The sequence below is a fragment of the Glycine soja genome, chromosome 5 (genome assembly GCF_004193775.1).
Source record: "Glycine soja cultivar W05 chromosome 5, ASM419377v2, whole genome shotgun sequence".
NCBI lineage: Eukaryota > Viridiplantae > Streptophyta > Magnoliopsida > Fabales > Fabaceae > Glycine > Glycine soja.
Genome location: NC_041006.1, coordinates 31,916,649 through 31,988,737, shown reverse-complemented (window position 1 = coordinate 31,988,737; position 72,089 = coordinate 31,916,649). Strand labels below are relative to the sequence as shown.

The following is a 72,089-nucleotide window of genomic DNA, read 5'->3' as shown; positions in this document are numbered from 1 at the left end:
GTGTCAAACTCTTACTGAGTTGTTTTGAAAATCTTTGTCATTTTTTGCTTATAGTGATCATCAGTTGAGGTTCTTATCTTTGTCACTTTGAAAATCTTTGTGTGTTGTATTTCTCAAATTTGCTTTCTTTAATGTTACAAGCTAACTAGGAAAATTTTACAGACAAAAGATACATAGAGAAAGTTGAATGTGTTTACTCGTGCTTAACTTGCTCTTGAAAATGAGAAAGCTTAGAGTAGCATTGCTTGCTTGTATGGAGTTATTCCTTTCTCATACTAAAAACAAGAAACAACTTAGTTTCTTTCAATGTATAAGCTATTTGAATTCTCAATGTTTGCAGAGCACAACATTATCTTATTCACAAAATCACTATTTGGAGAAAAACCTATAAACATTAGTACAATTATTGATATTGTATTTTGGTGATGTACATGTTGACACACTTTTGTCAAACGAGTCCAATCTGTAGACAAAAGTCCAATCTGTAAGGCTTAGGACAAAAAATCATTCTTCTCATCTGACATTTGAGGAATAGGATAAAAAAGACTAAATATAACCACTAATGAACAAAGTTAATAATAATTTATTATTGACTTAACCACCTTATTCATAGCATGAATATAAATTTCCTTTATATGGTTAGCCTAAATTTAAAACAAAAGTAAAAGTTATCATGTGTATTATAAACTTATAAAATCATTTAGGATCGTCATTTTTGGTAGTTTCTAATAAAACTTGGATGTAAAATGAAATCCAATCGAATGTAACTATTAAGTTATTAACGTAACCTTAGCTTTGGGCATAATTAACTAGTAAATGTAACTTGTGTGATTCTCTTAGTACATGTAGAATTATTCCCTCAAAAAACATGACACACGCTTTACTCATAAAAGTTTAGCCTTTCAAGCATGAGACAAAGAAAATCTTGTTAACATGTGATTTTTGAATAATAATATCATAAGGTTAGAGTTAACCGCAAATGATAAAAGGTTAACCAACATTTATGATAGATTTAACCACCTTATTTATAATATGAGTACAATTTTTTATCATATGGTATGCCTAAATTTAAAACAATAATAAGAGTTAACATGTGCACTATACACTTATTAAATAATTTAATATAATCATTTTTTATAGTTTCTAATGAAAGTTTAGATGTGAAATGAAATCCTATCAAATGTAACCATTTAAGTTACTAATGTAACCTTAACTTTTGCATGATTTCCTTGTAACAAGTAGAATTATTTTCTTAGATGACATGACACAAGCTTAGTTCATACATGTTCAATCTTTTAGGCACGAGTCAAAGAAAATCCTATTCTCATGCAACTTTTGAGTAATATTATTAGAAGAGTTAGAGTTAAACACAAATGATAAGAGGTTAACTAACATATATGATAGATTCAACTACCTTATTCATAGCATGAATACAAATTTTTATTATATGGTGTGTCTAAATTTAAAACAATAGTAAAAGTTAACATGTGCATCATACACTTATCAAATCATTTGTTATTATTATTTTTTGTAGTTTTTAATTTTTAATGAAAGTTTGGATGTATAATGAAATTTAATCAAATGTAACCACTTAGTTACTAATGTAACCTTAATGTTACGAATAATTAACCAATAAATACAATTTGTGTGATTCCCTTAGTATAGATAAAATTATTTACTCAAATAACATAACACAAATTTTGGTCACACAAGTATAGTCTCTTAGGCATGAGCCAAAGACAATCTTGTTCACATGAGAATTTTGAATAATAATATTAGAAGGGTTAGAGTTAACCAAAAATGATAAAAGGTTATCTATTATTATGATAGACTTAACCACCTTAATTCATAGCACGAATATAAAATTTTATTATATGATATGCCTAAAATTAAAACAATAGTTATAGTTAACATGTGTATTATATACTTAACAAATTTAGTTAGGATCATCAATGAATGTATAATGAAATCCAATAGAATATAACCACTTAAGATGTTAATGTAACCTTAACTTTATGTATAACTCATCAGTTGTTCCAGCTTACGTGATTTTCTTAATACATGTGGAATTATTTCCTTAGATAACATGCCAAAAAAATTATCCTTAAAAACATGAAAATTTAACAACATTTAATAAATTTAGTCTTTCAAAAACATTTGGTTAACCACACTAAACTAATTATTGACAACATATTTACACCAAGTTAACCATGAGATAAATTTTTGAAAATAACACCTAACCGATTTATACAAGGATTTAACCGTTTCACAATAATCCGTTAACCAATGAAATTTGGAACTAAGTTTTGAAACCGAATTTTATTTGGTGAATGTTTTCTATATATATATAAAAATCATTTAGTTATAGAACAATCATGCTTCAAGAACTAAAAAATTTAACAACATTTAATAAATTTTATCTTTGAAAAAAAAATGTGATCAGCCACACTAAATTGATGATTGACCACATATTTACACTAAGTTAATAATGAAAAAATTATGAAAATAACATAATTAACCCATTCTTATAAGAATTTAACCATTTCAAAACAAACAACTAACCACTAAAATTTGAAACTGAATTTTTTATGTCATGCAAAACTAAACTTTACATAATGTTTGTTTTATATAAAAACCTATCATTTACTTGTAGAAAAATATGATTAAAAACCTGAAAATTTAACGATAATTATTGAACTCTTTAAGAAAATGTAGTTCGGGAAGTAATTATATATAATTATATATTATGATAAATTACAACAAAGTATAATTCAGCAAAAAAAAAAACTAGAGAAAAACATTCTAATAAACACAAGATACAAATTTTGTAACAACTCCATAACATAGAGACGTTTTAACCACTCAAGAAAGCAAAAATTTAATTAGGAATAAACCTGTTGTGCTTGACCTTCATTAGCTGTCCATAGAAATCAAATTTTGCAACATATCATTCTGCCTCTTTCAATATAGCAATTCCCTGCATTTAAATATAAAATTTAGGAAATGCATATAGTTCTCATCCGATAACAATCAATTGAACATAAATGATCTACTTTTACATTTTTAATTATTATTAAGAAAAAAATGCCTTATAATGTAGAGATTCTCCTTTTGGCACATTTATAAAAGTTTGATTTTAGGAACTTTACTTTTTTATCTCTTTTTATTTTTCTTAATTTAAATTTTAAGTTTCAAGAATACACCATTCAATAAATTTAAATTTTTTTAAAAAAATTTAAAACATTATGACATCATTAAATAATTTTCACTTTAAATTTTAAAATTTTAATTTCAATTTAAAAAATAAATTTAATAAATCAAATGTCAATATATTAATGTAATTCCAAACATATTAAGAAAGCTAAAGTGTTCTACGAAAATGAAATAAAGTTCTACAAAAAAAAAAAAACTAAATTGAGTGCCTAGGAACAAACATATCAAACCTCAAGCCTTCATGAAATGAAAACAATATAACTACAAGCAAAAAGAAGCATCAACTTATGCATTGATATTTTTTTACAAATGACTAGTGATCGCTACATAAAAGTGGTCCCAACACTTATAATGAGAAATTATGATCTATTTTATATAAAAAAATATACTAATAATAAACAGAGAGAAATAGAAATAGATTTGTGTACCCAAATGTGCGTTCTTGAAACAATAAAATTTTTCTTTAATAGTGTGAAAACTCTGATACACCGAGACCAATCTCTCATCTATTTATTGAGGGAAACTTTAAAGAACAAATCTTCTTTTTACTTTTCAGGTCTAAAACTAGATTAAACTTTTTTAGTTTATGTCGGGTGCATTTTACCTCAGGCAAATGCTTCTATTTATAATGTTAAAGAGATATGAATTTGAGTCTTTTTTCAAAGAAAAAAAGGAAAGATTTTATTTAAAATAATTTCATATCTCTTTATCTTTGTAAAAATAAAATTACCTCATATCTTTTATTCTAAGAAGTTTCCTAATATAAGACAAAGAAAATTCACAATTAATCATAATTACCATAATTAATCGCATGATTTAATCTTGATATGTAATAATAAAATATTATTCTTATTTTTATTGACAACTTCCACATTTATAAAATAATACACCTCTTTTTATATTAATTATATTCTTGGTGCTAGCAAAAAATATAATAATATTCCACTAAAATATTTGTTTGATTAAATTAAATTCTCTAATTTAATTATCAAATAAATTATTTTCTTTTGCAAAGATTGAAACACTAGTTTATGTGTGATCCCGGAGGTTCAATACTAAATCGGTAGTAAATTAATTATAATTAATTTACTAATCAAGGTAGGTGTCTAACAACACTCCTTAACATCCAGATAGCATTATTGTCAAACTCTAATAAGCTAATACATTTAATCAATGAATGACTTAAGAAATTCTTTTCTTCTTTCATTCAATTGTCCTCACCAAGGTCTTAATTTTATCATAGAGCTCAAACTCATTACCTAGAATTGATGAAATCCTTCTTGATTAATCATTAATTCTACAAGTATTTAATTATATCCAATATTCATTCAACTAGTGTCCTAAGACATTAGGTGTCCGAAATTAAAATATAACAAATAACTTATTAATTACTATGATCATCTCAGGTCAAAGGAAACTATTATATTTCTTCTTGAGAACTTCCTATTGACATATCAAGGTAATATTAACAAATAAGAATTCTCAATTAAATCAGTTCAATTATGACATTCACATATACATAATCTATATATTGTAATTTAATTAATGAGATCTATTCATTTTTATCCAATAAAGATCATTACATATATATTGATGTATTCGGATTATCAATGTCCTACTCACAATAATCTTACGATCAAGAATAATTTAGATTAAAATTATAAAGGACTTGTTTCTCATTATCATAATTTCTATCATGATAACAAACATCTAATTTTAATCAAGGACTTGTCAAATAAACAATTTAATAAAACAATAATTATGACAATAAAATAAAGAACAATTCTTTACTAAAATTGATAACATGATGGATTGGATCTTAGACATACATATTTATCCCCAACACCTAGTACAAGAAATCAGAAGGAAAAGTGTTAGTATACTACATACATGGTCAAAGGCAAAACAAAGAATAAAGGAGGTACAAAATGTTGTTCTATCTAGGTTTCAAGCAATCCCTCAAGGCTAGTACGCCATCTCTCTCTCTCTCTTAAATATTTGTCCCTCTCTCTCTCTCTCTCTTTCTCTTACTTAATACAATATTATTGTTAGCTAGTTAATATTGGTAGTGAAAATGGTTAACTTTGTTTACTAATTGGTTAATAGTTTTATTTGATATGTGACTTAATCCCATCTGAAAGAACAAATCCCATGAGAATCAAAAGGAACAAACCATAATTGTTAAGGTTCTTATATAAAATCAAAACACAAATTCATATGAGAAATCCTATATCAAATTAGAGAAGAAATGCACATATGAGAGATAGACAAACCTAACCTGAGAGAGATAAACCTCAATCAGTGATAGACATAAACGTATAAGAACTGCAACTCCTGTGATAAAGAGAAACGTATCAATGTGAGTGTGCGAGTGAGACGAACTTCATTATGAACAGGCATGTCGGAGAGGTAATCACTACCTGCTATGCCATCGAGGAAATGTGATGGTGATGAAAACCTCCTCCAACGATTTTCAAGAAAGACAATGATGATTTGGGAGAATGTTGATAATGACTTGGGAAAAAATGATACTAGGGGAGAAAGAAGGTCTTCCTTTTTCAAATTCAAAACCTAACGAATTTTCCACCTTGTTCCTCTATTTTATGTTTTCTAATGTTTTTAAAAAACAACAAATGATGTTTTTTAAATTTTTAAAAAAGAAATTGATTGATTAAAAAATACTACATAGGTAGGTGGTTATTGGGTGGATTTTACTACAGAGCGGTACCTGTATCAACACTCATAAAAAAATATTTGAAGCCATTTTACGCTGTAAAAAAAATCTGTATGGTCTTAGGATCGAAGATCAAAAGTATCTTTTATATATGTGTAGAAACTAAAACTTACAGTTTTTTTTATATGAACTAAAACTTAAAATATAAGGATAAAAGTTTAAACATACCTTAAAAATAATATGGAAGGAATATTAGTTTCAATTTTCAATACTAGTATTTTTTTCTTTCTTTCTTTAATGGTTGTCATTGGATCTGGTGCATTGTAAGTCTATTTTCAAAGCTATGTCATACAACATGATTCATCTTGTCTACTTTATTTTTGGGGGTAATCACATCTTTTCTACTTTGGAACGTCATGTTGGTTTGGGGGCAAAATATTGATTTTAGTATAAATTAGTAGTGAAATAATAACACTTATTCATACTAGTACCCTAATAGTCATTTGTATAAATTGTCAAGTAAACTCCCTTCGACCACAGATTCAAAGTCACTTTATGGAGAGGCGCAAATGGGGTTGAGGCAGAACTAGCTAAACAAATCTTCGTTTGTATCTTTATGAAATTAAAGTCGTGTCAATAATATGAATATGACTCTTAATTAAAAGAATATCTCCGAGGCTTGGAGCAAAACCAATGGCAGATAATTATCAGTTTGTAGCCCCAATCCTTGACGACACGTAACTTGACATAGGGGAGCTAAGTCAACCATGTGAATGTTATAGTTAAGAGTTAAGAATTAAAGAACCAAGGTGCATATACTCTATATACTCTTCACTTTTTCTCAGCTGATGAGACACACCAGGGACCAAAGCAGTCACCAATTCCTTGCACGTTCACATGTTCAATTTATCAGAGCTTTTCAAATATTATTTTTAGTTTGGGGAAGTGCTTTTTATTTTTATAAATAATATAGTTAACACAATACAACTTTTTTTATTTTAAGAAAATGATGTTGCTTTCAAGACTTTCAAATTCCAATAGTAATCACTACTTTTAAATTTGAAATGGAAACCGGCCACCATCTTTCTATTGGTTTTGTTGTTTTGAGGTGCTTATAAATTGATCTTGTTGGCATTACCAAGGTGAGGAAGGATTATCAAATTGTTAACATTTTATGGTCATTTAATATAAGATTATTCTTACGTAGTCTTGACTTAAAAAAAACGTCATTTATAACATAGTTACTCGATTCAAGTATCTAAATAATAATTGTGGCCTATTAAAAAAATATTTTACATTATTTATACAGTGAATGATTATTTTATGCAAACATTTTTTCGTTTTCCGACCATGTAAATAATTTACGATGTGTTACCTTTAGTAATGCTAAACAAATTAATTTATCTCCTTATCACTTGGAGTGAGTATCTTGTTCTTGGATTCGTTGGATATAGTTTATAACATAAACGAGTGTATTTCTTACACTGTTTTATTTTTCAAGTGAGTACAGAGTATCTCTCAATTCATTGAATGAAAAATTAATCTCACTTATAATGTATGACTGTTGTTAATCTAATGATATTTTACACATGAAGAAAATCAAATGGAATTATCCCACTAAATAGACTATTCATTCACATATGAATGCAACAAAACTTTACACCGTATCAATCCCATGGTTTTATTACATTGGTATTTTGTGCACAAAAAATTATACATATAATTCATAAGTTAAATATCTAAAAAGTAATATATATTTATTTCACATATCAATTGCAATTATTTCTCATATATATGGTTTAAAAATGACTTTTTTTGTACTGTTAGTGGGTAATTTAAAAAAAATACAAAAATGGGTATTTTTTAAAAATATTAAGGGAGTATGGACAAATCATGTTTTAAAACATGACTCTGATTTTAACATTTTTTTTATTTTATAAAAGTCATGTTTTGTGTACGAACTTTCTTAATTTGTTTGAAGTACAACTTCTACGTTATTTTACTTTGTCACCTTTTTTTTTTTTACTTTTTGACACATTTTCTTATACTTTGTTAGTTTTAGAAATTCTTGAATTTTTTTTCGTTGTAAACATACTTTACAATCTAAAATAAAATACTAATTTACAATCCAAAACATTTAAAAGGTTTATCAACATCAATTCCACTTCCTTGGAAATGAAACCTTTTAGATTGTTGTTGCTGAAGTCGAAAATTACGAACGCGATTGAACTTCCTGAGGCATGGCAGTTACTGACTTAAAATGTTTATCCGCGGTGTCCCACATAAACCTCAATTCTAGGATACAATAGGAATGTCTTAGCAGAGCTTAGGTTATAGAATTCGCAAAGAAAAATAATTGACCTAGGAGTAAAGAGGGAGAAAGCTTAATAAAAGTAAAGAGAAGGAACAAAACAATTGGCCCATCACCTTTTACAATCATGTTCAAATACCATCAGCCAACCTTTTTTTCCCACCAATTATGAGTCTATAATTGCCATTGTCCCCTTCTTGATTCCAACTTTTATTGGCATTAATAGGAAATGTAACTAATTGCTTAATTGTAGGAGATTTGAATTTCAAATTCTTGAATTTAAATGTTATAACTTTCCTTGTCCATTTAATTAAATCTTTTAAAAAAATTCTTTTGAAATAAATATTAAAATTACAACAATCCCCAACATATTTCAAAAGAATAAATTACATTTAATAAATAAAAGAAAATTCTTGGGTCAACATGAGGTGTAATGCATTGGACCTGGTATAGCAAACTATATGAACTAGACCTAGGCTGATGGGACTTAACACACAGTGTAGTTGGTGTAGCAAGCTATATGAACCAAAAACACTTGGCGTGTGACAATGGTCTACCAATCACAAGACACCCCCACAGTCTTTGTTGTTATCATTGTGTTGTGCTACTAGGCCATGCGCGTGCTCGGTATTCATGAGTGCTCTAAAGATATTGCTAAGATCTCATGCAAGTGGTCCCACTTGACACTCATATAGGTAATTTCATCAAGTGCATGTTGCAAATCATACATCACCCATAAGGGGTATGAATATCATTAAAAAATTTATAAGATGTAAAGATTTCTCAAACATGTAAAGTTTACTATAAAGTTTATCCTCTCATTAATGCAACTTTAACACTTTCTCACAACATAGGAAGGGACTAAAATCAAATATATCAATTTGAGTGTTAGTAGAACTATTTTTACCCATATGAACCTTCTTCATGGGATCTCTAATTGTGACACCCTCTACCCCATACATATATGTACTAATAATAAAAGAAATAAGAAGTCAAACTTAATTAAAAGTTTTTAAAACACATTTAAATACAAGCCTTTCAAGAGGGTAGAAGACTCACATTCACCATTCTAACATCAAAATAAAACTTGTTCAAATAATTAATAAATTATTTCGGCTCAAAACAAGGTTGTCCAAGACCTCATACAATTAATATAGCAACTTATGCCCTAATGTCACATCCTATCAGAGCATTGTGTCCCGATGCCCTTCAGAACAAGGTTCCTTAAAGCAATTCACCTAGTCATCTGCTCCCCCGAACACAAAGTTTAAGATCATCATAGGATCCAAACACAAACAACAAAGGGAGTGAGTTATCACATTCCTAACTAACAGAGAAAAATAAGACAACATATAGGTATAAATATTATATAACAAAATACAATTTACTTGAGCATAACTCACGTTATTTCACCACTCGTCTCATTCATTTTCACAACATTCGCGTACTCAATAGTCAAAACACAATATCATCAAATCAGTCAATATAGAACAATACACAAGCGTTATGCAGCAGATACACTAAGACTCAATCCTATATGCAATGTGGTACCATGTCAGTGAAAAACCTCGTCGGGCGCCTAGGAGTACATGACAAGACAAACCACACACTAGCAAGCCAAGTCACTTTCACTAGGTAATATCATAGGGAGACCAGTCAGGGTCACAATGTTTTGCGAGAATGCTCGAACCATATGGGATCAACATAGGCTTAAAGGAGCACTCAAACTGGGTGATCCCCAAGGCCTACACTCCGAAGAGTCCGTCAGGGCCTCTCCCTCCTGATTCAGGTCCAACCCAAAAAACATTTTAGCACACAGACTCTATCTATGAACTGTACAAAACACACGACTCATCAATTGTTCTCAAATATTTTTAACTCGTCGCCCTTTAAGGGTCTAAGCATTAACTCGTCGTCCTTAAAGGGTTTTAGCATTAACTTGTTGCCCTTAAAGGGTCTTAGCATTAACTCTTCGCCCTTAAAGGGACTTAGCATTAACATGTCGCCCTTAAAAGGTCTTATAGTCGTGTGATTGTACAATCCATAGTTTATAACTCAATGCACACAACATCTCAATCATGTGCATACTCAGTTTATCATATACACTCGATCTCAATTACAATGGTATATTCTCAAAATAACATGTTATCACACCTCATGAATCATGTTCACTTTACCTATGAATTATGCAATACACACAACTACTCAATTATTTTAAAAATCATTTTAACTCGTCGGGTTCCCACAGTGGATCTCATCATAATATTCGTCATTCTTAAAGGGTCTTACAATTGTGTGATTGCACAGTTCATAGCTCACAACACAATACACATCTCAATATACATGTATTCCGTCATTCATCACATGTTCAATTCACCACATACTCACAATTTGAATCATCATTTCATATCCTCAATATAGCAATTTATACAAAAGACTATCATAACCTGGGGACTAAAACCCCTCAAATAATATTACACAATTATATCAAAATCATAGGTCAAAATATACAAATATCAAGAGCACAATTTATAAAGCAATTATAATCAGAACATCAATATTTTATTTATAATCAAAAAGGAAAAATTGCAATTTAATAAACATCCCAAAATAAAACCTCAATTTAATCCTCTAAGGATCTCTACACATGTTCTCACTAACCCCCAATTGTGAATAACTCATCCCTTACCTCTAAGCGGACTCACAGACTCACGTATCTTCCGACAGCGATAATGGCATCTCTAGTGGTTTCCTGAGATTTCTCCAGTTTTTCCTCCGACTGCTCCGATAGAGTTCCCAAACATCAGCGAGACAGAGAAGGGATTGAAGCCTCCATATGTACTGTCTTCATGCGATTCCTTTTTCTATCTACATGAATATTATCTTGCAAATCCCAATGATGAAGGTGTGCTTAATTGAATCGCGAACCACATATCAAAATTTCATGAAAATCCAACGGTTAACAAAACTGGTATTGTAGTTTTACTGAAACCATTTTGGGTTTCTGTGGGAAAAGAGAAAGCTACGGTGCAAAGGGTATTTCTCTTATCTATGACATGTTTTTGCAATTCCCAACGGTGAAAATTTTCATAATTAGGTTTTGAACTTGGTGCTCAAATTTTACAACGATCCAACGGTGAATGAGTCCGAGATCGTTGTTTTTCTGAGACAGGTTTGGTGGGCTGCGGGAAAAAGAAATGATTTTGAGAGGAAAAGGGAAAAAATGAAAATGAGAGAAAGAAGAGGCACCATGAGTGTGAAAACTGACCTAACGCTATTTATAGTTAGGTTTAATCTATTTATTTATTATTTTATAAAAACAAACTCTATTTTATTTTCTATCAAACAAATAAATAAAATACCCTTTTTATTTTTTCTCAAATCATTATTTTAATTAATAATTATATCTCTTTATTTATTTATTTATAAAATCTCATCATTTTTCTAAAACTCTATTTATTTATAAATAACAATTCTTTTTTTAAATTAGCTTACGAAAAATGAGATGTTACAATAATCACAAAGGTTGGGTTATCATCACTTGATTGTTTTCAAGTGGCTTAAGTCTCATTTCCCTTAATGTTTCTAATATCATATTCCTCCCTAAGGGTTTTGTCAAAGAATCTGCTAAGTTTCCTTCAAACTTCACATGATCTATGGAAATTGTTCATCTTTTAGCAACTGCTTAACCACATTATGTTCAGTTGTATATGTCTATTTTTCCCATTGAATGTTTTATTCTTAGCCACAGCTATCGCTGACTAGAAATCACAATGCATAGATATTGATGGGTCAGTTTCATTCCCAAAGGAATGTTAGCTAAGAATTTTTTCAACCACTCATCCTCACTATCAACCATTTCTAGAGCAACAAGCTCTGACTCCATTGTTGATCTAGCAATAATACTTATTATGGCTAATCTCCAAGCTATCGCACCACCACCAAGAGTAAACACATAACCACTAGTGGATTCTATCTCATCTGAATCAGAGATCCAGTTAGCATCGCTATACCCTTCAAGTATTACAGGAAATCCACTATATTTAATACCATAATCCATGGTACCTCTCAGATATCTCATGAGTCTAGCAAGTGCATCCCAATGGTCCTGGTTAGGATTATGGATATATCTACTCAATCTTCCAGCTGCATATGCAATATCAGGTCTAGAAAAGTTCATCAAATGCAGTAAGTTCCCAATCATTTGCGCATATTGAGTTTGACCAACTGGTTTTCCTCTATTTTTCTTTAATTGAGAGTTAGCATCATAAGGGGTACTTATTGACTTAAAGTCATAATATTTATACTTCTTAAGAAGTTTCTCAACATAATGCTCTTGGGATAGTAATATACTATCTCCCTTCCTTATTATTTTAACTCCCAAAATAACACTTGCTTCACCCATGTCTTTCACATCAAATTTATATGCTAAAAAAGATTTGATTTTAAAAACTATATCACTGCATGTACCAAAAATAAACATGTCATCAACATACAAGCATATAATAACATGATCATTATTCACAGACTTTGCATACACGCATCTATCAACATCACTCCTAGAAAAACCATCAACAAGTAAAGTCTCATTAAATTTTTCATGTCATTGTTTAGGTGCTTGTTTTAAACCATATAGGGATTTCAAAAGTTTGCACACTTTGTTCTCTTGACCATCCACTACACACCCCTCAGGTTGAGTCATATATATCTCTTCCTCTAAATCACCATTCAAGAAAGTTGTCTTAACATCCATCTGATGAATCACTAACTTATTAATTGCAGCTAAGGCTATCAAAATCCTAATGGAGGAAATCCTTGTAATAGGTGCAAAGGTATCAAAAAAATCTGTTAGATTTCTGATTAAACCCTTTAGCAACCAACCTTGCCTTGTACTTATCTATAGATCCATCAGGGCTCTACTTCCTTTTAAAGATCCATTTACAACCAATAGGATTTGCACCCTCAGGTGGATCTACTAAAGTCCATGTATTATTCTTCTTAATAGAGTCAATTTCAGTACTAATGGCCTGCTCCCAAAGGTTTGCATCTGAAGAACTAATAGCTTCTGAAAACTTAAGGTATCATCCTTAATAAGATATGTATAAAATTCATCTCTAAAAGATTTCTCTATCCTATATCTTTTACTTCTCCTCAAATCCTCACTTATAGGTTCACTATAGGTTTCAACTAGTTGTTCAAGACTAGAAATGGTACTGGAACTAGCCCTAGACATCAAAGGGAAAATATCCTCAAAGAATTTGGCATTCTTTGTCTCCATGATGGTGTCGCACTCAATCATATCACTCTTAAGAACTAGAAATCTACAGCACTATGTTTAGCATAACCAATAAATAGGCAATCAAAAGTATTAGATCCTATTTTCCTTTTCTTTGGATTCTGTAACATCACTTTGGCTAGGCACCCCCACACTTTCAGATATTTGAGGTTTGGTTTATATCCTTTCCATAACTCATAACGGCTCAAACATATTTTCTTATGTGGAATTCTATTTTATAAAAAACAAGTAGTCAAGAGGGTTTCTCCCCAAAGGTTGTTAGGAGCAGAGGAACTAACAAGTAAAGCATTCATCATTTCCTTAAGGGTTCTATTTTTCCTTTCAGCTACTCCATTTGACTCAGGTGAATATGGGGTTATTTCATGAATTATACCTTCATTTTCACAAAAGTCATTAAATAAAGTGTCTCACTATCTCCATCATATCTTAGCCTCTTGATTTTTCTATTGAATTGATTTTCAACTTCGGCTTTATAAGATAAGCACATATCAAATGCTTCATCTTTGTGTCTAATTAGATAAACTTTAGTATATCTAGAGTAATCATTTATAAAGGTTACAAAGTAACTTTTACCTCTTCTTGTCATAGTTTGTTTTAAATCAGCAAGATCAAAATGAATTAAGCCTAACAGTTCAATTTCACATTGTACAAAAGGACATGATTTCTTAGTTAATTTTGATTCAACACATATTTCACATTTCTTACTTTGTTTATCATGCATATTAATTAAATCTAGTTGTTGCAATTTCATAACATACGTTGGATTAACATGTCCTAATCTAGCAGGCCATATATCATATGAATTAATCAAGTAAGCAGAAGAAGATGCATTCTCATTAATCACTTCAGAAACATTGAGTACAAAGAGACCCTGATCACAATAACCTTTCCCCACAAATATATTATTCTTAGTCATAACTGTCTTATCAGACTCAAAGGATATCTTTACCCCAACATTTCCCAACAATGCTACAGAAACAAGGTTAACTCTAATAAAGGGAACATGTAGCACATCATTCAAAGCCAGTGTTTTCCCATATGTGAGCTTGAGAAGAACTTTCACATTTCCTTGAACCGGAGTAGTTCTCAAATCACCAAGATAAACTTGTTCTTCTCCATCCCCCACAACAGTATAGAAGGTAAACATACTCTTATTAGCACAAATATGCCTGGTAGCCCCAAAGTCTACCACCCATTTGTTCACATTGGTGACAACATTCACTTGAGAAATGATCACAACAATAATATCATCTCCTTCCACCAGGTTAGCCCTAGGCTTAGAATGATTGTTATTTCTCGCAACTTTGTACCTGCACTGAGGAACAAAATGTCTTGGCTTCCCACAAACAAAATATGCTCCTTTTTTCTTGAAAGAAGGATTAGAAGCATAAGCACATGGGATGGGATTAGAAGGAGCAGCACGTGTGATATTATATTTGTACTTATTCTTGTTATTGTGATTAGTTTTGTTGGCATACCTTTTATAAAATGGTTTGTCTTGTACCGTGTTTGCCTTGGTAGACATTGCTTTGGTCCTTATTGCAACACTTTCCTTCCTATTTGTATCTTCAATGATAATGTGGGTGATAAGGTCTGACAGTGACATCTATTTGTGTCAGTGCTTTAACTGTTGTTTATAATTTGTCCAGGACTCCGACAGCTTCTCAATCAGGAGTTCAGAAATGAACTCGTCAGGCAGAGAGATGTTTTCAATCTTTAGATCTTCCAACAGCTTGTGGTATTTGTGATTTGTATCTTGATGTCTTTTTCCTCGTTCATAGTCCAACGGTAGTAGTTGGCGATGATGAATCTCTATCTAGCCACGTCCTCGACAATGTATTTGAGTATGAAAGAGTTTCATATCTCTTTGGATTCATTATAGAAGCAGTAGACATCGAAAAGATCATTAGACAAGGCACTTAACAAAGTGTGACAACATACCTTATTGGCTTGAATCCATTGTTGAAGTTGACTAGCATCATCAACGACATCAGGTTTGGGAGTGGAAAGAGCGAAGACAACTCCATGCATGTCCAGCAAGGTATGAACACATTCTTGCCAACGACGGAAGTTTTGGCCAATGAACACCTCAATTTTTGAGACGTCAGGCAGCGGCTTGGCAAAGGTTGCAATCAGTAGCGTGGGGTTGGAAGCGTCGACATTGTTGACAGGTTTTGCTGCTTCAGCCATGATATAAACCTTTTAGATTGTTGTTGCTGAAGTCGAAAATCACGAATGTGGTTGAACTTCTTAAGGCATGGCAGTCACTAACCTAAAAGATTTATCCGTGGTGTTCTATGCAAACCTCACAAGATACAAAAGGAACCTCTTAACAGATCTAAGGTTACAAAACTTATAAAAAAAAAATAATTGACTGAGGAATAAAGATGGAGAAAGCTTAATAAAAGCAAAGAGGAGGAACAAAATAATTTGTCCATCATCTTTTAAAATCACGTTCAAATATCATTAGTCAACCTTTTTTTTCACCAATTATGAACCTATAATTGTCATTTTTCTCCTCTTGATTTTCACTTTTATTGACATTAATAAGAAATACAATTGATTATTTAATTGTAGAAGATTTAAATTTCAAATTCTTGAATTTAAATATCATAATTTGTCTTCTTCATTATAATTAAATCTTTTAAAATAAATATTAAAATTACAACACTTTGATTCGAGTACCATGTGTTTGTTTTACTATTTTTCTCGCCCATTTGTGTTAAGAAAAAGCTAAAGCGGGCTAGTAATACTTGTTTTCGAATGAGTTTTCATAAATTAACTTTTATATATAAAAAAAAATCTGATTATATAATGTGAAGGGTATTATTTTTATGGAAATATCATAATTTTTTATTGTAAAAATGTACCTACGACGAAAGAAATGTACAAGACAGTGGGAGGGTGAGAATTGGAAATATCAATAAACAAATAAAATAAAAGGAGGGGACAGGGATGAGGTCATGGTGAGAAACGGTGGACCTAGTGAGTCTGTCTAATGTCGTTGACCAAGGTATCTATATTTTATGTCAAGTCCTATTCTTATCTCATGGACCCCACCCCATACACTTCACTGTTTCACACTATTTTGTATTTTCCATTTTATTGTTTTTATAGCATCGAATGTTTTTTTTTTCTGAATACATCAAATATTGTTATTACAGTATTTTACGAAGTTCCATGGAGGCATCTTGTGTATTTAGCTTTAGATGATGCACAGAATACAGATAAAAAAAAAAATACTCAGGATCAATTCTATTCCATAAAACTGTGATGATATCATAAAAAAATTGAAACAACTTTTTGTTATTTTAGTTTTATCATAAAATTTTATTATTTTTTTCATTGTGAAAATGTTTGAAAAAAAATAGCATACTTTTGGCAATCTATATTAAGTATTTTTTTAGGTAAAATTATGCATAAGCTTATTTAAACTTATTTATTAAAATAAACATTTATTTTTATAAAATAAGAATTTTTATTTTTATTTTTTTCAGTGTGTTTGTTTAAATAGATTTTGCTTAAAAAATATTTTTTTATTTATTTTAAGAAATAAGTCTTATTTATTTCTTAAAAAATACTTATATAAAAAATTATTTTTTAAAAGTTTAATCAACGTCACCAATGATTGGATGGATGATTTACCAAGAATAAGAGTAAAAAATATATAACTAAGTCAACGTTATTTATAAAAAGTAATTGAAATTTTTATATTATTTTAAATGAATAAATTATCTTCTATTGCATTTTATTTCAAAATTATATTTTATATTGCCTTATATTATATTATATTTCACCAAAAATAGTTTTTGATGTGTGCGTAAAATGGAACAAAATAAATATAAAAAAAAAAAAAACAATCTTGTTCTCCCAGCTTTTATCTTTTCTATGAAACTAAGTTATATTATATTTTTAATCTTATAGTTTATTTTTTTTATAATATAGCAAATATAAAATAGACTTTCATGTTTTATTTTGTCTCATTCTAATAAGTTATATCCTATTTTGAGGGGAAAATAACTAAAAAAATAGAATAAATTGCACTAGCCACTGTTGGAATATGTAAAATTACACAAACACTTCTTATTTTTTTAATATTTACAATAACCTCCTCTGGGACAGTCCCTTATAATGTTTTTTCAAATAGATAACAAAATAGTAAAATATATTTAGGGGTATCAATGTATATTCATTAAAAATTAATCAAGGATAGTGTAAGAATAAAAAAAAAAGTAGGAAATATATGTGTAATTTCAGAAAATCCTAGAATAATTTTTGTAATTTATATCAAAAGATAATTGAGAAATTTCACTTTTTTTGTTTAGTATACTATCTATATTAAAGGATAAGAATTTTCTTTCTCCAATAAATTTTAATATCATCCATGTTTTATATAAAAATTCTTTATCTTCAATCTTTCTTTCATCCTCTTCCATTCTTATCAGTCATGCCTTCTTCTTCGACATAGGTAAAGAACAATAAAGTTTTGACAAAATTGCATTTTTGGTCTTCCATTTTGTCTCTAATTTCAGATTTTGGTCTTCCATTTTGTCTCTAATTCCAGCTTTTATCTTTTCTATGAAACTAAGTTATATTATATTTTTAATCTTATAGTTTATTTTTTTTATAATATAGCAAATATAAAATAGACTTTCATGTTTTATTTTGTCTCATTCTAATAAGTTATATCCTATTTTGAGGGGAAAATAACTAAAAAAATAGAATAAATTGCACTAGCCACTGTTGGAATATGTAAAATTACACAAACACTTCTTATTTTTTTAATATTTACAATAACCTCCTCTGGGACAGTCCCTTATAATGTTTTTTCAAATAGATAACAAAATAGTAAAATATATTTAGGGGTATCAATGTATATTCATTAAAAATTAATCAAGGATAGTGTAAGAATAAAAAAAAAAAGTAGGAAATATATGTGTAATTTCAGAAAATCCTAGAATAATTTTTGTAATTTATATCAAAAGATAATTGAGAAATTTCACTTTTTTTGTTTAGTATACTATCTATATTAAAGGATAAGAATTTTCTTTCTCCAATAAATTTTAATATCATCCATGTTTTATATAAAAATTCTTTATCTTCAATCTTTCTTTCATCCTCTTCCATTCTTATCAGTCATGCCTTCTTCTTCGACATAGGTAAAGAACAATAAAGTTTTGACAAAATTGCATTTTTGGTCTTCCATTTTGTCTCTAATTTCAGATTTTGTTCTCCGGTAAAATTATTCACGAATTTTGTCCTCATATTTAATCAAATCACGCAATGTTGGTCCCCCAGTCCACAATGGACGTTGACTGTTACAAAATAATGTTGACTACCACGTGTCACGTTCTTATTGGATAATGACTATCACGTGTCTTGTTCTGATTGGATGTCAATCCCATGGAAAATGAAATGCATTGTTGTTTTCATTTACCAATCAGAACATAACATGTGATAGTCATCATCCAATAAGAACGTGACACGTGGCAATCAACATTATTTTGTAACAGTCATCGTCCATTGTGGGCTAGGGGACCAACATTGCGTGATTTGATTAAATACGAGGACAAAATTCGTGAATAATTTTACTAGGAGACAAAATCCAAAATTCGAGATAAAATGGGGGACCAAATTTCCAATTTTGCCTAAAGTTATTTACTTCTTCTTAGACATAGGTAAAGAACACTGAAGTTTTAGGTGATGAAGGGAACAAAGTATTTATGTATCCGACAAAAAAATTCTTATGGACAACACATATCTTTCCAAACTGAACATTACCAACACAAGCAAGGGGGAGCAGTAAGTAGTCAAATGCCATGGAGAAAAGTACTTACTAGTTAAATAAGTCTTATAAAATTTTTGAACTAAACTTCCAATTTTTTTAATTCTTATAAATTGGATAAATAAGTCATATAAATAAATAAAGATAGAGGTAACACTGTCTTGTAACCAGACTAAGGGGAACTCTAAGAGGTCTGGAGGTGTACGTTGGTATTTAGTATGGGAAATGTGATTGCAAATGGGTCATGATAATATTCTCAAGGGAGGAAGATTACGTGCCATTTGATTACAGTGAGTAGAAGCCAAATGTTGTTTCCAGGGGGAAGGGTGTGATTTGTATATGCTGACTATGGAGTGCAGATTTTGTCAGATATATTGATGCTATAACAAAATCAATGACATAGTAGCATTAACATCTGTAAGGACCAACATATCCCATTAGTGTTGGATAGTCAGCATCTACCAAATAATATTTACTTGCTGAGAAAGGTAAAAATCTATATAAATAAAATTTAAATGAGAATAGAATTCAATTGTAGTGATACAAAAAAAATAATACCTTGAGGAGGATGTAGAAAATTCATGTTAGAAGATGGAGAGCATGATTGAAGATTCGAGCATCGTGGACAGTACCTTCTCATCCAGTTAATACAAAAGTAAGGCGCATGTTTAATCACATGTGGCCATTATATTTTGTGTTGGAATACCCTTTCTTCCAATAAATCTAGCTTGCTCACTAGGAGTAACCACACATGGAACATGTGAATCATCAATTGTCCCTATGGCATTCTTAAAAAATGGTCAATATCGTGAATCATTTTCTATTTTGGCATGACTATCACAAAACAAAGGATCTAGTGGCCTAATATCTTAAGGAGAACAATTAATGCCTTATGGAGATGTCTACTTACAGTTTCTCCAGAGTGTTGAAACTTCTCTTAAAGGTGCATATTTCCTTCCGCGTGGGAAACCATGTTTCAAAACATTGCAACCATTTCTTCAACTCACATGAGATTAGTGGGCTTTAAACCATGATCAACCAATTCAAAGCAAAAACTTGTAAAAAATATGTTTTTCTATATGAAACATCTCATAACAATGAATAGGATGACCTTACAATACTTCTTACACCCATGCATGGCATGTCTGTTTGTTGGTTCTACACGACTCTTTACATATATGTTTTATTGCATATTCACCAATAAACACAGCCACATAAGATACTTGCTCCATAAGTTCATTATCTTCATCGATATTTGATTCTAATTATTCAAGCACGTCATTGATTTTTTACCTATATAAAAACAATATTACAAAATACATAATATATCAAGATACACATGATAAAACATAAGTTCATTACCAAACATAATATTGTTCCTTACAAGCCAAATAAAAAACATAATGAGTTCAACAGAACATGACTCATACCACCACAAGCAAACACCTAAGCACTAGTACATAATAGTTACGGATTTTTAATTGCATCCCTAATACACACATCTAGTTAGTAACCTTGAATAGTAAGGGGTTTTTAATTGTGTCCCTAAGCCAATGCATCCTTTGCTTATCTAAACCTCACATGGCAATAAACATTTCTCTTGATAGCTTTAACATCATCCGGTTGCAACATTGTGTATGAAATAATAAATCCTTTTATAATTTAGGTAGTGTCTTAAGCTCATTCATCACTTCCTGAATAGATGCATTTGCCAAACCTTTATTGTGTGACTTACATGCTTTTGCAATCACACTAGCTGCATTTAGCTATTCTTGAAGAGGTAGTTTCCTTCTTCTAGCTTAACTTTTTCGTGTGATTGATTCTCTTTCTCTTTTCCCTAATCTTTTGGCTACCAATTCCTTGGCTAATAGTTCCTTGTGAATCATTCAAATGAATTCCCTCAAAAGCATCTATTGCACCAACACTTGCATCTTCACTATCACCTCAGCCTTCCTCTAAATCTAGTCCAATACCCTCAAGACTTGAATGATACCCATCTTCAAATCAACCTCAACACCAGCAAGCAATATCCCAAACAAGAGAACCCATTGGAACTCTCCATTAGCAACTACATCCTTAAAAAGTTCAATCAACTTTTGAGCAAATGGAAGTCCTTTGATCCTGAATTTTTCATATAAAGGATTTTCCTGCACATTCAAAATTTTCTCATAACACATTTATCACTTACATCAACAATATTTTTGGCATTGTCCCATCCAAAACCAGTTTCTTTACCAAATAGTTTATATCATACTTGTCATTCTCTTATGAGGTTATCAAACTTGTTCTTAAACTTTAGTTTGTCATAATTTTTCTAGTCAACTCCTTAAATCTTGATGCAATTCCATTCCACTCATTCTTGGTAAAACTTGTATTGAGTCGTTCTCCTTTGTACACTTGTTCCAAGCATGTTATGATAAAGCCTTTAGTTGCTTTAATGTCCCAATAAGCTTTTTCTTTCTTAGTACTCATAATTCTACATTAAAGAATTTTCTTGATGCATGATTAACAAAACTTTAACATGCAGAATTGATAAGAGGTAAATGTCATTGCAACAATACTATTTGGTACATTCTTAGTATGATCACCCCTGCAGAACCATAAAGATTGTTAATAACAAGTCAACATCACTTAGTGCCATGGCAATGGTAAGGCCAATTAGGCCATTTCCTTAGGCCTCCCACAAAGCTCTTAATTTTATATATATTTATAAAAAAATAAATTAAATTTAAATTATTAGGTAATATATTTTATTGTATTATTTATTATTATTTTGTTAGTAAAATTATAAAATTTTAATTACACATAGATATATTATAAATCATTTGAGAAGTTTATAATTCATTTGAAAATTATAGAAAAATTAGTTTCCATTTACTTTAAATTTTTTAAAAATCACATTTAAATGAATATAATGATTCAATTTTATAAAAAGAATATGATGTATATTTTGATGAAAATGAGAGTGGTGAGATTACACATTTTTCTTATTGTAAAATATAAAATTACTTTGTACTTTTTATTTGAATTATAATAATTGCGAATTGTAAAAGAAAGTAAATTGAAAAAGAAATATTTATCTTGAACTAAATTTAAGTTTTTGTGAGCATTAATTTGATATTATTGGTCTTAACTTTTCTCCCTAAATTGAATGTCTTAAAAGAAATATTGACAGAAAAATTAATGTCTTATTAAAAACATTAAAGTATATTAAAAAACTAATCCTTTTTATATACATCTAATGTTTATAAAATATAATTAATAATACTTGCAATTGTTGTCATTGTAAAAAAAATGTTCAAAATTAATTTTTTCTAGATTCAATTTGTGATCATTTATATTGTAAGATATAGTAGAATAAATTACTATTGAATGAAATGTGAAAATATTGCTTGAATATTAAATTTAATTAACAATTATTACACAAAAAGGTGAAAGAATAAAATGAAAATAGATAAGACTCACGTAAAAAAAATTTCCTAAGGGTAAAAATTATATAATCACGGCCGTGTCATCACACCAACCAAATGAAGCTACTTTACTATTAATAGTTAATAAGTTGGGTCTATTCTTCATTAGTGGAACCATTATGAAATTCATTCATTAATAAGTTGTAGGTGGACATTATTTCTTGTCACTTGTAATTTGACTTGGTTTTTTTGTTTAATCATTCATGTTGATAAAGTGTGGTATTTTTTTTTACTATCAGCTTTACTGATAGGAAAGCTTGACAAAAAGTACCTATGCATGACTAAGGTGGACAAATGGAGGGGACTTTGTAATTTTTTTAATTAGATTCTTGGCTCAATTAAATTAATCTTAGTTAATATTATTTGATATTTCTAGGTATGGCAAATCAATGGAAGTGCCAAGACACCATTACCTAAGGAGGATATTGGTAATTAAATCTTGTAGTGTAGATTGCTACATAGTATTGTACAAATAACACTCAAGTCTTCTTGGTTTGGAAAAGATAACATTCAGGTAATTTCACTCAATTTAGAGTGCTTACCCTATTGACAATGACTAGCCTAGAATTTTCATGCTTGGCCAAAACAATGTTAATAATACCCTATTGTGATCAGCTAAGAATAACATTAATAATAGAAAAAAATTTCTTGAATTGAAGCACAAGAAGTGACCATGTCAAGTCCCAGAGTTTGATTCGGCCCAAAACCTCCATGACAATGACACTACACCCCTGGATCCTAGGTACTTGATAATCAAACATATATTGTTTTATCTAATAGTAAATGTGATAAAAACATAACACTAACGCAACTACCAGTGTTGAGGAAGGAAGAAAAAGAAAATGAAAAAAATAAATTAAAACAGGATATATAAATTTTACTTTTCTTTTTCACATAAAATTAGTGATAAATCTATATTGGTAAGAACCAAATGGACTGGGAACAACTTCTTACACATACCATCGCAAGTTAGATTAGAAAACCCACTACAAAATAGAAATCAGAAATGAGAAGCTTCAAAGATGAAAAATGAGAGACTAAAATAAGGCTTGGAGAAATGGAGAAAAGAGAAAATGAGAAGAAAAGAAGCAATACAAAAAAGTAATAGAACAAAATACAAGGATGAAATTAAATGTAACTGGACGAGTTGAATAAGTTTGTTGGAAACGGATTCAGGAAAAGATGCCATTGTCCTAACTAAGATATTGTGTTATAGTAAATAAAGTAGAATACGACTTCATCAAAATAATGGTAATCAATACATGAATATAAAAATAAACACTTTTCATTTGGCATGGAAGCCAAGATTGATAATATTGACTTGCACAAAATGCTGTCATGTAGCTTTTAACTAAATTAGACATCATTCATTAATGATAGAACACTATTTCTATTAGTTCATATCAATGGTGTCATTAGGTATCAACTGGTCCTAATTTAACATTTGACTACATATCATCCTAGCAATGCCAAAAATTCAGTGTATAATTTGAAAACTATAACACAATAATGTTGTCATGATGGAATAATCATAGAGCATAATATAATTCAATCTATTTCTTTTTATTGCTTCAATATACCAAAAGAAACCATAGATCACAATATAAGATGAGTAACTAGAAAAACAGCAAGGGTATCAGAAAATGGACAAAAACCTATTTTTTGTCATTGGCTATTGCTAGTCATCTTGCCCCCTGTCACATGGGAGTGAAAATAGAGACTATATGTACACAACCACCACCGCAAGTCTAATGGGAGTATCATTATCATTAAAATTAAAATATGCTTGATGCTCTAGTAAGTGTCCCTCTTCAGAACATTTGGTCAATCCAGATTGCATGTCTTTTCCAACAATATCACCACTTTTTATAAAATCACCACTGATTCTTTTGGTTAAAAACAAGACAACAATAACACAACATCATAGTATAACAACACAAACTAGCACACCAAAACAAAAACCAAAGTTGCTAGTATCATATATATAGTATTGATGCTACTATCAAAGATAGGGGTGAATGCTTGTCACAACACAAAATAGAGTATTATATATATATATATATATATATATATATATATATATATATATATATATATATATATATAAATAAACTCACATTGTAATAGTTTTTAACTTATCTTTTTTTTCTTAACCTCAACACTCTCCTTCAATAAACTCTTTCAACAGACTTTGCACCCAGTTGAACCTATGTAACAAGTTGAAACCAATGCATTAAAATGACACTCACAGAACCATAAAAATTCATAAAACACTTGAAAGTAACAAAAAATATCAAAGCAAAGAGCTACCAAAGAGACAAAAGAGAATGAAAGTCTTCTTTAGAGACAAATGAACATAAGCAAAGTTAAATAGACTGTGAGACAAATGGTAGTTGGTTACCTGTGAATTGTAGCATGAACAATTTGTTTTGATTCACATCATCCGAAACGAAATAGCCAACCATTTTTTCCTTGCCAAACATGACAAAATAGGTTGCAACAGTTGAGATAGATTGCAATCCATACTACAAAAGGAATTATCAACATTAATTGAAACAAATTTTCTTAACACTATCCAATACGAAAGGAATTAAACTAAAATGTAATGCCCATCATATGTGCAGGTCTGTAACAACAACAAAACACATACATGCAACATCAAACGTCCATCAACATTAACCACTGGGTGAAGAGTTTAATTTGAATGAATGATAGAGGTCTGTTGAGACCCAGGTTGAGTGAAGGACAAATAAGAGAAATCAAGGATCCAAATGTAGAAATCGATTTTACCTTAATGTGGAAGTGGTCATAACTCAAGGATTCAAATGTAGAAATCGATTTTACTTTGATGTGGAAGCGGTCATAACTATGCTCTATTTCAAAATTGATTTCGACGAGTCAATCACGTACATTAGAGAAGTCAAACATCACTGTGAATTGACTTTCCCACGTTTGACCACGAAATATGTGTGTCCAAGGGACTTTCCATGCGGATCCAAACAAGCTCTCAATTCACCATCCATCCTTGTGAAGGATACACTTAACAATAGAAGCACGCTCATGAGTTGGGACGCACCATTTAAGGATAAGGTTACTGGCCACCAATGAATCAAACTCCGCCATCAGATCAACAAACCCCTTAGAACGGGCAATGTCCACCGCAAAATCAATAGCCTAAAGCTCGGCCATGTGAACGGAAGAAGCACCAATTTTCGCTGAAAAGGCGAAAATAACAAACCCCCCAATGGCCTCTTAACACCCTTCCACGAGCCGCTTCATTAGAGGAGCTCATTGTTGCGTCACGGTTCACTTTAAACTCACCTTTTGGGGGAGGTTTCTGGTAAATAGAAGCCACAAAATCATTTGACATAGATGTGTTGGGAAGAAGGGTCAAGGACTACACCGCCAGAGCAATATCGGACATTTGCTTCCTTATTCTCCACGACAACATATTAGCAAAATTACAAGTATTGGGAAAAAAATAAGCTCATTCCTTTAGAAGACCACTCCAAGCACGACATCCACCCCCCCTTAGATCACAAAAATGAGAAGAAGATAAATTCTTTAGAAGCTCGAAATGCAAATCCAGAGAGAAGAAATTCCTTTGATACTGATTGGGCACTAAACTAGTCCACACCTAAGAAGCGAATCTACAGTCCCTAATGGCCTGAATAATAATAGACTCCACATCAAAATTACACGCCGAGCGCTTAACGTTGTCTGTCATCTACTTTCTGCGCCTATTTTGATTAGTAAGTAAAGCCAGATGAGCCACTTTCCAGAGGTGGATCTTCACTCTCTCAAGGCCCCTCCACTTCCAAATGCATTTGAAAAGGGGAACTGAGGTATTATCAATACTTGCAATAGCATTATAAGCTGAGCCCAAAGAGAAGGACCCAACATCTTTATGCTTCCAAAAGGTAATTAGCGGGGGAACCATAGAACGGATGGTGTCACAGATGCTCAAAGGAAGCACTCTTCGCAATCTATTAAGATCCCGCCTTCATGAAGGAAGCACAAACTTTAACTACTTTAACTAGAAATTTCAATAATATAAAATAAAAATAACTTATATGACTCATTTGATAAATATATAAAATAAATTTTAAGACTTATTTGATAAAAATATAAAATAACTTTTACAAACAGAATTGTAAATTTATTTTAGTAATATGTGACTTTTTAATCTTAGATTTAGGAATCCAAATCTTCTCCTGGACTAAAATATAATATATTTTAATTTTACGACGATAAAAAATGTTTTTTTTATATAAAAACTAAATTCAAACTTTATTAATTTTACCAAAGAAGAAAAATCAATTTCGGCCTATAAGATGTTAAGAATGTTGAATATTTTCGTAGGAATGCTCCGAGCATTTTTCACCACAAATTCATAGACTTCCTGGCCGCATTTCCCGCCTTTGGGATTTCACATCTCTTTTTTTTTTGTAATATCTTTTTCTCCTTTTGCTAAAATAAGTACCGTTTATATTTGATTATTGTTTGATTTGTTTCAATTAATAATGATTACTTTAAAGTGAATTATTCTTTGACCAAGTGGAAAAGCTACCCCCACAACTTTCCATAATAATTAGTAAATTATTAAGATACTAGTTACCAAACAAAAACAAAAGATAAGATGAAATCAAATCAGGATTGAGACAAAAAGGGTTGAGAGTGCGACTTTTGACTAATCAAGAATCAAGAGACACATGGTCTCAGTCTCGGATATTCATTCAATCACCACCGTTCAGTTTTTCCCATCATGCTTCTTCTGTAGTATGATGTATTGGGGCAGTTGATGAAGATTTTACGATTAATTTATATTTTGAGAGAAAAAAAAATATTATACATCTAATTTTCATTTCAAAAAATAAAAGATTTAATTACGATTAATTGGACGAGTTAACCTAAGAGGAATGTGATCATCTAGATCGTGCCTACATAAAGATTAGATGGACTCTTATACAATGACAAAATCAAAATCAATTCAAGTCATATATATGATCGATCGAGGTACCCGCATAATATTATACCTGTATCAATTTTCTTTAGTCCTCATATTGTCAATAGTGACTAAAAGAAATAAAAAATAATAATATATATAAGAACTAAAATGAATTTTACCAATTAAAATTGAATAAAATTAAATAAATTCATTGAAAAGATTACCAAAATAAATTTTTGTTTCTCTTAACAATTTTTTTCTATACATAATCACAAATTGAATTATTAACCGGTTGATGTGTCTCAATATAACACATATTTCAATAAGTTAAAATTCAATTATTTAAAATTAATTTATGAAAATTTAATGTTTTATTTATTTTTCAAATTGAATAAAATTTGTTAGATTCATTGAAAAGATTACAAAATAAAAATTGTTTCTCTTTCAATAAATATATTTTTTAATTTATACATATTAATAAATTGATTTTTAACAACTTAAATATTTAGCATCATTAAGCATTTGTTCAAGTGATATTAGATTTAGTTCTCTTAAATAAGATCTCAAATTTAAGTTTAATAAATAAAAAAATATGATTTAAAAAAATTCACTAGAAATAATCAGTTAAATTTTTTATAAAAATTAATCATTAATAAAACTAATGAATACTCCATGTTATGAAAAAAAATATTTACCAACTATATAAGATTGAATATTCCACTAATATCAAATAATTAATTCCGTGCCAGATCATATATAATATCTTAATCGTTTACTTTCTTTCTAAAATCATTTTCGATATTGCGAATATAAAGAATACGTACTGTTTGAAAATTGAAGGGGATAAGAGAGTTAGTTACCTACCTACCCCTTTGTAGTTGAAAATAGAAATGCACTTTCCGTTCATTTCATTGCTACAGTACTTGTTACTTTGAATTTATACCATTTGAAAAAAGAATAAATTATATGGACACCTAACTTTTAGATGATAACTAGCGAGAAGTCTGTGCCAATGCACGGGCTCATACTCTAATTTTGGCGATCATTATTAAATTTTTGATTTAGAAAACTAAATTTTTGATTCAAACTGAAAAATGAAATTTATAAAGGATGCACATACAACGACAAAAATGGGTAACAGACAAAATTAACCCACCAATGAGAAAAACAAGGTATAGAAAAAGATAAATTAATGATAAAATGAAGAAAGGTCTAACCTTTTGTCTTGTTGGACTGCGAGAACTCAGATACCATAACAAAAACATATACATCGATATTCAAACCTCATGATACATGCCAAACCAACTTCATGATACAACTGACATGATTAAACTGCCTTGGTCCATGATAAAAATAAAAATAAAAAACGTGACAGTTCCAGTCAGAATGAGCAACAAACATAATGATAATTCTATTCACAACGTAAATAAAAAAACAAAGATAATTACAGAAGAAAAAACAAAGATAATGATATATACATTGAACATAATAAATTGATAGTGATTAATTGTGCAACAGAAAATTAAAGAAATTGTTTAATACCCTAAGGTATTGGATTAACAACATTAATGAAAATATAAATAAAATAAAATTAAAACAAAAAAAGCCATGAACTTTAGGCATGGTGATTCAAACTGGGAGGTCTTCATCCCACATAACTTGTTTTCTAAATATGACCTCCCATACATGTTTGTCAAACCTAAAGAAGAACATGACTTCATCTCCTGCCATTAAATTATTTTCACAGAGGTATTGAAACCATGGATCTGCAACAGATGGCAGACCATTGTGCACGGTGATCTGCCATTGGTTTCGTGTGCCATTTGGACGCTGAACAGGAACAATTTTTTTTATCCAAACAAAAAATTTAAAGTTGCTGCTAGAAGAACCTACATTGAAACCAAAACAGTGATTACACAACCATTCAAAGTGATCAACAGTGAATGTAATTTGAAAATGTTATTTGAAGTAAGAGAAGATGGGAACCAAAAAATAAAAACATCATTGAGTGGGTAACAAACTCCTACCAAAGGGTTGGTATGTTCGATCATGTCTTGGGTGACATCAGCGGTAAAGATGTGCCTTCTGGTTGTAACAACCGGCCTTCGACATGTCTGTCTAAAGATAGGTCCCATGATGTCGACTTCCAAAAAAGTATCTTTTGAGGCTGCAAAAAATCGGATAATGACACTGTCATTAATGTCGTGGGTTCTTCTAAACTCTCTATCAGCAAAAAAGCATCGAATGCCATATTTGCGCACCCTAATAAAATGTTTGGTTCCATTGTAGTCAAATAAAACATAAGTTGGGTAATATGGCCTCCATTGACTATGGTAACTCAATGGAACTTCAATGATGTTTTGCACGGAAACATGAAAACATTAGGCAATCACTATTTTTTTTATTTGGAATAAGAGAAAAGGAAAAGTGGTTGGGATTGTTAATGTTGACCTTTTTGAACACGAAATGTTGTTGTAAATCGTGTTCTTGCCATCATATTTGATGGGCCCTATAGCACAACATTGAATGTAATTAGTTTTAGAACAAAATAGGAAAGCAACATATACGAAAGGACAAAAATCGATTCCAAAATGCAAACAACGTATAATGAAGTAATACATAAATATACATAAAGATTGATGATTGGAATGTTAAAAGAAAGAAAATAAGAAGTTAAACATAAATAAGAAAGAAAAGAAGAATGATTAGAATGTTAAAGAACTTACCGCATCAGAGAAGAATGATGATTGGGTACTCATACTGTTAAGGGTTGAGTGATGTTGTTGGAGAAATGAGAAAAGAAATGAGGAGAACTGTTGGTTATGATTTGATATGCCTGAGTTTTTGTAATTTGTATTGAATGGGCTTTAATTTGGGAACCACTTTTAATTCGGGAGTCTTTTACAATTCCCGTACCCGTTTTTTAATTTTGAAAATCCTAATTAATAATTAGGAGGCTTTCATAATGGTTAAAATACATTAAGATATTAAGATATTAATTAATTAGGAGGCATTAACAATTCCCGTACTGGTTTTCCTTCATAATGGTAAAAACAATTATTAGCTTTGATAACGGTGAAAATATATATATATATATATATATATATATATATATATATATATATATATATATATATATTAATTGGGAGGCTTTAACAATTTTCGTACTGGTTTTTCTTCATAATGGTGAAAATAATTATTAGCTTTGATAATGGTGAAAATATAAATATATTAATTAATTGGGAGACTTTAATGGTGAAAACAATTATTACCTTTCTGTCATGTAAAATATGATTAGACGTGTACAACACGAATTCCAATAGGATCTATTGTGGGGATATTGAACATTTTACACGGTACCTTGAAAACTAAGTCAACATTGATATGAAGCTTTAAATTGGATGTGATTGTCCTACTTCGCAACCTGCAACCACATCAAAGTATGACCTTCCATATTCAAAAATTAAAAATTTAAATTCGTTATTAAAATAATACTTAATGACTGTTTTCGAAAATAAAACACATAAATGTTGTGACGAAATTGAATGCTAATCCAAAAATTGAATGATAATACAATAAACTGAAAATGAATTTAATAGTAATTACAAATAAATTACAAATAAAAAGTATGATTGCAAAGTCGTCAGGTATAGGAGCAAAATTGAAAATCAAAACGCAAGAAATATGCGTATAAGAAATGACAAAGTAATAATAATATAATAATAATAAAAATAACAAAGTTATCCCTCTTAGCAACTCATTCAAAAGTGAAACATGACAGTCTCCAAATGGGGATTTCTTTGCAAGATATGAGTACAAATTAATGCACACGTAGCATTACAATGAACAACTGACATGAACACTAAGATGGACGAGCAAAATTTAAGCAAAAATATAACTGAGACTTCAAATAATAATTTAACCAAATCGATCTACAACACAGGATTTAACCAAATCGATCTTCAAATAATACATCAAAACAAGAAAAAAAGGTAACAATTTGCTAAAACATGAAGAAAACAATAATGTGGCCACAATATAAGAATAAAATGAACAAAACATGTTGGGAAAGTTGCAGAACGAACATCAACAAAGCATGGTGAATACCTTCTTTCTGGACATCTTTGCAGAACAAACATGAACATTTAAACAATTAAAAGAGAATTCAAAAACAAACCTGTAGTTAGGTTTGTGGGACGACGTTAACGACCTTTATTGTGCTTCACTGATCGTTTTTGTCTTCTTTGTTGTTCTCGACCAACATGCAACCAAATAAAAACGTGTATGTAATGAGTTGCTAAGAAGGTTGTTCATGATGCAAATGCAACATGAAAAGGTAAATTAACGAAAACTCATACCCTAACAAAAATGCATACACCGATATATATCAGAAAACTAAATTTTTGATTCAAACTGGAAAATGGAATTTATAAAGGATGCACATACAGCGGCAAAAATGGGTAACAGACAAAATTAACCCACCAACCATCGAAAAGCAAGCTATAGAAAAAGATAAACTAATGATAAAATGAAGAAAGGTTCAACCTTTTGTCTTGTTGGACTGCGAGAACTCAGATACCATAACAAAAACACATACACCGATATTCAAACCTCATGATACATGCCAAACCAAGCTGAAAACGAATTCCAGGCTTAATGAAAAGCGTGAGAGCAAATCAAAACGGTAGTGAATTCAAAACCCACAATCCAAAAGGCACAACGTTTATGGAAAATGGAAAACTGGAAAGGCGTGTAGCAATGGAAAGCATGAAACATCGAAAGGAGTGAAAAATTAGAAAACGCGCATTGGTAACTGAAGGGGTACGCAGAAAACGACGAAAACAATTAATGGCAAGTGAAAAGACATTTCTTCTTGTTTATTGTTTGACACAGATCTGAACAAAGAAAACATGGTTGGCGAGTAAATGATAAAAAATGAACAACCCTTTAAGTTTCGTTGTTCAGATAACTGAGAAAACCACAAAAAAGTAGTAAATCATGAAGATGCGAAATCAACAACAAACAACATTTATGAACAAAAAGGGGACATCACAAAAATCAAAAAGAAGTTATGTACATGTTTTTTCTCGCAACTCAGTCAAAAGAAAAACATTGCAAACCACGCAAGATCAAAACACAACAAAAGGCCACAAAAATTGATAATGACAACAATCCAAAGAGAAAGATAGAAAAGCTGGGTATACGAAAACATACCGTTCACTGTCGTTCTTCAGTAATCATCTTTGTCAGCTTCTTTGTCAATCTCAGCCAACATGCAACATAATACAAAACACGAAGAGGGTGTATGAAAGATAGGATTGCAAAAAAAAAAAAAAACAAATCAGGGTGCAAAGCAGCATTGACAATGAGGTTGACTAATGTATCGAGACAAGCAGAAAGAAAACAATGACCAACATGGAAATGAAAAAACGGATTGTTCGAGCAAAATGATACATAACAACAAACCCCCCAAGAAAAATCCATTAGCTTCGTATACAAAACGATAAAAAATGAACAAAGGTCGAAGCTTTCTTACTAATCATAAAAAATGAACAAAGGTGTAAACTTTCTTGTTGCTATGAATAAAAAAACCACAAAAAGGTAGTAAATGATGCACATACGGTAGTAGAAACCGAATAAAAAAAGGTCGAACCATTCGTACTAATCATAAAAAGTGAACAAAGGTCGAAGCTTTCTTACTAATCATAAAAAACGAACAAAGGTGTAAACTTTCTTGTTGCTATGAATCAAAAAACCACATAAAGGTAGTTAATGATGCGCATACAATATCAAAACCAAACAAAAAAAGGTCGAACCATTCGTAATAATCATAAAAAATGAACAAAGGTCGAAACTTTCTTACTAATCATCATAAAAAATGAACAAAGGTGTAAACTTTCTTGTTGCTATGAATCAAAAAACCACAGAAAGGTAGTTAATGGTGCACATGCAACATCAAAACCCAACAAACCTCGAGCAAAATGGTACATAACAACAAACAACCCAACAAAAATCGAAAATCGTACACAAAACATCATACCTGCAAACGAAGCCGAAAACGAGCAACAAACAACGTTTATGATTTATGAACAAATAGGTGCAACCTTTGTGGCTTCAGATACCATCACACTGCAAATCAAGCCGAAAACGAAGAACAAACAACGTTTATGAACAAAAAGGTCGAAGCTTTTAGTTTTATTTTGTGCGAAAAAAGTCAAAAATCATCATACACATTCGGAACCAAGCCGAAAACGAACAACAAACAACGTTTATGAACAAAAAGGTCGAAGTTTTTGGTTTGTTTTTGTGCGAAAAAACAAAAAAACCATCATACATCCCGAACCAAGGCGAAAACGAACAACAAACAACGTTTAAGACAAAAAAGCTCGAACCTTTTGGTTTGTTTTTGTGTGTAAAAAGTAAAAAAACATCATACATGTCGAACCGAGCTGAAAATGAAAAACAAAAATGAGGAAGAAAAATGGAAGTGCAAACGATTGCTGACAGAAAAAGACCAAAGCGGATAATGGAAACCATGGAGAACAAATCCAAAGGGGAGAGAATTGAAAAACACAATCGAAATCGGAAAAATGAAAATGGCTTCAACAGTGCAGACCCAAGCGGAACGGGAAGAGGCCAAAGAATAAGTTCAGCGTGCCTCGAGACCACAAAAAAAATCAGAAAACAACAAAAAATAATAAATGCACGGTGAAAAGACATTTTTGGGCGACAAAGTGGGTTGCTGGGAGCGTGACACGTAAGCCCTGACAATGCCACGTAGACATTGTTAGGACCTTGTTTGTATCATGATAGATGATTAGGAAGGAAAAAAAAAAGAGAGAAATCTACAGATAATATGTGGTATAATGTGATAAAAAAAAGGAAATAGAAAATAATATGTGTGATAAAGTGTTTAATAATAAATGTTTATATATCATTGTGTGACAATTTTTGATCTGGCCTGATATTCTAAATTGTAAAAATACCATTTTTTTCTTTCTCCTTGAATATTAATTCATAAATGATTTTGATACAATGATGAGACACTTTAAGATTTTTCTTCTGTATTTATACTATTATATGTTGAACCGGTCGGACTGTAATGTTAAATTGGGAATGCTTAAATAAATACTATAATTTTGTTATGATGTATTAAAAATATTATGTACTTTTTAATATAGTTTTTCTAATTTCTTCTGGATCAAGTTTACTGATTCAAGTACTTGCGGTTGAATACTTGAATTGCTAATTTGGTGACATCCAGTCAATCTCCCGTCCAGATTATATATACACCCATGCAAATAAACTTTACCATTTCAAACTTCCTAATTTGCTGTTCAACATTCAATTTATTTTCTATTCTATAAGTTCTTTAATAGAAAACGATGGCAAATATTTAAAACAAATGAAAGCCTTTTAGCACCTACAGATATTTAAACAAAAATTATCTATAAACCCGTTTATATATAACTGAAGTCAACGTAAACCTCATCATATCAATATCTTACCTGCATCTTAGTATATTTATTGTTGATTTTTGCGAATGCTCTCAATACTTGAAATTTACAACCGTAGGCAAGACTTAATCAATGACAACTGCAAAACGTGTTCCACCAATTAATCCATGATTAATTGCCAAGTTGAAGTCACGAAGGACGCAATTCTATTTAATATAATAATATAAAAAAGACTAATAATTATAGCCAAGTTTGAAGCATGAGTAAGGTCCGAAAGCAAGATACTAATTTAAAATAAGAAAATAGTCAAATTATTTAAAATTTAACACGTCAAATGACTAGAAACTAGATTATTTTATGTTTAACTGTAATTAGGCATGACACCAGCTCTCGTTTCATGGTGGGAGTATTTTTTGTCCCGTATCCATACTCGTACTCCGGTTCCCCGCGGGTGACCTGCGGAAATTCCATCTTACAATAAAAAAATGTCAAAAATTATAAAAAAAATATAATTTTTTTTGTTTTATCTCAATTTTTCAACAATAATAAATTTAAAGTTTAATTCTAAGTTTAAAACATGACTAAAAATATCAAAATAAATCAATAATAATAATAATAAAATCACACAAGCATCCAAGAAATATCCAAGTAGAATAATGTTTGTGTCTTTGTGACTTGTAAGATATTACTTATGATAATTTTATTTTGTATTTTTGTTACTAGTAAAATATTATATTAACCCTTATATTTATATTATATATATGATAAATTATGATGATATATAAGTAAAATTTTATATACGCGAGGATACAGGGATCTTGCGGGGTGGGGAGCATAGTCCCTGTCCCTGAATTAGCTGCAGGGAATTTTTCATCCCTATTTTTGTGGGAGATTTTTTCTTGACCGCATGGTCTCGAATAGAGCAATCCTCGCGTGGATCCCTTGAGTTACGAGAAGAATTGCCATGACTAAGTGTAATATTGATAAAGGTGAAATAGTCAAAATAATATTTAGTCTACCTCTCACATGTTTAGAAATTCAATTGGCTCTAACAATGACTTCAACGTGAATAGATATTTTTTTAAATTAATGTTGCATTGTAGATACGGCATTTCTCGGAAACTTGTCATTGCAATATGAAAGAGAAATATATACACACACGTATTACAGTTTTTTAAATCAAGTGAGAAGGATTAAGTCATATTTTAAAGTCAACTTATATATTATTTGTATTTAATCAAGTTCTTCTATTATAAAATAGAGGAAATAAGTTATACACTATAAACTAATTTTATATTATTACATATTACATATACGATAATTTCATCACTTTTATAATAATTATATTAAAAATCATACCTAATTAATGGATAACCATATATAGGCACCAAACTAAAAAATATTTTATTTTTTTTTATAAAAATAACTGCACACGGACAAGAAAGCAATATTACACGTATCCATGAATAATTATTTTTCATAACTACCTTGTGATGTAGATATCTCATCTAAGTTTTTTTCCCCCTTTGGTTTTGATGTTTTTCCTACAAACCTGTGCTGCAAGGTTCCATCTAGAAGGACCATCAATCTTATATAATGTCCACATTTTTTTATTCAATTTATTAGGTGTCAAATTTAGATATAATATCAACGAAATTATTGATAGTATTTTCAATTGAAATCAATGTTTCATTTTGATAAATGCTGTTAATTTTCATTAGTAAAATAAAGATGATATCTGTCAAAATAAAATTATAATTTTAATTAAAAATAAAAAATAATTAAATACGATAATGCATCTGTTTTTATTCAAACCAAAAATCGTAGAACCTATCTTATATAATAAATTAGGTAAATGTAATTAAATAACATTGGCACATGAAATGGGTCGAGCCACCAGAATTAGAACAATACTTCAGATTTGAGAACGAGCAGCATGTCAAGGGAGTAAGATTTTTCAATTAAAAATTCACTGGTTCCATTATCAACAATATGCCTTTTTTAACCAGGAGAAATTTACATAAATAATTTTATTGTTTTATAATATTTCTTTATTACAAAATAATGATCAAAATTTACTTAAAAGATTCAAATCTAAGTCCGTTTGGACCAACATAATGTTGGTTTTAATGTTTCTATAATTAATATAAGAAATAATTTATATAACAATTATGCATATTAAAAGAAATTAATATAAAATAAAATAATTAATTGTAGCTAAAATTAATATCAATAATTATAAAAATTAAAATATATTATATTTACCTAATTATTGATATAAATAATATCTTTAAAATGAAGTAAAAGTAAAAAAAAAAATTGATGCAATATTTGAAAAGTAAAAAGAAAGAGTACGTTAAACAATAACTTTTGACCAAAAATAAATGTAAAAGTAATAAAGTTTGTTATTATTTATCAACGTAAATGGGAACGGGGGCAAATATATTATAATACAATAATATTAAATGGACATTACGTTAAATCAGGGGGACAAGAACACCTAGCATTCTACATAGTTTCGCCCCTGACTAAATAGATACGTTTATACAATGTTTTTCATCTTGTAATTAAGAATATACTTGAATAAAATTTATAATTACAATTTTTTTAATTAATTTCGAACTCTTATTTTTCAGCTTAACGATAAAATATTTTATAAAAATAAAAAAATAGTATATATAATATAATAATTAAAATAATACTGTAGCATTATAATTAGGTACTAATTAAAGATTTAGAATTTTTTGCATCTTACAAATGTTTAGTTAACCAAACCGAAGCACCGGATATCAAGTGGTTTGGTTTAAAAATTGACTTAATAAGAGGCCTAAACCTGATTTGAATCTAACCTTGAAAGTTGAAGCCAATCCGAAGTTCAAACTTACTTTTGTGTAAGGACAAAATTCCCATCCAACCCCCAAAAGTAAAATATTGAGGGCACGAGGCAAAGACTTCCCCTTGCAACTCCTCCTCCTAATCCTAATAATAATGAAATAAAACCTCGATTTTCTTAACCATCGAAATTCAAAACAGAAACACCTTCTGAGTTCTACCCTCTCTACTCAGTGAAAATAACTCCAACTTAGCAATTTTTAAACACTACTACCATTACTATAATAATAACGAAGTAATGATATAGTAGTAAGAGTTATTAACTTATTGGTATTAATTAAAAATGAATGAAGCGAGAAAGGGCGAAGGTTGGTAGAGCTGGAATCCTACGTGTGAGGCAGGTTGTATAATAAGCCCACAGCAAAATTTCCAGACGTAACCGTCAACTCATATCAGACCCCAACAACTTCACACGCAAACAGAAGAAAAAACATTTCAAAAAGCCACACAAAGGACAAAACATTCATTACCCATTTTTCAACTCATATAAAACCTTCTCAACTAAAAAAACAAAAAAAATTATTATTATTATTTATTAAGGCACACAATTCAATTTTTTTTATTAAGAATGCATTAATCAGTTACATAATTATTATATTTCAAGATAATATTTAATTATGAATTATTAATATATTTATATTAAAAAAATAAGTATGTATGTTAATAAATTCTATTAATATTTGTTAACATACACTATTTTTATGTTTTTTATATACATATGGTAACAAGTTATAACATTAATGCATGTTTAAGATGATATTTAATTATAATTTGCTAAAGCAAGCATATAAAAGAAGCCATTCTGGTTTATTTTGGTCTTTTCATCCATCTTCATCTTCCCACCTTGTTCATTTTTTGTTTTGTTTACCTCTTTGTCTCCATCCCTTCTTTATTTATTTGTTGTTACTTGTTGCTGTTGTCCCTCTCCCTGGGAGAAAAAAGAAGAAGAAGAAGAAAGAGTTTGAAGTGAAATGTGAGATATGGGAAGTGGAGTTTCAACACTCTGTTGGTGCTCTGGGACCAACAACGAGCCCGACGTTATTTTCAGCGCCACCGACCCACTGGACGAAACCCTAGGCCACTCCTTCTGCTACGTCAGATCCTCCGCACGCTTCCTCTCTCCCACTCACTCCGATCGCTTCCTCAGTCCTTCTACTTCCCTTCGTTTCTCTCCGACCCATACCCGACCCGAATTTCACGAAACCGGGTTCAAAGCCATTTCCGGAGCCTCCGTCAGCGCCAACAGCTCCCTTCCGACAACAGTCATTCACTTGGACGAAGAGGTGAACGGAGTTTCCTCCAGGGGTAATATCGTAAATGGCTTCGAAAGCACGGCGTCGTTTTCCGCCCTCCCGCTCCAGCCCGTTCCCCGAGGCGGCGAGCCCTTCGAGGTCAGCGGCTTCTTCCTCTCCGGTCCAATTGAAGCCAACGCCGTCTCCGGCCCTCTCCCTTCCGCCGCCGCCTACGGAGTCGGCGGCGGCGATGTTCCTTTCTCGGCGCCGCTGGCCGGACTTTACAGTAAGAAGAACAAGAAGAAGGTGATTTCGGGGTTCCGGAAGACCTTCAACCGGAACACGCCGGAGAAGAAGCGGCCGTGGGTGGTGCCGGTGCTGAACTTTGCCGGAAGAAAAGAAAGCGAGGGAAGGCCGCAGCAGCCGCCGCAGGCGGCGGCGGCGGCGAGCAATGTGCAGTGGGCGTTGGGGAAGGCTGGTGAGGATCGCGTCCACGTGGTGGTGTCGGAGGAGCTTGGATGGTTGTTCGTCGGGATTTACGACGGTTTCAACGGCGGCGACGCGCCGGAGTTTCTGATGGGGAACCTCTACCGCGCCGTTCATAACGAGCTTCAGGGTTTGTTCTGGGAACTTGAAGAAGAAGAACAACCGTTACCGCAAGAGAGCAATCCAGTGGTGGAAGGAACGGAGAGTAAACGGCGTAAGCTGTGGGAGCTTCTTGCCGAGGATGGACTCGACCTTTCGGGTTCGGATAGGTTCGCGTTTTCCGTGGACGATGCGTTGAGCGTTAACAACGCCAATGCTGGGTCTGCTGTGAGTAGAAGGTGGTTGTTGCTGTCGAAGCTGAAGCAGGGGTTGACGAAGCAGAAGGAGGGTGAAGGGAGAGGGTGGAATATGGGGAATGAGGAGAAGGAGAGGGAGAATCAAGAGAAGCATTGTGGGAGGAAGAGGAGAGTGGGACCGGTGGATCATGGACTGGTTTTGAGTGCCTTGTCTCGGGCGCTTGAAGTCACCGAGCTTGCTTATTTGGATATGACGGATAAGCTGCTGGACACGAATCCGGAGCTTGCTTTGATGGGTTCGTGTTTGTTGGTTGCATTGATGAGGGATGAGGATGTGTATGTCATGAATGTTGGGGATAGTCGGGCTATTGTTGCTCACTATGAACCGAAAGAGGTTGATTCTAGTGTTGAATTGGGAAGCAAGAGAGGTGTTGAGTCCGGTGCCCAGAGCATAGTTGAGGTCCCCCTGGGTTTGGGTCAAATTGGGAGTGCTCAACAAAAGAGGTTGGTGGCATTGCAGCTGTCCACTGATCACAGCACCAGCATTGAAGAAGTAAGTTTAATTTTGAAGTTGTTGACTTTTAGGAGAAATGAAATTCTTTCTAGTTTCTACACTGCTGTTGAGTTTGGATGTTTTATATCAAGTGGCAGTTGAAGTTTTAGACATATTAAATTCAGTATTAAGTAATAATGATATGCTCAAGAGGTTTAGACTATTGGTTTCATGATTATTTGTTGTTCTTGTTTTCGTTGAACATGCTAGAACATGATTATTTGTTGTGATATGGTTATATGAGTTGTCTAAAAGGTGGAGCTTATTGTTTTGCAGGAAGTCATTAGGATTAAAAACGAGCATCCTGATGATGCCCAATGTATAGTCAATGGCAGAGTTAAAGGTCGCCTTAAGGTCACCAGAGCATTTGGGGCTGGATTTTTGAAACAGGTATCTTTTTAAATACTTTTTGTTTTATTAATACAACATTGCTTTAACTGTGCTTTTAAACCGTCTTCTACTTCCATCACAGAAAAGAATATGCTGTTTTTTTTATAGTTCATGCATCATGCATCATGGAATGATATTTCACATTGATTCTTTGTTTAATACAAATGAAGATTTATCATTCATCATCCTTAGTGGCATCCTTTGTTTAGACTTCTGGCAAAGAGTGTGTGTTTACATGATTAGGAAGTGTATCAGGTGAGAGCATGTTCTCATGAGAGGAGCTTGTCTTTACCATACAACTATCAGTAGATGGCCAAGATTAGGTCCAAGTAAAAGCATTCATGTATGGTCAAGATTTACTCTTCTCACCCCGTATGTTGTCGATTGATACAGACATAAGCTTTATATATATATATATATACAGGTAAATGAGTATTTAAACAGACATGTGAAGCCATGAACATAATGTAAATTACTAACCAGAAATGAAATGGTAGAATTGCAAAACTTGCCATGTTAATTCAGAAATTTTCAAAAGCTTTCTTTAGATTCTGTTAAGTCTGTAACACTTTTATGATGAACTGTAAAGCTACAGTGTCCAACCTCCTATAGTGTGTTTGGAATTTACATTTTAGGAGAATTGATCATTTTCTTTTTCTCTCTAAAGCTTTCTAAGCTAAAGAAGCTACAAAAAATAAAAGGGATTTTTTTTCTAAAATAATCTAATCCATCACTCAATTAGACTTAAGTCTTGCAATATACTCCTGATTGATAAAATGAGAAGACTATTAATAAAGCCAATTGTTGGGACAACATGCCAACATTGCAATTTATTATTACACTAAAAATAATTTATTTTCCATCAAACTCTAATTTGTTTTGCTTATGGTACTGCTGCATGTGCTGATGCTCATCTACATGCAAAATTTGAAGCCTGATTGTTTATCTTGTTTAGGGCTGCATATTTTTCTCAATTTTTTGACATTAATGCATTCTGACATGGTTGTATGAACTAATGTTTCTGTAGCCGAAGTGGAATGATGCCGTACTAGAGATGTTTCGTAATGAATTTATTGGCACTGCTCCATATATATCCTGCTCTCCTTCACTATGTCACCATAGATTATGCCAGAGAGACCAGTTCCTGATCCTCTCATCTGATGGTTTATATCAATATCTAAACAATGATGAAGTGGTTTCTCATGTTGAGAGCTTCATGGAAAAATTTCCGGAAGGAGATCCAGCCCAACATTTAATAGAAGAACTGCTGCTCCGTGCAGCTAAGAAGGCTGGTAAATGAATCTTCTGACCTTGTGTATCTTTCTTGTTTTGCAGTCTTTTTAGACATGTGCGCAATGTGCAATTTGTTGAGTGATACAAGTGGAGGGAATATTAATTAGTAATTATTTTTATACGTGAATTAAAAGCTTTTTCTCTTGTCCTGTATGCTCATGCTAAATTTTATTTATTTAACCTTCTGGTTGGTTGTTTATGTATGAACCCATGTGTATCTCTCTCTACTTTGAAGACATATTTTAACTATATGATAAATTTTAAGAAGTAAAACACCAAAGCTTGCAGAGTATACATTTTGAAGGATTTGTTGTTGAGAGTTATGTAATTATTAATTATTACCTATTGTTCTCAAGCTTTCCTATTAAAATGGTATGTGCCTCAGAGATATGTGTCGTCTTTTAGTTGGAGATTGTCTATATTATGTTTATATTTTCCTTTCTCTGGAGCATCTTGATTACTGCTTTAATAGTTTGTAGCTTTTGCACAACATCTACTACATCATTTTCCTTCTTTAGAAAGGTGACAGCTCCTACATAGTCATATATTTTACTTTCATTTAAATCCCATCCCTTCTGTGGACTTCCAAATTATTTCCTCAATCTTAGTTTTATAAAATCAATTTCAGAAAGGACTATTTCAGTCAATTTGTCATTCTCCTTTAAATATCTGCTTATCATATGATTCCATAGTTAGGCTGAAGTAACAGCTTTAAATTCAGGAGGGGTTGCTGTGTCTGTCTGCTTTTTTGTTTGATGCTAGTAGGGTGTTTTTCACTTTTCTACTACCTGCCTGGGGTTGTGGATAATGTAAAAACAAGAAAAGATTTACAAATAATTAAATATATGAATTATATTTTAATTTTACGATGAATAATATAAAAATATTTTTCAGCACTTACATTTTTTAAGGAAAAAAATTAAATTTAAAAATGTCAGAATGAAAGAATTAAGTGGGAAATATCAAATATATGAATAAGGATAAAAAGAGAATAATCTGAAATAATTGAGAATTTTTTTTTTACTAGTTGCAAGAGTAGTGTGTGAAAATACACATTTAAAAAAGAGAAGAAAAAAAAAAATACTAAAAATGTCTAACTGAGAATTATAAAAATGAAAGCCTTACTTTCAAAATAGTTGCCACACGGAATATGCTGATTTCATTTGTAGTAGATTTTTTTGTCCTGTCAACTATTTTGTTTATATAGCACACATTTGGAGTGATGTTTGAATCGAATTATGGCAGGAATGGATTTTCATGAATTGCTGGATATCCCACAAGGAGATCGGAGGAAGTATCACGATGACGTTACTGTCATGGTGATATCACTTGAAGGGAGAATCTGGAAATCATCAGGGAAGTATCCATGAGACAATGAGACCTTCAACTTGATGTTGGCTCTATACATGTGATAACTTTTCTGGACCCAAGTGTGCCATGAAGCCAGTGCCAAAGTTTCAAAGCCGATCCATTTTTCATGGATCTGGGTGTGTTGTTCCTGATCTTACTACATTAAAAATGATCAACTGAGGAATCATTTTACTGGCAAAAGGCTACTGCTTTAGCTCTATCCAGAGTTAAAGAAAGCTAAATGCAATTTGGTATGAGCTAAAAACAGGCATTGCAGATGGGTCTTTGGGAATTCTGCTGAGTTAAAAAAGAAAAAAGGAAAAAGTAAAGCCTCTGTTTCTTTTTCCATTCGCAGCTCTATTTCCTCTTCCCCTTTTTTGCTGCTAAAGATGAAAAATGATAGAAAATTTGCTCAGCCAAGACCCTTTCTATTTATTTTCGTTTATTTCCTTCTTTTTTTTTTCCCCTCTGGCTCAGCCAAGAAAACATGGGTGTATATGGGTGGGGATACAATTGAATTGATTGACCTCGATCAGTCCTTAGTCAGAAATGATGATCCGTAATGAAGAGTGGATTTCCACCGTTGCATATTAAAACGATTCTTCTGAATCATTGATCTTTAACCGACCTGTGCATTGCATGTAATAAACAATGCAGAATGAAAACTGCCTTTCGTAAATTAATAATTACGAATTCAAACATAAATCGGTAACTAGTATTTTAGTTGGTGAATTGTATAATATAAATTGTTAATTTTACATAATTAAAATTTATAATAAGATATTTTTAAATATATAAATTATATTATTATTAAGATTTTTAATACAAATAATTAAATATATGAATTATATTTTAATTTTACGATGAATAATATAAAAATATTTTTCAGCACTTACATTTTTTAAGGAAAAAAATTAAATTTAAAAATGTCAGAATGAAAGAATTAAGTGGGAAATATCAAATATATGAATAAGGATAAAAAGAGAATAATCTGAAATAATTGAGAATTTTTTTTTACTAGTTGCAAGAGTAGTGTGTGAAAATACACATTTAAAAAAGAGAAGAAAAAAAAAAATACTAAAAATGTCTAACTGAGAATTATAAAAATGAAAGCCTTACTTTCTAAATTGTGTATTATAATTTACAACAGTCAATTTTCTTCTATTTTAGTTTGAGTTAGTCATTGTTTTTCTATTCACTGGGATGCATATGCCGTGCTTGAATTTCTAGCATTTATTAGTATTAGGTACGCAATTTAGCACGGGCGATATGACTCAAACAATTTGCATAATGATTGACCAGCCTTTTCCCCAAACTTGAAGATGGGATACAAAATGAAGAGACAGAAAAAAAATAGTAAATTTCAGGACGTGCTTACACCGAGGGAGGATTATACATCCCATATGTGGCTTCAACACTCTCACATCTTGACATTTCAAGTGATAAATAGACTTGCAAGTATCATTAGCCATAACGTACAAGGTGAATGTCACTTGAGCCTTTTCTACCATCATCTATGTAGCAGCTGCAGTAGACTTTGATTGCACCCAAGAGACTAAATCCTCTCTACTTGCAATAAAACAGCCTACTTTTTCCTCACTCTGCTTAAATGGAGCAGCTAGTTTTCTCAAATGAGAGGCAAAAGAAATGTTGAGTCCTTGGGCAAACTTATGAGCACCAGTACCAGTTTGGGCTAGGAATAACTCAGGCAGTGTCTCCTCCCGCTTAACGATTTTGGTGAGTGTCCACATCCACTCTTCCAGTGCAGTTAGAGCTGCACCAACCGACAATGACCGAACGTCTAAACACCATTCTTCGACAGTTTTGTTGTGCAAACCTGGGTATAATCCATACAAGGTTCCCAAGTAGAGTAGCTCATGGGCTCTCTCTAGAAGATCTTTGTTTCTACATATGTCAATCAAGCAGTTACAGAAGGGTCTTCTCACTTCAACCGCAGCATTGCTCATGATACCCTTGAACTCTTCCTTGACAGTCTCAAAACTGGTTTTTTCATCTTCAATCAAATGAATAAAGGCAACCAGTTTCGGGTTAGCTTGCTGCAAACAGGCAAGGACTTTTTCCTCATCATTGCTACCCTGAGACAGAGACACAACAGATAGCAAGCAACCACATAGCCTATCATCTGGCTTAATTCCTCTCTCAACCGAAATGTCAAAAACTCTCACCAAATCATCAAATTCCATTGCCCTTCCCAAGCACTGAATCAAACAGGTAAACCCCATCACATTGAGTTCAACACCCAACTTACACATCTCGTCAAACAATTTCATCGCCTTGTCAACATCTCCCTGACTCCCATATATGTTGAGCATTGCCGTGTAACTCCAACTGTCCGGCTTGCAATGCACAGACTGCTTCATGTCCCTGAACAAAGTTTCGGCTTCCTCCACCAGTCCAACATCCGCACACATATTCAACAAAGTATTATACAAGATAAAATCCATAGGCCAGCCATTTTCCTTCATCCGCTGCCACAGCTCCAACGCATCTCGCGACCACCTGGCCTTGCCGTATATCTTAATAACCGCAGTCAGAGTCTTCTCATTCGGCACAATCCCTGACTCGATCATTTCCTCAAACAGGCCCCTCGCAAACCCCGGCTTCCCAGCCTTTCCCATTGCCTCCAACAAGGTATTGTACACAACCAAATTAGGCTGCACCCCAACAGACTCCATCTCCTGAAACACGTACCTAATGCCATCATAGTCCCCAGCCTCCCCAAACATCTTCCCCAACACAGAGAAAGTAATAGGGTCAGGCTTCCACCCAGTTGCCCTACCTCTCTCATACAAGCTTATCACTTCTTCAACCTTGCCTAACCTAGCATAAACATCTAGAATAGCAGAGTAAGTTACCTCATCAGGCATCAAACCGGTCTTGTACATCCTCTCAAACCAGTGCACTGCTTTGTCATAGAGGTTGCACTTCTTGGCACAGGAAATGATGGTGGAGTAAGTGATGTTGTCCAGTGGAACCCCATTATCAATCATTTGGTGTGCAAGGTCTTCTATCAGCCCAAACTGCTTCCCAAACCTCAGAGACTTCATTGTGACATTGTAGAATATGGTTTCCATGGGAAGCAAGTTCTGGGTCCTGATCCAATTCAGGAAAAGATTGGTCTTTTGCCATGGCTTCAACGTGTTGAGTATCAACAAGGCGTTTTCTCTTGAAATTGGGCGTGGAATCTCCTCCAAACAAGCCAAGAACTCGTCTTCAGAGGAACCAGACTCGTTCAGTTTCTGAGCAAAACGTTTCAAATCTCTTAATTGTGGACTGTATGAGTAAGTAGCACGTTTTTGTCTCTCAGAGGATAACACAGAGCGTTTTGCTTTGGTGGGGTTGACCCATGTGGATTTTGGCTTAGATAACGCATAGGATTGGTCTCTTGTGGCGGAAGATAGGGTTTTGTTGGCAAGGGGTGCGAGTTGGTCGGATAAGGAAGTGTTTTTCTTGTTGTTGTTGTTGTTGTCTGAAGTTGGTGTTGGAGGAGCTTCTGGAGTGGAATTTGAAGTAGCGCAGTGTATGAAGAATTTTCTATTGGTTTTTTGCCTACAAGGCGTGGTGATGCTGAATCTAGTTCTTTTGGTGTCTGTGAAATACACATCCACAACGGTAGGCAGTGGAGTAGCCATTGGAGTGAGTTTGGATAGTAACCAGTTCCAAGATATTATTTTATAACCCTATCTAAATAGAAAAAAAAAAAGTACCCTTATTTTACAAATTCCGATTTTTCTGTAGGGATATTTTTTTTTTGGTCTGGACTTGGAGATACATAGTATGTGTTATGTCTGGTCTATGCCTTTCTGCACGTCCCGTTTTTGCTTCTTGCACCTTAATGGAAGGTTAAAACACTTGAATGGACCAAAATGCCCTACAACCCTGGCATCTCCTTTTAGTTTTGTTTTGCCTTGCTTTTTCCTCTCATGTCCACCTCTCAAACCGCCCTCCTCCCTCTCTCTTCTTCCTCCGGTGATGCCGCCACTGCTTTTGTCCCTTCATTCTCTCTTCTTCCTCCACCGGTGTTGCCCCCTCTGTCCTGTGCTTCCACCTTGACTTCGTCGCACTCCGCCTACCCCCTTGCCCTCCGTCTCGCTGAAAATGCCTAGAGACCATTGGAGGAAGCGATTTTCATCTGTAATTTAAAGCCTACTTGTGCCTCTGACACCATTGAAGATATGTTTTGCTTCCTATGTTTCCATTTTTGACATGTTTGTTCATTTTAGTTAGTGTCTAGGAATGAAATCCATAACTAAGAGCATTTTGAAAATATATTTTGGAATACCTATTCCAAAAAACTTTACTTATGAAATATATTTTTAGAATAGAAAACTATTATTATAGAATATCTATTCCAAAATGAAACACGCAATCCAAAAATATATTCTAGAATGTGTTCTGAAATATAGTTCCAGATTGCATGCTTCATTCTAGAATAGGTAATAGTGGTATTCTAGAAACATATTTCAAAATACCTATTTTGTAAGCATATTTTTCTAATAGGTATTTTGAAACATATTTATGAAATGTTGTTGTTGATTTGTGCTATTTTATATGTACACCCGTGCATTTGAAGAACCAACAAAAAGGGCACGAATGAAGGTCCACACAATAGATAGTGTAATAGGGTGTGAAGTAGAATAGGGGTGCAAGAAAAGAAACAAGGTTCAGGAAAAACTATACATATAAAAAATGAAGGGTAATTTGGGAATATAAAAAACTATAGCAGTGCTAGAAACAAAAATGGGGTGAAGCAAAGTCCCAGTGTGGTGTGGTTTGTGCCTTTTTGTCGGTCAATTTTCCATGATTTTTTTTTTGCTTGTATATTAGGCTCCTTGTGTTTTTTTATCAACAAACTCACAGGAGTGCCAGGAACATACTTTCTAGCACACTCATTCAAATAAGATCTCTCTAATTGATTAAATTTTATTGAAAACTATAAAATTAGGAGAAAAATCATTAAATATGATGTGAGATCAATCAAATTTTGTCATTTTCAATAAATTTTAGTCAATGACATTGTGTTTAAAAGAATTTGTTAAAGAGTGTGTTCCTAACATTTCTCAAATTGAATATATTATATAGGTACCTAGAGTTACAAAGTGAAACAAATGAAGAACTTAACAAACACCCCCTACCAACCAGGTTATAAGTCATTTAAATGTTGCCTTGCAACTAAATGAGAGATAACCCAAAACCAACCAAAGAAAATGATTCTCTATTTTTTTTCAAATTAAATGAAGTTTATTTATTTATATTTTTTTTTACAAATTTTATCTATTAGATACGATTTCTAAATCAAAAGAAATAAAATTAAAGAAGTCTTTTAAACACTATCCACAACTCAAATCATTTTTCATGTTTTTACATTATAAACACGTTACTGTAAGACTTAAAGGTGATCAAAATATGTTAACAATTAACAAACACATTCAAATCATGTATAATCAGAAGTGATATTAAATTTAAACTAATCTCCAGTCATTGCTAAGCGACGCACATACGTGCAAATTTGGTTTCGGTTTTCTAAACCTTCACTGATTCTACGTGATGGTGTTTTCGTTTCTGAATAAGCATGAGACTTAGTCACCCAAAACAGAGAACAAAATGAATTTATATAGAACTTTACCCATCATGGAGTTCATGAACTGGAAGATAAACATTGGAACCATAAAATCCGCACAAGATCACTCCATAACATTAATATTGATAAAAGGGTTTGATTTAAGGTTGAAAAATGGATTGCATTCAGCAACAAACTCTTAGATAACTATTTTCACTCACTTTGAATGTAAAACATAACATATATTTTGTTCCTTGAATATCAGAAACAACCAACAACCAACATTCTCCCATTTGGTCCATTTATCCCATTATCAATCATAACAAGAAACCAAATATATGAATCATAGTGATAGATCCTTTAATATTGAGTATTATTTCCCATGTATTACAATATATCAAGTCTCTCAACACTAGCTCTTAACTTAATAAATAAACCACATGTTTATTCTAGGCCAAAACTAAATGATAGTTCTCAAGATAAATAAATATGTGCACAAAATAAATGAGAAAACATCAAAATGAATAAGAGTTTCAACAAAATAATAATTGTATGTACAATAAATATCACATCATCGAACCAAGTCTCATTCGTACTACATGATCCTTAAAATTCTTTGGTGACATGCCTTTAATCAAAGGATCAACTATCATCAACTCAGTGCTAACGTCTTTAAGGACTCCTTTATTTTCGTTGACACATTCTCTTATGGCTAAATATTTAATGTTGATGTGCTTACTTCAAATTTAACTTTTGTTGTTCCTAGCCATAAATACTACAACAAAGTTGTCTCACTACAACTTCAACGGCCTAGAAATAAAGTCTACAACTCTAAGCCCAAATATAAAACTCTTCAACCATACACCATGCGAGGTAGCCTCAAAACAAGAAATGAACTCAACATCTATAGTGGAAGTAGCAGTCAAAAACTACTTTGCACTTCTCCAAGATACAACTCCACTAGCTAGCATAAAAATATAACCAGAAGTAGATTTCCTAGTATCAATGCAACCAACATAATCTGAATTAGAGTAGCCAATCACCTCCAAATCATCAGTTTGTTTATACATGAACATGTAGTCCTTTGTTTCTTGAAGATATCTCATTACCTTCTTTGTAGCTTTCCAATGATCAACTCCTAGATCACTCTGATATCTTCCCAAAACTCCAACAACAAATGTAATGTCAGGTCTAGTGCAAACTTGAACATACATAAGGCTTCCAACAGCTGAAGCATATGGAATATTTTTCATGTGTTCACGCTCAAGATTATTTTTTGGGCATTGACTCAATTTAAGTCTATCACCTTTGTCAATGGGAACCATAGTCGATGAACAATTTTTCATGTTAAACTTCTCTAAAACTTTGTTGATATAGGTCTCTTAAGACAAACCCAAAATGCCTTGAGATCTTTCTCTATGGATCTTAATGCCTATGACATAAGATTCCTCACCCATATCCATCATATCAAAGTTCTTAGGGAGAAATTGTTCCACCTCATATAGCATACCCTTGTCATTAGCTACAAGCAAAATATCATTCACGTATAAAACAAGAAAACAAATCTTACTTTCACTAACATTTTGGTATATACATTGATCCATGACGTTCTCTTCAAAATCGAATGAAGATATAACCTCATGAAATTTTGAATACCATTAACGGGAGGTTTGTTTTAATCCATATATGAATTTATTAAGTTTGTAGACTAAGTACTCATAATCACCAGAGAAGAACCTTTAGGTTATTTCATGTAAATCTCTTCATCTAGATCATTATTGAGGAACACTATTTTCACATCCATTTGATGTAACTAAAGATTAAAATGAGCTACTGATGCCATAATTACTCAAAGAGAATCTTCTTAGATACGGGAGAGAAGGTCTCCTTGTAATCCATTCCTTCTCTTTGAGTGAATCCTTTACCAACAAGTCTTGCCTTATGTCTCTCAATGTTGCCTTGTGATTCTTTCTTTGTTTTAAAAAACTCATCTGCATCTAATAACTTTTAGACCATTAGGCAACTCAACGAGCTCCAAGACTTGATTAGATGCCATAAAATCCATCTCATCTTTCATAGCATTATACCATATATTTGATTCCTTAGAACTCATGGCTTGTGAAAACGTTTCAGGATCATTTTCGGCTCCAATGTTATAGCCTGATTCTTGCAAATACACTTGATAATCACTAGGAATTTCTAACCTTTCGATTCTAGTAGATCTTCTTAATATTTCCTCATTATCTTGTTGAGGAACTTGTTGTTCAACATTCACTTGTTGTTCCTCGTTAACAGCTTGATCTACAAGATTATCTTTAACGACTTGTGGAATTTTGACTATTAGTTGTCTAACACTCGCTTGAACTTGAGGGATATGAATGATTACCAATCTGTCACTTGTGGGTTATAAATTCTCACTTCAGACGGCCATCCACAAACGCATATATGTCACAAACTAGATTTCCAACCTTTGAATAACTCAAAAGGTGTCTTTGAGACAACCTTGGTCAAAACTCTATTTAATGTATACACGATCGTCTTAAGTGCTTAAATCCATAAGAACTGAGGAAGTTTTGCATTACTCCTCATACTTTTCACCATGTCCATTAAAATTCGATTTCTTCTTTCTGTCACACCATTCTGATCTGGAGAATCAGGCATAGTGTACTGGGCAACAATCCCATGTTCGTGAAGAAATTTTACAAATGGGCGAGGTGTTTGTCCATTTTTCGTGTACCTACCATTATACTCTCTACCTCTATCTGATCTCACAATCTTAGTTTGTTTTCTACATTGTTTCTCTACTTCAGTCTTAAAAACTTTAAAGGTGTCCAAAGCTTCATCCTTTAAACAAAGTAAGTAAAGATACATATATCGTGAATAATCATCTATGAAGGGGATAAAGTATCTCGGACTACTCGCGTCTATGTTTGGACAACAAATATTTGTATGAATAATATTTAATAGGTTTGAACTCCTCTTTGCACCAGTTTTAGACTTGTTAGTTTGCTTACCCTTAATGCAATCCACACAAGTCTCAAAATCAACAAAATCTAAAGTACTAAGTACCCTATCATTTACTAATTGCTTAGTTCTCTTGATGGTGATGTGTCCCAATCTCCGATGCCACAACAAAGAGGAATCCTCATTCACAACACATCATTTTAATCTAGTAGAAACATGCATAGAATTATAAGTTGCGCCATTTTGTAAATTAATGGAGTAAAGACCATCACGCAATTCACCAAAACCAACAATTTCATATTTAATCATCAAAGTAAAACCATAATCTAAAAAATTAAAATAAAACCCCAAAGGTGAAAGTCCTGAAATAGAGATCAAGTTCTTACGAAAACTAGGAACATAAAAAGTCTTTTCTAAATGTAGAATAGAACTACTGCTTAAAACTAAATTGCATGTGTCAATGGTCTCTACATGTAAGCTCATCTTGCTCCCTAAATAGATGTATTGATCACTTCCCATTGACCTCCTTAGGTTTTTCATACCCTGCAAGGTATTAGAAACATGGATCGTAGAACTAGAATCAATCCACCATGTGTTATGATTAACATTAACAATATTAGATTCATAACAGACAAAAGCAAATGAAGTACCTTTCTTTTCTAACCAATTCTTAAACTTTGGACAATCTTTGTTCATGTGTCTCTTCTTCTTACAAAAGAAACACTTTTGACTCCTTTATCATTGGCTGAGCAGGAATCTTTTCCTTGTGATTAACTTGATTACTCTTGTTCTTTTCAAAAGTAATTAAGTCCACCCTTCCGCCCTCTTCCATTAGTAAATTTTCCTCCTCTTGAACACACATGATTAGTAGCTCATTAACAAACCACTTATCCTTATGTGCAGGGTGCACAAAATGTAATGTACTAGGAAATAATTTGACATGGTAACCTCCAAGGCTTTTAGTTGAGCCACTATATTCCTTATGTGCATGATGTGATATGCACTCCTCTTATCCCTGTGAGTTTCATGGATGAGAATTGCATTATACGGGTGCTGACAAGGGATTTATCATATGTAACAAATTGCTCATCTATAGCTTTTAATAAATCATTGACTTTATTTTGATAGTTGATAGAATCCTAGGTACTAGTAGAAATGTTGGTCTTTATGAAAGTCACAGAAAGACGATTAGACCTCTCCCACTTTTCATAAAGATCAACCACATCTGGAGTGATGGTCTTAGTAATAGTCGATGGTTCTTCCTTCCTGATAGCATAATCAATGTCCATTCAGCCCAAATGAAGAAGAACTCTCTCCTTCCTAACATTAATTTGGGAGTACCACATTTGATATAAAAAATATTCATAGATTGAGAAACTGCAAAGTTCAAAACACATGCTCATAATCATAATTTGAGACTAAATAAATATCATGTTTCATCAATGCAAACCTGTCCTAATTGATGAATCTAGCAACAAAAAACTTGTTTATGGGCTAAAGACCTACTCAATTAGACTCATTTAATAACTTTGTGACAAAACACTCAAATTATGTTCATTTCCTTAATTCTTGTGAGTAGATTAAGAAATATAATAAGATATTTTATCCCAATTAATCATGCAATTACAATAAAATTTCCGTGGATATATTTTATCACATTACATATGATGAATTACAATTAATGTTTCTTACGTGATTCTAAAACTTCATATATATAATCCTAATCAATTAAAGATGTTGTGGCTACTCTCTAATATATTAAAATTATATCCACTACTTAACATTAAATCTCTAAACTATCCATACAACATATAAATACTTAATATTGTATGCTTAATTAAAGAAGAATAAACATACAATTTTTACCAAATAAATATCTAATGTGAATTTTGTAAATCCAGTAAACAAATTATATAAATACAGAAAAATGCACTAAATATATCAAATTGTGAATATGACATAGTGGTGGGCTCATATGCTAGGTGCAAAAGGAAATAGGGTTTGACTATGGTTAGGACCACATTGTTGGTTTTGTTTTTATTTAAATAAAAACATGTTAAAAAGATTGAAAGGTTGATAAAAGCACATAGCCAAGTTTGAACTTAGTTACAAGGACTTTAAGGAAACACGCTCTACTGCTACACCACATTCGCTCTTGTGCTTAATATCAAAATCGCGTTATATATAACTTTTATGTGCATTTCTTAATTTAAACAACAAAATGACCAAGCAGCCTACATTTAAGTCATCTTTAACCTTAAGCCAGATCATTATGACTCGGTTGTGACCCACAAACCTGAATAAAAAACCCAAATTTTTCTCAATGATTTTAGCACCAAATTTATCGTTTTAAAGCTTAGAAACATGATTTCCATTAACTTACAATATTATTTTGAATTAAAAGGTCAAATTCACAATACCTAGAAACTGAAAAATTCAAACTTCACGAAGGATAATAAGAACAAGCAAGGCAGAGCCATAAATAAAGCTCTGAAACCAAATGTAAGACTTAAAGGTAATCAAAACATGTTAACAATTAACAAACACATTCATATCATGTATAATTAGAAGCAATATTAAATTTAAACTTACCTCCAATCATTGCTAAGCGGCGCACGTATGCACACGTTTGGTTTCGGTTTTCTAAACCCTCATTGACTCAACACGATGGTGTTTTCGTTTTTGAATGAGCACCATGCTTAGTTTCCCAAAACAGAGAACAAAATGCATTTATATAGAACTCTACCCATCATGGAGTTCATGAACGCGAAGATAAATGTGTGAACCATATAATCCGCACAAGATCACATCCACAATGTTAATATTGATAGAGTTTGAATTAAGGTTGAAAAATAGACCACATTCAACAACAAACTCTCAGATAACTATTTCCAGTCACTTTGAATGTAAAACAAAGCATTTGTTTTGTTCCTTGAATATCGGAAACAACCAACTACCAACAACTACTAGTCAGATGTGTTTTTTTTTTTCGAGAGCATCTTCACCCTCAAATCTAATATAGTAAGAATTAAAAGACATCAAATAAATTTCGTTGAAGATGAAATACTTGGTTGGTCTAACGCTAATAGTTGAGCATCTGTTATGGTGATTAAGTGGACAATTGACTGTCATATAATTTTTTTAACCAACATAATTTAGGTTTTTGATTTATTTTGTAAGACTAAAATATTTTCACAGGTTATCAATTTTTTGGTTGGCTACGATGAGTTTGGAACTTAGTTACATTTAAAACTCATGTCTCTCTATAAGAATGTGTTTAGTGAGAATCAAAGCCTAGTTCTCTCCTAGAAGCTCAATATGTTGCCAACTAGAGGTATCAAAATATAGAGCAAATTATAGCAACACTTCTTGGATTTTTATCAAATTACACATAACTTTACCCTTCATGATTTTCCTACACTAATCCTTATTCAAGTTTGAAAACATTACACTAATACTCTCTTATATGTTTGAAAATAATACAATCCTTTGGCTTTGGTTACCTGGGATCCTAGACTAATTTCTTCAAATGTCTTCTCATAATTTTAATCCTTTGGCTTTGGTTTTGAAATAGAGAGTGATTCAATCAATGAACTATGTCATTATCAAAACAAACTTCGAATCATCTTAATTTGGTAAATTGTTTAGCTAGAGAGTTCCTGGTTGCTTGTGTTTAAACACATAAAATATGTAGTTAATAAGTGTCACCTCCTTCAAGGGAAGTGAATGTAATGGTTAAAAAAAGTCGAGGATGCTTATGTAATTGCACGAAATCTCAAGAGATGTTGCTATAATTTGTTCCAAAACATATAAACCAAATTCATTTGGTTGACTCACTACGAATTGCTCAAAATTGAGTCAAACAAACCAATTCATTTTTTGATAAGCAAAAAAATACACAATTTGGCTCAATAGACCACATGTTAGTGAGTTAAGTAGATTGAATCATGAGTTGACTAATTTAATTCTAAAAAAAGTACAAAAAATATAAGTTAACGTCCCACCCTCCCTTCTTCCATCTTACCAAAATAATTTGATTCCTTCAAACTCCCCATGACATACATAAATCTCTCCACCAAATAGAAGAATTATTTTGTCCTCTCCCCATGAAGTAACTTTCCAACCCAAATATTTTGATTCAAGAACTCTATCCCTTAAGCACTCTCTCTTATAAAAAAAAGGTCTCATCTCCATTTAGCTAGGGTAACTAAATTAAAGGTTCCGACATCTTTAATACCCAAACCCCCAAAATTTTTTGATTGGCAAATCTTTTTCCAACTTGCCCAACAAAATATTTTTGCTATTCTCTTCTCCATCCCACAAAAAATATCTTTGGATCCTCACAATTTTATTTGCCACCCCACTAGAAATTTTGAAAAAAAGACATAAAGAAAGAGTTAAAAAATTTGATATCGAAATAATGAAGCACAATCTTCATGCAAAAGATAAAAACTTATGTTTCCATATAGATATCTTCTTAGAAAGTTTGTCAATGATAGCTCTCCAAGTCACCCTCTAAGTCTCCAAGTCTCCTCTCTCCAAATATAAGTTAAAAAAGATTGTTTATAACCATTAATTTGATTTTTTTTATTGACAAATATTAATTGTTAGTTTTGTTAACGGAAGAGATTTGAATCCATGATCTCTTCCTCCCCCTCTCCTTTTAACCACCAAGCTAATCTTATAACTCCTCACCAATAATTTGATAATTTTAAAAAAGTAACTTATACCTATAATTAATTAAAAATAAAAAATTAACACGATAAAACACATTTCCGTCAAGCAAAATACACAACTGAATTACTTTTCCATGGTGTAAGTGGAGGTGCAAAAAAGTTACAAAGAAAATGTGATTCTGTTTACAAATACACAACAAAAAATTGCAATTTGGTTGTGTATTTTTGCACCCTCTCTTATTTTTCAATGAAAACATGTTTCCATAAAAAAGTATTTTTAGAAAAACAGCACATGTGAGGTGTGTGAATAATAAATTTGGGTTTGAAAATAGCAAATCCCCATAAAATATCTCGTCAGTTTTTTCATATATATGGCCTTGATGTAGGCATTCCACACCTATGTATGAGCCAGCATGGGAGGGCCGGGGGCAATTATAATTCTTTTTTATGTCTGGGGAAATTAAAAAAATTAGAGTTTATCTTATAAATATATAAAAATTAAATTTTACACAAAAATATTCATTAATGTGTATTTTTTAAAATGATTTAAAAATATATAATAGAAAATAAATTTATATAGGAGGTATGCTAAATATATTTTTTCAAAGACTCAAGATTTCAAATGGTAATTATTAGTTTCACATGACACCAAAAATCTTCATCAATTTCTAATAAAATTAGTATCTACGTTAACTATATTTTGTTTTTACAAAAATGTCTTATTAGTTTTTATTTTTATGGAAGAAGTCTTACTATTTATGTCCTAAAAACCTACCAATTAAAATTAAAATAAATAATACTACTTAGCAAACTATCTATACGACAATTAGAATAATAGAATAAACTCAAACTGTTAATCCCTTTCATAACGTTCATAAGTATGTCCAACTGATAAAAGTTGATAAAAAAATAATTTAATTTTTAAATAAATTATAATCAAATTAAGATCAAGGGAATGTTAATAAAGCATTTAATTGCAAATACAATCATATATAGTATTTAAAATAGCAATAACTAATTATCAAAGAAAATAATTGATGCAGAAACATTTTATGTAAAAAATGACAGAACAAAATTATTTTCTTTCACATAGAAGAATAGAAAAATGGAAAATAAAATATTTGTTTAAAAAACATAAAGAATGATTTTATTTTCTAAATAATAACTATTAAAAGAAAAAATAAAACAGCTTTAAAAAAAAGTGATAAAAGAAACTTGCATCTCATTAGTCATTATATTCACACTTGACTCTCAAATAATAATAATTATCCTAAAACCAAATTATTATATTATAAATCTCTTTCACTACATTACATAGTAGCATTTAATTTAATTTAATTTAATATAATTCCTAGTACCTTTGTTTCAGACCACATTCACTTCTAGATGAGATACAGTGAATCTAATGCCATTCCCATCATCCAATGGCATATAGTCCCCTGAAACTGAAAGCCTCCATACCCCACTTGTAAGTGCATGCCTCCCTATAAAATAAAAACACATTGCTCTCTCTATAATAGGAGTGTTATATATCTTTTGCTTGTGCATTCTTCTACTTCACAACTATGTCTATTGTTTCTGGCACCCACACCACTGAAAAATATAACTATGAAAGCTTTCAAGAGTTTTTTGAATGTTGGATGTTTGAGCAAAACCAACACCTGAAGGAACTTTTAGCTGCTGAATCAACCCATCTAACAGATGAGCAAGTGCAAGCACTAAATGGTAGGGTGATTGAGCATTATGAGCACTATTATACTGCTAAGTTAAGTTGTGCAAAGCAAGATGTGTTGGCCATGTTCTCCCCAACATGATTGAGCTCATTGTAAAATGGCTTTTCTTTGGATTGGTGGACGGAGACCCAGCATGGCATTTCACTTGCTATATTCCAAGTTTGGTTTACAATTTGAGGCAAGATTCGACGAACTGATTCGGGGTCTAAGGACACATGATTTGGGAGACATATCAGCATCTCAACTAGCTCAGCTTGATGAGACGCAAAGGAGGACCATCATAGAGGAGAGGGAAGTCACAGATTTGATGGAAACTCACCAGGAATCATTGGTTGATGCTCCAATGGTGGAGTTGTCTCATGTGGTTGCTGAGATGATTAGAGCCAATGAAACTGGTGAGAATAAGGAAATAGAGGACAAGGTTGAATCAACACTTTGCCAATGGTGGAAGGTTTGGAGAAGATTTAGATAAAAAAAAAAAAAGTTAGGTCTTAGATGTGTGTTATTTATCATCTTTCTCCATTCAGTCTGACGGTAAGAATAACTTAAGTAAATGCAAGGCAATTAACTGTTTTTTTTCAATGGAAAATAAAACAATTGATAAAAAACAGTTATATATATATATATATATATATATATATATATATATATATATATATATATATTTGAATTTGTTAATATACACCAAGATATATTTTATAAGTAATAAACCTTGTTATCATCATCGTGCATACAAACAAAAGAAGCAATATATCTTACTAAGTTATATTTTTAATTTTCATCCAATACAGCTATATATACATTTATTGATTTTTGTGTATGTGATTAATTGATACTATGTATCAAGTCTTATAAAATGAAAATTTTAATAACTTTTTTGACAATATATAATTTTTATCTGCCAAGAAGTTAAGTTTAAATTTTTCCATAAAACACATTAACTTTATATTTTTTATACAATTTTAAAACTAATTATTATTATATTATGCTAATTTATGTAGGCACGTATATATATGTTACTTCAAATATATTATGCTAATTTGTGTAGGCACGTATATTTTTGTAAAGCATTTTAATATACTAACTTGACACAATTTTAAATTCTCAGCAAAAACAAAGAAATTAAAATTTCTCACTCTGTACAAAACACTATATGCTCACGCTCACTCTCCATAGCTCTCTCAGCACACCTTGGCGTCACGAGCTATCACTTGCTGTACAATCATGACTACCTCCATCGACAAGTAGACTTTTCTTCTTGTTCATCATAATCTTTTCTTCCTCTCACTGATAGGTTTCTCTCTCTCTCTCTCTCTCTCACTCATCTCTGTTTATTTCTTTTCTCAAGTTTATGTTTCTTTGATTTTGATTTCATTTTTGTAGCTACAAGGTTCGCTTGATTTTATTGATTTGTGTTTCGTTTTCTATTTCATTTATTTTGTTTCAATGATTTTGATATGTTGGTGGATGTGGAATTGGATGGGTTTGGAGTTGAGATAGGTTGTGAGCACCATATGTTTGTGAATATGCATAAAAGAGAAATAGAGATATAATCGATAGATTATGTTTAATTTAAATCACTTTGGCTTGCTTTCATGCATGTTTAACTGTTTATCATTGTATTGTATGCTTCTTTGAAATTTGTATTTCATTTCTACCGTTGTTTGAATATGAAAACCTAAGTGAGTTGTGTTACTTGTCTTTGTTTGGTACCTTTAGTTATGTCCTCTGCTATTTCTTATTGTATTGGAGTTTAAGCCAACATGTGGGTTGGTAAGCGTGTTCTCTGTTTTGTATTTGTGTGCCTTATTTACTTTAGTTGATCATGCTGATCAGGAGAATTGCATACCTCTGATTTGTACTTGTATTTGTGTGTCTTATCTACATAAATTAGATTTCATAAATCCAATTAAAATTTCATCACATTTGTCATCGATCCTTTGAACTCATGACGATAGCAAACATTATAACTAATGAAAAAAGTAACAAATACTAGAAAGCATGAACAACATCAACCAATGATAATATCAAGTCTACAAAACAAGCGAAATGCTGAACTTGATGCCTACAAATCATTAGTTGCGAGTAGTATGAATGTAAGTAATAAATATGAGGAAGTTTGAGTTCATCCATTCAAGCTGATCAATTAGCTGGTCAATGGTCAGTATTTTGTATTTGTGTGCCTTATTTACATTAGTAGAACTTTGAAGTAGCTCTATGGTTGTCATGGCTGATTGTGCTACTATTATGGTTTAGTGATCCATTAAAACTTGAATCACTATGTAAGTTTGTGTCATATAAAATAGGTGTTCAAAAATATGTTATCATTGGGTATGTTATGGATATGGCTCTAGTGATCTTTGATGGTCGAGAAAGTATATGTGGTTCATTTGTTCAATGTATAAGGACTTGTTGAGCCAAAAGAAGTTGTTTCCTTTGTGATCTTGACTATGTATATGCATATGTGTTGCAACTGGATAAAATGGTAGCTTTTGTTTATTACTTAGGAGTCTTGTTGGATCAAGCACTTACCACTAGACCAAAAGCCATCGTTGATGGTAAAGATACAACTTTGTTTCCTTAAAGCTTCGAATGCATTGACCTATTTGTGAATTGGTCCCATAAATAGTAAATGGCACAATATACCGAAGTCCACACTTGAGCAAATAGTAAACTCACTACAGATTAGAAGCATCACAAATAAAAGGAAAATTATGAATTTCAAGATCCTTTCTTTTTCACATGATAATATATACAAAAAAATTTAGTCATATGAGCTCAGACCAGTAGCTCAAACAAACAAACGAAAAAAACAAAAGCATCATTGGGCACATCATCAGTCTAGGTAGTAGAAGGAACACAAACATACCACGTGCAGGTCCACAATGAAGAAAAGTGTGTCATACACATTCTGCGAAATGAAAACAATACCATGTCTTAAAAAATCAAACAAATCTCAACTAACTCGTGTATACAAGCAAACTGTATTCATTTCTAAGTCACATTATGTCGCACCCAATGCCAATTAAATTAGTTGTGGAATCCAAAACACCACAAATGAATTATATATATAATGCAGTAGTTATTCTTATTTGTTATGAAGTTTCTTTTGTAACTATGTCCAGTCTCCAAAAGTACGTGACATACTTATTCACATGCAATGCTGGTATTGGATGTGTATTTTGTAAGATATTTGTTTTAAATCTCAACAATATTTGCACAAATTATCTAATATCATTATCATGCAGTTTGGATTGAGAAAAAATGGATCCTATCATAGTTGACACTACAATTAGTTCAAGAAAATGTAAAAGAGAAGAGTATAAGAAGATAATCTTATTAGTTGCTGCTTGTGTTGTTCATATGGTCATTGGTGTAGTGACATGGTATCATAATAGTTATTTTGTTAAGGAACCAACCTGTAATTGGGAACTAGAATGTTGCAGCTTCCTTAATCATCTTTATAGAGGGACAGAGAAAGATTGCATTGAACAACTGAGGCTTAGTAAAAGTGCATTTTTTAACCTTTGTAGAATTCTACAAGAAAATGGAGGATTAGTAAGAACAAGAAATGTTCCAACAACTGAAGCAGTAGCAATGTTTTTACATATCCTTGCTCACAACCTAAAATACAGGGTAGTGCAATTTAGTTATTGTAGATCTAATGAAACCATAAGTAGGAAATTCAATGATGTCTTGAGAGCGATAATGAAAGTGAGCAAAGACTATTTGAATTTTCAACCCTGTACTTTAGAAGATGCGGAAGCAAACAAGTGGAGATGGTTTGAGGTAAGTTTATCAATTGTTAGGAGATATTAGTTAATTAAAAAAATTTCTTAGAATCTAAAAAAAATGTCTTGTTTGTAGAGATGTATTGGAGCACTTGATGAGACACATAGTCCGGTTATAGTTTCTCCTGATGAGAGACCTAGATATCGTAATAGAAAGAGTGATGTCTCTACAAATGTGTTAGCCGCTTGTGGTCCAGATTTAAAATTTATTTATGTGTTACCTGGGTGGGAAGGGTCTACAGGAGATTCTCGGGTATTATGAGATGCATCACGTCATGAAAACAAACTTGAAATTCCAACTGGTAATATTTATTGGAAATATTTTTTTATTTTTTTGTTTAGTTTAAGTCTATGATTTTTATTTTAAACATTGTAAGTAAGTACTTTCTTGTGGATGCGGGATATACCAATGGTCCAGGATTTTTAGCACCATATTGAGGGACTATATATCATCTCAATGAGTGGATTGGATACACCCCTCAAAGTTACAAGGAGTTATTTAATATTCGTCATGCAAGTGCCCAAAATGCAATAGAAAGGTCATTTGGGATCTTGATAAAAAGATGGAGTATATTAAGATCTCCTTCATTTTTTAATATAAAGACATAAATAAGAATTATCAATGCTTATTTTGTGTTACACAATTTCATAAGAGACGAACAACAAACTCATAAACTTTTAGAAGTTCAAGACTTAGAATTCTTATTTGTTGTTGTTGACAAAGAGTTAGTACAACAATCAAGGGAAGGAGTTCAAAATAATGTGATAGATGATATCACAACTATTAAAGCTATTGAGGAATGAACAAGATTTCGAGATACATTAGCTATGAATATGTTTGCTAACTATCAAGTTAGAAGAAACTTTGCTTAGGGATAGTTCTTTTTTAAATGTAACTTGTTATTGCAGACACACTTTGTGTGCTTTGTTACTATTGCACTTTGTGCTATTGAAGATAGACTTTTATGTAATTTTCTATTTCATAAAAACTTTGCTTGAAATATATTTTATGATTGTGCAGTGGACTAATCAAATGAATAAACTAGGTTGTATCTAATATTTGTTATGTGCAGGTTAAATAAGTGACATTAATTTCAGTGGAGTCATCTAATAAAAAATGACAGGCAAAAGAAAAGTTTTGGGAAAAAATAATGAGGAAACAAGAAGTTGTTTTACATGGAATTTGGAGATGGAACGTGTATTGGCTGATGTACTAAGAGATCAAAGGAATTTGGGCAACAAGGGCGACGGAGGTTGGAAAAGGTCGGCATTGAATGCTGCAGCCGTAGTGTTGCCTACAAGCTTCAATGTTAATGTCACATCAAATAATGTAAAAAATCGTATCAAATTATGGAGATCGTGGTATGGTGTTGTAAGTGACATCCTTAGCCAGAGTGGGTTTGATTGGGATGGCACTAAGCACATGATCATAGTTGAGAATGAAAATGCTTGGAATGAATATTGCACTGTAAGTATTCTTCTTTAATATATTGCTATTTGTTATTCAAAGCAGATTGGATTTGACTTTTTCTTTTTTTTTCTAGTTGCATAAATCAACTAAACTGTTTCGATTCAAGGTGCTTCAAAACTGGGATGATATAGTGGATTTGTGTGCTAAAGATAGAGTCATTGGTCATGGAGCTAAAACTGCTATAGATGCTGATGAAACAATGAGTAGAGAAACAAATGAAGTGGAATTCATGGGTTTAGGTGCTACTGCTACTATAGACTTAGAAGAACCAAACTCTAATACAAAAGGAAAAGGGCAAGTTCAACTTTTTTTGGCACACATTCTCACAAGAGAAAGATGGGAGAAAAAGAAGGAATAACAACTTCTTTGGATAAAATGGCAAGTCTTTTGAATGAATGATAGAAAAAATGGATGGTAAAGTCGATGATGAAGATATTCAAGAATTGTTACGTGAGTCAGCTTTGATACTAGATCTTATAGACAACAATGGGCTAAAGCTATTAAATGGTTAGCTGACGATCCAAAGTAATTAGCTATTGTGAAGCCCTTCCAATTTACGAAAAGACAGATTATGTTTTAACACATCTTGCAAAAATGAAACTTGGTGAGTAACCTTTTGTCTACATTTTCATTTTCAACTTTTAAATTAGAAAATTATGTCTTTTTTATGCCTAGTTGAAGTGATATTTTTACTATAATTATTTGTCTTTCCTGTTGTGGCTTATATTATTTTATGTCTTCTATGTCAGGTTATTATGAATAAAGAATAGAGAGTGTTAGGAATTTTATAATTTATAATTAATTAATATGGGCTACATATTATATTATAACATTTATATTAGTTATTTACATTTAAATGAGTTCAATATAAAGTGATCTATTTAAGTGAGCCCATTAGACTGCCAACAGATAATTGATATGGGCTTAATGAGCGAAAACCAGTTTGGCCCATTAGGGGATAATGAGAACCCTAATATGTTTAAAACATAAGGCATGGTTATGGTCCCCAATACACCAAATCAACAAACAATTTTTCCTTTCCCCATCTGAAGAGAAAACGAAGGTCCCATAAGGAAGAAGGTGATTTGGTTGAGGAAGGTCATTAAACCAATTGTTTGTGACCACTGTCAGATTCCACTGCGTGTTAATCAAGCTCTATGGATCCAGGTATTCCTTAAAACCTCTTGATAATCTGACGTAATGTGTTTTGGTGCTTATTTAGTATTTTATAAGGTTTATTGAAAATTCCCAACAAGTGGTATCAGAGCCACCATTATTATTAGATTGTTGGGATTTAAAAATTTGTTTGATATGTATTATATCTGGATCCTTTTAGTTATATGAACCCTAATTTTATTTTGGGGAGAAACTATTTTGATCAATAAAATTGTAAAATCCCTAAATTTATGTGTTATGACCATAAAGTTTTTCTCCTCTTTAGAATTAATAAAAGGCCTCTGCATTTGATTTACGGGATTGTACAATTTTTTTGTTTTGTTTGTGTTGCATTTGCTGGCATATTATTCTATTTGGGATAAAGGTTCTACGTATCTGGTGTTGGCATTTAGTACGTGACACAATTTCATAAATATATATTTTTTTGTTTATATGAATTAGTAATAAGACAATGGTCTTTTGTCTTATATGAATAATTTTTTTTGGCCAACTGTTTTTTTTTTATGAATAATTTATGTTATTCATGTGGTTGGTATAAATTTGTGATAGTACCGTGATATGTTTGTATCCGGTGCATAATTAGTTTACCATGATGTAATTTTTCAAACATTTACTGTTATCACAATTGGGTGCAAATTTAACCATTATAGATCCTTTCCATTTGATTGTGTGTCCAGTAATTTTAATTAAATTGATTGAACCATTATGTTGCCAAAGTAACCTCTATTGTGTAAATTGATTTAATTAAATTTCATGTATGTTAGTATGAAATTATTTATGCGAATTGTGTTCGGCCCAAAGGAAGACACAATTTGGCCAAATAATAACATACATGTGATGATAAATACGTGACAATTATTAAGTTTTTTTTCATGAGAATAATAGTCGGTCCAAAGAAAGGCTATTATTTTTCAGAACTAATTGTCAATAATTGATCATTGCATTGAGAGTACCAATTACAAATTAATTTCTCTGTCCAAAGACTAGAATTAATGTTGTGTTAGGTATCTTGTGATGGATCTGTTATGGGAAATATTTGCATGTCTTGTTATATATAATTTATATGACTTGCTTGATTATCTGTGAACATATTATTTTTGTTCTCTATTTAGTTAATATTACCAGTGCTACAAATGTTACTGCTCAAGTGAATTTTATCCCAATGCTGAACGGAACAAATTTTAAAGTCTGGAAGGAAGCCGTAGAAATTGTTCTTGGCTATATGGATTTGGACTTGGCATTGAGGACGGAATGACCCATTTCCACTTCGGAAACCTCTAATGAGGTAAAAATTGAGAAATGGGATCGGTCCAACCGAATGTGCCTTATGATCATGAAGCGCTTTATTCCAGAGGCGTTTCGGGGCTCTATTTCTAAGGGTCAAAGTGCAAAGAAATTCCTTGAGGAAATTGAACAATACTTTGCCAAAAATGAAAAGGCGGAGACGAGTAACCTTGTGGCCCAACTCATCTCCATGAAGTATAAAGGCAAAGGAAACATAAGGGAGTAAATTATGGAGATGTCCAATCTCGCATCAAAACTCAAGTCACTTAAGTTAGAGCTTGGTGAAGACCTGCTCGTGCACTTGGTTTTGATCTCGCTTCCTACACACTTTGGGCAATTCAAAGTGACTTATAACACTCAGAAGGACAAATGGTCTCTCAATGAGCTTATATCTCACTGTGTGTAAGAGGAGGAGATGCTGTAGAGAGATAGGACTGAAAGTGCTCACTTGACTTCGACCTCTCAGAATAAGAAAAGGAAGAAGACTAAGGGTGTTGCGGAAGGGACTTCTCTGCAAAAGAAGCAAAATAAGGATGAGGAATTTACCTGTTACTTCTGCAAGAAGTCGGGACACATGAAGAAAGAGTGTCCCAAGTATGCCGCATGGCGTGTGAAGAAAGGTAAATTTCTTACTCTAGTTTGTTTAGAAGTTAATTTGACTTTTGTACCTAAAGATACTTGGTGGGTAGATTCTGGTGCTACTACTCACATAAGTATGACTATGCAGGGTTGCCTGTGGAGCCGACTACCAAGTGATGATGAAAGATTCATCTTTGTGGGTGATGGCAAGAAGGTTGCAGTGGAAGCTATTGGAACTTTTAGATTAAATTAAAAACGGGATTTTATTTGGATTTATTTGAGACTTTTGTTGTACCGTCTTTTAGACGGAATTTGATTTCTATTTCTAGTTTGGACAAATTTGGATTTTCTTGTTCATTTGGAAATAATAAAGTTAGTCTCTACCAAAATTCAAATATGGTTGGTTCTGGTTCTTTAATTGATAATCTTTACATGCTTGATGTTGTTAGTTCCTATAATGAAATACTGCAAATAAGTTCACATGGTACAAAACGAAAATTGAATGAGAATTCAGTCACCTTATGGCATTAGCGTTTAGGCCATATCTTTAAACGAAGAATTCAGAGACTTGTGTTGGATGAAATTATTGACCCTTTGGATTTATTAGACTTTGAGGTCTGTATTGAATGCATAAAGGGAAAATGAACAAACATAAGGAAATTAGGTGCCGAAAGAGCTAAAGACGTCTTGGAACTAGTGCATATAGACGTTTGTGGTCCTTTTCCTACAACTTCTTGGAAAGGCCAAGCATTAAACATTTGCACATTTGGGGTTGTCCAGTTGAGGCACGGCCTTATAGGCCATATGAAAGAAAGCTGAACTCAAGAATAATTAGCTGCTATTTTTTTGGCTATGTTAAACACTCTCAGGGCTATAAATTTTACAATTCCACCTTAAGATCCTTTTTTTGAGACGAGAAATGCGAGATTTCTTGAGGAAGTTGAGTTTGGGAAGGAAGAGAACATAAAGAATGTTATCTTTGAGGAAGAACCTGTTATTTACAATGATCAAGTCCTCATACCTATTACTGTTCAAGACACAACTCCAGTAATAGATGACAATGCTCAAACTATTGACATTATTTCAGAACAAGACAACATTGAGGTTCTCCCTCAAATACCTTTAGAGCAACCTCAACAATCTCAAGAAGTGTCATTAAGGAGATCCATTAGAGAGAGGAGAAGTGCAATCTCAAATGATTATATTATATTTCTCCAAGAACATAAGGATGATGTTGGTTTAACAAAGGATGATCCAATCAACTTCTGTCAAGCTATGCACAGTTCTTGATGAGAATCTTGAAATTGGCCAAATATAGGCTAAAGGCCTAAGTGGAGAAGGGCGAAGGCCTAAGTGGAGAAGGATAAAGCCCCCGATTGGAGAAGGATGAAGGCCCAAGTGGCGAAGGACGAAGGCCTAAGTGGAGAAGGACAAAGCCCCCGAGTGGAGAAGGATGAAGGCCTAAGTGGAGAAGGATGAAGGCCCAGAGGCAGAGATACTATCAAGACAATTAATTGTTGCTAAAGGCCCAAACTAATTTGAAGGCCCAAGTTAAATATGTTTTTAGTTATAATTTTTTTTTATTGTAATTTTGGCCCAACCTGTTTAGAAGGCCCATGTCTATTTTTATCTTTTTGTTCAGATACACTATAAGTATTGGTTTTTGTTTTGAATAAATTTTTTTTTGGCATTTTCATAAAATTGGGTGAGAGCTTCTCTCTGGGTTCCTTGTTGAACCAATTATCAGACTTATCAAGGTAATCCTTGTGGCGTCTACCCGGACTTATCTTCCTTCATTGGAAGTGGTGTCTACCCTGACTTATCTTCCTTCACTGGAAGTGGCGTCTACCCAGACTTATCTTCCTTCCCCGGAAGTGACGTCTACCCTGACTTATCTTCCTTCACCGGAAGTGGCGTCATCCAAATATCCGTAGCCTGTATCAAACGATCCGCCCCGTAAGATTCACATCAATTCTAACTCTCAAAATTGGATTGATGCCATGAAGGATGAGATAAAGTCTATGAATATGACAATGAATTTTGGAATCTAGTCGAATTGCTTGAAGGTGTGAAACCTATTGGTTGTAAATGGATATTTAAAATCAAGAAGGATTCAAATGGGCAATATCAAAAGATATAGGGCTCGTCTAGTTGCTAAAGGCTTTGCTTAGAAGGAAGGCATTGACTATAAAGAAATCTTTTCTCTAGTATCTTTAAAGGATTCTTTTGGTTAAATTGTGTAATTTTAAGAAAATTTGTGTAATTTTAAGACCTTCCTTTATTGTATTAAATTGTCTTGTATTTTTGGTTAAATTGATTGAAACAACATGTTGCCAAAGTAACCTCTATTGCGTAAATTTATTTGACTGAATTTACATGGATGTTGTATGAAATTATTCATGTGAATTGTGCTCGGCCCAAAGGAAGACACAATTTGACAGAATAATTACATGCTTGCAATGGTAAACATGTGGTGATTATAAATAGTATGATTTTCCATGTGAATAATGAAATGTTCAAAGACAATCATAATTTGACCGAAATAATCATCATATAAGTTTTCCATGTGAGCAATAGAGTGTCCAAAGACAACCTTTGTTTGACAGGACTTATCACCAATGTTTGATCAATGCGTTGAGAGTATCACTTGCAGTTAGTCTTTTTCAATCCAAATATTGAGGATTAATGGTGCGTTAGGTATCTTGTTTGAATCTTGAAATTTACCATAAAGATTATTTGTGCATTACATGTTTATTGTTCTCTTCTTTAATTGTTGTTGTTGTTGTTACTATGGTTTAAATTACTCATATGTGAATCCCAAATTTGCATGTATAAAATTTAGAGTTTGAAATTATTTTTGTGGGAGTCCTAAGGTGATATATGAGTAATCTTGATATGCAACACTAGAAAGTAATAAAATGCATTATGCATTAATTGAAGAGAACAAGGAACTACATGTTTTCATATCGAAAGTCTAGAAGTTTAGAGATCATTGGGTATTCTGACTTCGATTTTTCAGAATGTCTTAATAGCAATCACTCTACATAAGGATCCACATTTAACCATGTTGGTGGAGTTAATATTCTGCTATGAGACATCATACTAGAATTTATGATTGCTGAATTATTGTAACCGGTTTGCCTGTTGTCGCCAACATTAAGTAGCCATCAGGTGTTTATTGAGACAATATCTTAACAGTCTTATTAAGGATTCAACCAAATAAAAGTTTGTTGACATAAAGTATTTGGTTGTTAAATAAAGAATCCATAAAATATAGATTTGTATAGAACATATAGGAACTCATTCCATGCTAGCTGATCCATTTACTAAAGGTACGACACTAAAGTTTTTTTTTTTTTCACGAGCACACTACTCATATGGGTATAATTCCTGATAGTACCTTAGTTTAGTGGGAGTCTCATTTATGTTTTATATCTTATGTTTTCTAGATATTTGTATTATTTGGATTTTCTGTAGAAATAAAGTTGATGTTTATTTTGAGTTCATTTTGTGTGCAATGTTTGTATTGCATTTTGGATTGATCTCTATAAAGAATAAAGTTTGGACTAGTTGGAAATAGACATGATTAAGATCACATTGTATGTAATTTCCATGCCGCTTATCCATATTTGATCTATGTCATCGAGTATGAGTAACAGTGGTGATCATTGTGGCTTAGTCAAGCTAAATGGTGACTAAAATTGCAGTGGTTTCCTGTTACTATATGAGATGGACCAAATTGTATAAAAGGAGTCTAAAAGTAAATAACATAAGGTTGCACGCCTAAAGAATTTTGTGATATAAATGTCTAAGGTTAATATGAAGCCCAAGTGAGAGATTGTTAGGAATTTTATAATTCTTAATTAATTAATATGGGCTACATATTATATTATAACATTTATATTAGTTATTTACATTTAAATGGGTTCAATATAAAGTGATCTATTTAAGTGAGCCCATTAGACTGCCTACAAATAATTGATATGGGCTTAATGAGCGAAAACCAGTTTGGCCCATTAGGGGATAATGGGAACCCTAATAGGTTTAAAACATAAGGCATGATTATGGTCTCCAATACACCAAATCAACAAACAGTTTCTTCTCTCCCCATCTGAAGAGAAAACGAAGGTCTCATAAGGAAGAAGGTGATTTGGTTGAGGAAGATCATTAAATCAATTGTTCGTGACCACTGTCAGATTCCGCTGCGTGTTAATCAAATTCTATGGATCCATGTATTCCTTAAAACCTCTTGATAATCTGATGTAATGTGCTTTAGTGCTCATTTGGTATTTTGTAAGGTTTATTGAAAATTCCCAACAAGGAGTTGTGTTCTTACAAAGGAATAAAAAAAGTTGATTCTTCTAAATTGTTTGCTTATGTTATTTGTTTTAGACCCTTTAATTTGCAAAATAGTTTGTAAATGATTAAGTATTATAAGTGAAGTAACGTCAATGTAGATGATATATGATTTTAAGTTTTGATATGGATTGAAGTATTTTCTTCTCTTATGAACAATGAAATTAATATCAATATTTGAATTTTGTATGAGATTATTGTCCTTAAATTACATAATTGTTTAATTTCAATACGTTTTTTAAAATTATTACAAGACTAGGTAATTGAATTTTTTTAACAAGAAATTAGATTGAACAAGCAATTACATATCATTCATCTTTAAATTTGCAATATTGTTTAATCCAAGTTTTTTTGTGTGTTAATACAAGAATATTGTGTAAGATTCAAAATTGTTTAGCATTAAAATTATTTTGATTATTTAATTACTAAATATTAAAAAATTAATTATTAAATATTGTCTACCATTAAATTTATTTTGAATATTTAACTATTTTAAAAATAACTAATATTTTTTTTAATAAATATTGAAATTTTAATTTTTAAATTTATTTAAAAATGAAAATTTGAATTTCATTGAAATTGAATTAATTTATCCAAACAAGAAAACTAAAATACAAAAAATTGAATTATTTTATCCAAACAAAATATTTACAAAATGAAAAAAATTTAAATGAAAACAATTAAAATGTTATGTATTTAAATTAAAAAAAAATTAAATCCTTTATCCAAATACATGGTAAAAATATGAGTCTAATCAATATAAAATAAGAAAAAAATAATCATAACAATATGTGTGTGATTTCACATTTATGTGATTCAGAATCATATAATC

The 72,089-nt window shown here is 31.8% G+C and overlaps 2 protein-coding genes, 1 long non-coding RNA gene and 1 pseudogene across 4 annotated transcripts; 2 read left to right on the top strand and 2 right to left on the bottom strand.

Annotated features, from left to right (window-relative positions):
• Positions 1–29,187: 29,187 nt before the first annotated feature.
• On the bottom strand, positions 29,188–30,345 carry LOC114411509. Of its 2 annotated transcripts, none has more exons than XR_003666475.1 (3): positions 30,149–30,345; positions 29,725–29,864; positions 29,188–29,586 (listed from the first exon to the last, which is right to left on the bottom strand). It is a non-coding gene; the product is annotated as an uncharacterized LOC114411509 (long non-coding RNA). The 2 variants fall into 2 exon arrangements; XR_003666474.1 differs by lacking the exon at positions 30,149–30,345 and adding an exon at positions 29,959–30,133.
• An 8,515-nt stretch (positions 30,346–38,860) lies between these two features.
• Positions 38,861–44,269, top strand: LOC114412536 (protein phosphatase 2C 29-like). The gene is made up of 4 exons (XM_028376465.1): positions 38,861–40,613; positions 40,890–41,003; positions 42,031–42,295; positions 43,542–44,269. Exons 1-4 carry the CDS (start codon positions 39,027–39,029, stop codon positions 43,664–43,666), a joined length of 2,091 nt encoding a protein of 696 aa, XP_028232266.1. The 5' UTR covers positions 38,861–39,026; the 3' UTR covers positions 43,667–44,269.
• A 592-nt stretch (positions 44,270–44,861) lies between these two features.
• LOC114412535 (pentatricopeptide repeat-containing protein At5g46580, chloroplastic-like) lies at positions 44,862–47,327 on the bottom strand. Its single transcript, XM_028376464.1, has one exon. The coding sequence runs from the start codon at positions 47,297–47,299 to the stop codon at positions 45,161–45,163; it is 2,139 nt and encodes a 712-aa protein (XP_028232265.1). The 5' UTR covers positions 47,300–47,327; the 3' UTR covers positions 44,862–45,160.
• An 11,105-nt stretch (positions 47,328–58,432) lies between these two features.
• Positions 58,433–59,068, top strand: LOC114411300 (annotated as a pseudogene).
• The last annotated feature ends 13,021 nt before the right edge of the window (positions 59,069–72,089 follow it).

Bases quoted from the DNA above. Each gene is read 5' to 3' on its own strand.
- LOC114412536 (XM_028376465.1), top strand. From the start codon at position 39,027: ATGGGAAGTGGAGTTTCAACACTCTGTTGGTGCTCTGGGACCAACAAC. The intron at 41,004-42,030 runs GTATCTTTTTAA...ATGTTTCTGTAG, and splicing joins GGGCTGGATTTTTGAAACAG to CCGAAGTGGAATGATGCCGT. The intron at 42,296-43,541 runs GTAAATGAATCT...GAATTATGGCAG, and splicing joins CCGTGCAGCTAAGAAGGCTG to GAATGGATTTTCATGAATTG.
- LOC114412535 (XM_028376464.1), bottom strand. From the start codon at position 47,299: ATGGCTACTCCACTGCCTACCGTTGTGGATGTGTATTTCACAGACACC.